Source organism: Micromys minutus (assembly GCF_963924665.1).
Source record: "Micromys minutus genome assembly, chromosome: 12".
In the NCBI taxonomy this organism is placed as follows: domain Eukaryota; kingdom Metazoa; phylum Chordata; class Mammalia; order Rodentia; family Muridae; genus Micromys; species Micromys minutus.
Genome location: NC_137981.1, coordinates 19,672,856 through 19,744,441, shown reverse-complemented (window position 1 = coordinate 19,744,441; position 71,586 = coordinate 19,672,856). Strand labels below are relative to the sequence as shown.

The following is a 71,586-nucleotide window of genomic DNA, read 5'->3' as shown; positions in this document are numbered from 1 at the left end:
TTCTGCTAGCCTTTTTCTCAGCATCTCCAATCACCAGCATCATCCCACTCAGCTTAGCCTTGGGTATTAGGGCACGTACACCATCCTTTATCTTATTAGTGTTTTTTTTTCTTTGGGGACAGCAATGTCCATATTCTTGTGAATATCACTTGTGGCCTCCACCAGACTGTTTTCTCTCTCACTCTCATACTTGTAATTGGTATAGATGCTTTTAAGGCCCAATATAGTGCATTTATATCTGTGTCTAGTTAATCCAGCCACCAAGATGCATCCTTCTCTCTGGGCAGAAGTATCACACTTTGGCTCCACTTGAGGCAATTGAGTGTGCTTGTGGTCCTAATAGAACATCTTCTTAGGACTTCCTTTGCTATTCAAGTAACTTTTCAAGGCGGACTTGGGGCCATTAGGATCTCTTGGGTATTGCTGGAGATTGTGGGACAGAAGAGCTAACCTGTAAACTGTGGTGGTACCAAAAGAAAGGGCTTAGAAATGTGGAGTACCACAGAAAAGACAGCCCCAGAGTAAGGGTGGGCAGAAGTCAACAGGCCCCTGAAGTTTCCTTTCCCCCTGGTAAGAGAGGAACAGAGGGAATGCTTTGAGCTACTGTAGCTGCAGTTAGAAAGGCCTTGTTCATTTCCCCTGCACAGGAAAGAGCTTTCCAAGTCTTAGGAGCACCGAGGGAAAGAGGGAGTCTAATGGGATGCCCCTTTCCTGAGAGGATGCATTGAGTCTCCATAAGATACTGTATATATGCCTGTCACGGAGGACATGGGACACTGGACAGTCCAGCTGCTTCCTAGGTCTGCCTCTATGCAAGGAGTGCTGTGCCAGGTCAGTAGCTGGCTGCATCCTCCACAGCCTTGTAAAGGACTTCCACTGTCACCTGTGTTGACTGTGACCAGGATGAGTCTTTCCACCTGAACAAATTGCTGCTGCTGATACTGAGAATCAGGGCTGGCAGTCCAGTGGCTATTTTTGTACCAGGTCAGAGCTCTGTTTTCCACAGTGTGTTTTTCCCCATATCTGCTGACATGACGAGATAAGAGCAGAGCTCGGGCCTTTGCTCTGCCACCCCGTTCTAAGGGTTCTGCAAAGATGCAGCCTGGTATTGGCCCAGTAGAGACAGAGACATCAGGGCTCAGTGGAAAACAGCTAGGTTGGGGAATTTTCTCAAGACTGAACCTCCTCCCAAGGTTACATGAGATAACTCTGATCCCAGAGCCTGCCAAGGGTCTCCTCCCTAGGGAGTGCCTATCCCCGCTCTAGCTCCCCCTGGTGGAGTCCTATGTGAGGCTAATTCCCATGTGTGGACAGCGGAGGAGTAAATGGTTAGTCCTCAATGACTGAGTACTTTCCAATCTCACAAGGGTCAGATGGTAGGTGGCCAGAGCTCTTTCTGTCTCTTCCTCTGGATGTCTCTCTGTTGCTTTTTGGACCAGCATGACAGCGAGCAGAATTCTGACATGTACGCCATTGGCTATACTTGATCTTAGCTGAAAGACTTAAAAGTGACTTTGGATGGCTTTGGATGGCTGTCTAAGGCACCTTAGCCAAGCAGAGACCATATTTCAGCACAGCCTCAGCAAGGGACTGATTGCTGCATGGTCCTAACTGGGCCCCGGGATAGAAAACTATTCTATGCCACCTAGTCAGCCAGCCAGACCCTTATTTAGGTTTTTGATATAATATAGGCATACTGCTACAAGCATCTCATGACCTTAAGCTGTGTAGATTCTGCTCTGATAGGTACATAATTTTCTCAGGTACCATGGACCCTGTTATCCAGAATATGATTCATGGTCTTAAGTAGCAACTTTCTGTTTAACAGAGCCTTGGCTACAAATCTCTGGGTCAGAACTCAGCTCTTGTATGTGTTCTTGACAAAAGTGTTTGCATTGTGGAACCTAAGCTTTGTTGTCTATAGAATGGGCAACAATGGCGACCAGTTCATGTCGTGGCTTCTATCATGGAAAGCTTGTTCACCCATTGCTTCTCTCTAGATCTCCTCATCTGCTCACTACCCCCACCCCAATCCCTCCACTTTGCCAACCCCAGAGGACCTACCTGCTTTTCCTTGCCACATGAGATATCATGTGTCTGTGGCCAGCCATTAGAGGGCAGAGTCTCTAAAAAGCATTTTGTCTGCTCTACAGAAGGAGTGACAAGATTTGGCTCATCTTGAGCAAGATCTGGATCTTGGGATCCTTAAAAACTGACTGTGTGATGTCAGACACATTATGATCTCTTAGTTTATGTTATTTATGAAGTGGGGAGATGGTACCTCCCTCACTGTGGTGTCTTAGATCTTAATGGATATAATACACAGGATGGGAACAGAACTGGACATGGGGGAAGTTAATTTTTGAGGGATCTCCTTGGCTTGCCCTGATAGGACCTTGTAAGCAGGATCCTGACTCCTAGCCAAGTGCACACTACTTTTTCTTCTGTTGGCAAAGCACCAAGACAATGGGGATTCAGAGATTTCTGCCCCTTTAGTATAGTCCTGACTAGAGTCTCCTTCCATACAGCAGACACAGTCTGCTCTTCCCAATGTACGTCTGGAATCCTTTGCTGAGGATAGAGGGCCACTTGCCAGGCTCTGTCTCTTTGTCTCAGAGGCTCTCTATACCAACAAATATAGTCTTGATTACAGATCCTTCTTTGTCCTTTATATTATAGGACCAAGGTACCCTTGTCTCTGCCAAAAACATTCCTGTGTTCACTCATAGAAGTGGGTAAAGTCCATGGGAAGTGGCCAGAGAGGGGCATTAGCTCCAACAGTCTCTGGTCATCACAGTTGGAAGATAGTGCCACATATGTGTGCCTTATACTGTCGTCACAGTATTGAGAAAATTAACAAATGTAAGCACGTGCTATATTCACACTCTAAAGAGCCTTTAGGGACAACAGGACTCTCTTGAGCCTTTGGGAGCTCAGGCTGCCTCCTAGAGATCTGAGCCTGACAGCCATATCCCTCAGCTCAGGCCTGGGCCTCACAGTATCTCCCCGATGGACAGGTAACCGTGCAGTACATGCAGGATAATGGTGCAGTCATCCCTGTGCGCATCCACACCATTGTCATCTCTGTGCAACACAATGAAGACATAACACTGGAGGCCATGCGAGAGGCCCTGAAGGAGCAGGTGATCAAAGCTGTGGTGCCAGCCAAGTACCTGGATGAAGACACCATCTACCATCTGCAGCCAAGCGGGCGGTTTGTCATTGGAGGTCCCCAGGTGCGTGTTTGTCTCTGGATAAGGCCCTGTTGCTGGGTCTTGAGGACTGTACTGCTCTTGTCCCAGAGTGTACAGATGACAAGGTGAAGTTACGAGTATCTCAGCAGTGTCTGCCCACGAATTAAATGTGCTCGATGAACTTTGGCAGAAATGGAAGACACTCTGTATATCTGTCAGTATGGAAAAGGGGGCAGGGCATGTTCATAGGAGTCTACCATGTAGTGCTGTCAAGCCCTGTCACCTAACCATTCCAAATGCCACCATACCTGCCCACAGCCATCGCCATTCGCCCTGCTTGGTCAGGTACTCACTCATCTCTGTAGTGCTTGCTCATGGCGGACTTTCCTAAGCAGTGCTTGCTGAAAATTTGCTGTGGGGGTCTCCAGCTATTATCTCTAAGATGGCAGAGTCTTATAAAAGCAGTTAGAGCCATTCCCCCTTTCTCCTATATGTACACAGGACTGGTGATATAGGAATTGTCACAAGGTTGAGCCCCTATAATAGGTCCTATGATCAAATAGTGTTGGAATAAGGCAGAAAGTCACATTCCTTGTTTACTTGAAGATATCTCAACATCTAGATAGATAAGTGTGACTCTCTAGATAGGTTTAAAGTAACTGGATTCTCCCCAAATTGTTAAATCTAGCTCTATTTAAATGTGTGTGCGTGTGCGCACGCGCATCTGTGTGTGTGTGTGTGTGTGTGTGTGTGTTTGTATTTAAACTGCTGCTGCATAGAGCACACTTATGAAGTGAGCCACATGGTGGCACTTGCCAGGATGACAGCTTGGGATTGTGTTTATTGCAGTACAGTTCCTACTGCAGGTGGGTAGCTTCGTATAGTGGACTCACAAGTGAAGGCATGGTCCCCAGATGACGTCTAGCACACCCCCTGAACTTTTCAATGAGGCTTTGACAGGTCGCCTGATTTTCATAGCTGGTCAGTCCAGGAAGAACTGAGATGAGAGAATTCATGTGTGATGAAAGGGGCCTCTGAGATGCCCACAGGAAACTTAGTGTCGTTTTTCCCTCCTGCCCAATCTGCATTCAGTGTCTGTGGCTCTCATCTCTTGTCCATTTGTCTCCCTCTGCAGGGGGACGCAGGTGTCACGGGCCGCAAGATTATTGTGGACACGTATGGAGGCTGGGGTGCCCATGGTGGTGGTGCCTTCTCTGGAAAGGACTACACCAAGGTGGACCGCTCAGCAGCTTATGCTGCCCGCTGGGTGGCCAAGTCCCTGGTAAAGGCTGGGCTCTGTCGGAGAGTGCTTGTTCAGGTAGGATGCCTCCACCTACTCTGATCCTTCCTTTCTGTCCTTGCCAGAGGCTGCAGCCCAGCCTGGAGAAAGGAGATACTGGCCCAGTGAGAAAGCCTTCTTTTGGTCATTGGTTGCATCTCTGTATATACTGCACTGGCCACTGTGGCTGGAGCCCTGGCAAACCAGGGAAGAAGAGAGCTGGGCAGGAGAGGGAGGGGTTTGGTTGGCAGTTGGTGTGATGCCTGCTGCCTCTGCTCTGTAAAGTCTGTGAGAGGCTCAGTCTCTGAGCCAGATCTTTCTCGAAGGTGTCCTATGCCATCGGTGTGGCAGAACCTCTGTCCATTTCCATCTTCACCTACGGGACCTCCAAGAAGACCGAGCGAGAGCTGCTAGAGGTGGTGAACAAAAACTTTGACCTTCGGCCTGGTGTTATCGTCAGGTAAAAGTGCCATCATGCCGCTGTTGCCTGGGACCTTTCCACTCATACACTCAGGTGGACACCCAAATGCTTACAACAGGAGGGTTTCAAGTGCCTGGCCCCTCAGCACAGGGCCTGGACTCATACATAGATCAGCACATGTCCTCGACTTGGGGTGTCTGCTTTTCAGCAGAAGGAGGTCCAGCAGAGAGTAGCCCTGATGAGTTCATCTTTGAGCAGCTGGAGCATCTCAGCCAGATGTCTAGGAATCCAGTAGGCCAGTCCATTCCCACACGCTATCATGGCATCCCTATTCTCTGGTTCTTGGCCATAAGAGCACTGCCCTTGGCTAAACCAGTGGAGTAGAGTAGAGAACTTACCTCAGGTAGAGTTCATATCCTGGTCCTGGCCTTGGAGCTTCTACTTCGTAACCTAAACAGGATAGCACTTTGGTGTAGATAGGGTACAGGTGTGGAAGGGAAAGCCTCTCCTAGGATCACCCCTAGCGCCCCCTACCATTTCCCAATTTAATAATGATCTCTGCCTCCCCTGACTGCAGGGACTTGGACCTGAAGAAGCCCATCTACCAGAAAACTGCATGCTACGGCCATTTCGGGAGAAACGAGTTTCCCTGGGAGGACCCCAAGAAGCTTGTGTTTTAGAGTCGATGGGAAGTCTAGCTCTGTCGCATACTCACCTCTTCAGGATTTCCTGGCCTCTCCCAGAGTGTCCTTCCTGCCTCCCACCCTCAGGGCAAAGCCAGTTTCTTCTAATTGTTCCCTACTCAGCAATCTGCAAACATCATGCAAACATGAATGACATGACAGGTGGCTTTCTGGTGCTAGGCTATCAGGTCTCCTGGCAAGGATAGTCAGTGTCCCATGCCTGTCCCTCAGATGACAGCAATGTTAATTTTGTGTAGAAGTTACTTCTGTCAGACAGGAAGTCACTCCCTCACCTCCTCCCATAGTCTGAACCTGACTAGGCCATCTCATCTTCCACCCTGGACATATGCCCAGATGGGTGTATTGCACAGACCTCTCGCTTCCCCTTCACATTTGCAGCCAGAGATCCTGAGCCAGAGCTCCCTCAGGGCCCCTCTGAGACTGGGCATCTGCTCCATATAATATGGTCAATGTCTCCTGAGCATTTACATTCTGTGAGGGACTGAGCTGTGTGTTCTTCATCATAACACAATAAGGTGGTGGCATCTTTATTATCCACAGTAACAGATGGGGAAACTGAGGCTCAGAGAGTTATGAAGCTCCGACAAGTTTCCATAGCCACAAGTATCAGAGCCAAGACATGGATCTAGGAATTTCGACTCTAACCCTCACATCTGCATCTCAAACAAAATGTGATGGCAAGTGCGTTGACTTGAGGCTGTGGCCTCTTATTTATAACCTGGGTTTCCTGAGAATTAGTGAACCTAGTGTCTCTTGGTGAGCCCTGGACAGTGTTCCACAAAATCAAGATGGAAATATACAAGTGTCTCATTTGTTCTGGAAGAGGGTTTAAGGAAAGCTGGGTATCTGAAGCTTCATGCTCCTAGCCCCCAACACTCAAAGACAGGTGTGTGAGTTCCCTGGACATGGGATCTAATAGATAGCCCCATGTGCTTTCTTCCTCATGGAGGAGAGGCAGCTAGTTGTTCCAGCACGGACAACCAGCCTCTGATAGGGGACTCTGCACCCTTCAAGGCTTTCTTCTTCCCCGGACCCTCGTGCTTCTGCAGTCTAAATCTGCTGAGGACGTGAGCGATCTAAGTGCAGAGCAAGCCTCTAAGCAGTTGCCCAAGATCTCACAAGAACTGACTTTTACCACATAGCCTTTGCAGGGGCATGTCTGTCTAGCAGAGTCCTGGAAACATGTTTCTAGGTGTCCCATCATGATTGGTACCACATACCCAACCTGTCCCTAGTTGGGACCTCCCCACAGTATACTGCCTTCATGGGTCTCAAAGACATGGCTTCAATAGGGATTGTTCTGGCTAGGAGAAGGGCTAGGCAGCTTTATCAAAGAGCACACACCTTGTATCTGTGCCTTGACTGGACAGAGACCCCAGCTTTCCCCTGTCCACCAGGGTGAGGAAACAGCAGACGGAAAAGCCCCAGTGGCCAGCTGATCCTGAAGCTGTGGCTTGGGTCCCTCCACAGGGTTCGGGGCTGCCTGGAAGCCAAGTTCCTCACAGCAGAGGGAAGGATGGGTGTGCGGAAGGCTGAGTTCCTGTAACTTAAGCTTTATCTAAATAAAAATCCAGAGTTGTATACTTGCTCTAACCCTAAGAGTAATCGAGCCTCTTTTTTTTTTTTTTCCTTCAACGTTTCAATATGAAACAAAGCCATTATTTGTTAATATTACCTGATGATAGTTTGGTAAATTAAAAACTCAAGGAGCAATGACTCTGTACTTGCAGTTTGTGTGTGTGTGTGTGTGTGTGTGTCCAAGGGAGGGCACTGGGACAGTAAGCATCCTGGTCCATCATATTCTGCCTTCCTCCACTGAGACAGTCTCTCACTGAACCTGGAGCTATGCTAGTGGTCAGTAAGCCCTAGTGAGCCGATTATCTTCAGCTTTCACCACCACTGTGCTGGAGTGACAGGTGTGCACAGGGCCTCACACAGCGTTTTCAGATGAGTGCTAAGGATTTGAACTCAGGTTTTCATTCGTGTACTGCAAGTGGTCTTACCCACTGAGTGATCTTTGCAGACTTGCTATGCTTGGCTTTCTGACTCTCCCACCCCCAGAAAAGCTGGATGCTGTTTTCGGGATTACCCCAGCCCTGACGTGTATGGAACCTCCTTCAGCCCCTGTGAACTAACATTTTCTCACTGACTCGATCCTGTACTATTAGCGAGATACTATACTTGCTCCAGCTCCCTCTGAGGTAGAGATTCTTAGTAATTCCTCTTGCAGCCACCAAGTCCTGGAGCTATGCTGAAGCAAGTGTGGAGCTGGAACGCTTGCTATTTTCTAGGAGGAAGTATTGGGGAAGGCATCAATTTGAGGACATGTACTTGAGGCAGCCTGAAGTCAGGTCAATATGACTTCTCATTCCCATGACGTAAGTGCCAGGAAGGACTCAGGTCTAACACCCAGGTCTATTGCTGAGAGGAGAGGACAGAGGCGACAGTCATAGACATCTGGTCTCAGGTCTTGAGTGTGGTTGGTTTTATTTCAGAACAGCCTAGCATCAGGAGATAGTAACTTCACAGAAAAGTGACATTCTTCAAGAACCCCTGTGAGAAACAAGACTCCCGTGAAACATCTTGGAATGCCTATTTGCAGGATGGAGGTTTATGAATGAAAAGGGGGGAAAACATGACTGAACGGAAGAACGTGAAGGGCTCAAAATTCCAGCATGGGTGGGAGAGGGACGCATGAAGATCTGCCCACCAAAGAGCTATTGGCAATTGGTGATGCTGGGGGGCAGAAGAGTCAGATTTCTTCAGGGCTGAAACCCCTGAATGGCTCTAGTAGATGGTTCTGTATCTATCCATGCGCACACAGGCACACTAAATGCACTCTGGGTTTTGCTTTATTTATTTATTTATTTATTTATTTATTTATTTATTGTTGTTGTTAGTGGGGTTTTATCCACTTGAAATTGGGGGAAAAACTGTGTTGGGGCATATAGGGGTGATAGTGAAAAGGAGGAAAATGGGTGAATTTGATCAAAGTGAGTTACATGCATGTTTGACATTCTCAGTAGAAGTAGAGGGAAGGGCTAGGAAGTTGGCTCAACAGTTAAGGTGCTTGCTATGCTAGTGGCAATAAGAATTAGAGTTCAAAGCCACTTTACCCAAGTTAATGACAAGTGTGTGTGGCAGCTCACCTATAATTCCAGCACTCAGAAGATGGAGGCAGAAACAGCCCAGAGTCAGGTGGCTAGCTAGACAATACCAACAAAGTCTGGTTTCATTTGAGAGACCGTGCCTTAAGAAATAAGGTTGAGAGTGATTGTGGAAGATTCCCAAGGTCAGCTTCCACACGTGAGCATATACACAAGGACATAGTCACATGCATACAATATACAGACACACGCAGAAAGAAGGAAAGACAATATACTTTTGAGCCATGGAACTCTCAAAGGTCAAGATCTTAGCAAAATATGGATGCCTTTGTTTTCTATCACTGTGATAAAATACCAGGACCAAAGGCAACGTGGTGAGAAAAGCTGTAGTCCACCATAAAAGGAAGTCAGGGCAGAAACCTGGAGGAAGGAACTGAAGGCGAGCAATGCTGCTTACTGGCTTGTTCTTCATGGCTGGCTCATTTTAGTGTCTTATACAATCCAGGACAGTCCAGACTGATGCCACCCCCAGGTGGAGTCACTTCCCACAACAATTATTTATCAAGGAAATATCCATAGGCTTACTTATAGGCAATCAAGAAAATACCCACAGGCTTGTCTCTAGGCAATCAGATAGAGTCATTTTCCCAGTTGAGGCTCCCTCTCTGCAGATGGCCCTGGTTTCAGTCAAGTTGACAGAACAAAAACAAACAAGCAAACAAATAAAAACAAAACAGACAAAAAAAGCCCTCAAACCGAGAAAACACCCTATGTCTCAACAGTAGCAGCAGCAACATCAACAACCAAGCAGCACAGAAGAAGCAAAGGATGCTGGGAAGGGACAGCTAGCATGGGAGGAGGAGACCCAGTAGGTGGGTGGGTCCTCATTGCAAGTCAAAGCGATGAGAAATACTGTTAGTTCAGTGAGGTCCAAGAATGTCTTACTGAGCCAAATATCTGTTCTACGGAAGGTTCTGTATAACTTCTCACTTTCCCGAAAACGTGTTGTGAATGATCAATAGATGCTTTTAGTTGAAAATATTTTAAAACAAAAGTGTATTTTCTCTCAAATTGCATCCCAGCATTACTATAGACTTACAGTATTTAACAGATTGTGCCATTTGACTCATCCACATCATGATTCCTAGAACATAAAAGTCATTAGTTTTAACTACCCGACCGACACTGCTCATCTTTTCTAAATGTGATGTCACTATTTGGGATAATCAGCTCAGCCAGAGGTGTTTCATGTGTGAGCACATTGTAAGATCCTGCTTTTATGTAGCTCAGTGAAGAGAAGAAGCCCTTTATAGCTCTCCATAATTTGATTCAACCATGATTTTGGATTAGGTTGACTTTGTGAAGTCCATGTGGCTGGAACGATGGCTCAGGTCTGGCGTCGCAGGGTCATTACCCTGTGGCCACTAGGATACTGCCTATGGCAGGGCTGAGCTCAGCTTCTCATGGAAAGAGAAGGTAATTAGCCTCTTGAGTTCCTCAGCCCTTCTTCACCTCTTCAGAGCATCTGGTTCCCAAGAGCCTGCCTCAATACCACTACCATCCTTACAGTTCAGATGCTGAGGGCTTTGGGGCAGCCTATATCAAGTTTGTGATCTACAGCCTCAGGACCAAGGCTGGGAAGCGAGTGCTGTTGTGCTCAATAGCTTGGCTGAACCAACATTGAGCATGTCAGGGCTGTGTGCACCATAGACACAGAATGAGTAAGGCCAGAGCTTCGGTGTGGTATGGCACAGTCTTGGGAGCTGGGATCTAGCCCCGATCCACCCTGGAGGTTGTTGAAAAGCCACTCTAAGCCTGGCTCATGGCTTTGGTTATCATGAACAGAACCTGCACTGGAGTCTTCAGGAAAACCCAAACAGAGCTTCAGAGGCCTAGCAAATGAGGTCTGACCCAGGCTTTACAACTTGCAGGCTGAATCATCTCTGCAAAGTCACAGAGCTATCCTGAAACTCAGTTCCCTCATAGATTATGGGGAATAAAGACAGTTCTGTTGGGAGGTGAGTGAGAGACAAATGTGGAAGACACGATGGGTCTAGCCAGTACCCGACACCTCTCAGGCACGCCAGTGTAGACAGTGGCTCCCATTAGGCTTCTCCAGGTCCCCAGCACCAATCTGCCAGGACACTGACAAAGGGAGACACAGAAGAACAAAGATGCTGTTTCTCAATCCGGGTCATAAGGATAGCAGGAGCAGGAGAGAAATTCGTTAGGCAGCAAAGTATCCCCCTTTTCTGCCCTGTCGGGCTTCCTGAGTCAGCGCAGCACTCAGATGACCAGGGCGCATTCTGTTGAACAATCTGTCTGTACAGACCTTCAGTTGGTTACATTTTCCCATACAACCAGCAGAGGGCAGAGCTGACTCACACAACACTCGTGGAAACACCGTCTTGAAGGTTCTGGTCATTTCAAGGAAGAGGGTGAGCCCCTGTAATTGATTTATTACTTTCCCTACCCATCCACCCGGGGAGGCCTTAGTGTACCTGTGTCCCAGAACCCTCCTGTCCAATATAATGCTTTATTTTTCCCTTTGTTGAGAGAGTCCTTGGCAGGACCAAACCCAAAATGCTATTCCATGCAATGCTCACACAATGACCTGCTAAGAGCGATTTTATAACTGCAATAATTTATTTTGCAAATGTAATCACTGAAGCCTGTTGCAGTGTTACTATGGTCAACAAGTAATAGCGCCCAGTTAAGTGTGGAGGTGAATTCTGTATGAGCACATTCTCTGTTTTCCCTCTAGCCTGTTTTGAGGTACAAAAGCTTGGTGACATGAGGAAGGATGGCTTAGAAGCAGTAACCGGCACCAGGCTCCATTTATCTTAGAACAGTTATTTTAGGGTTTGAAGTGGAAGAGAGTCATAAGCTTAAAAAACAACCTCTTTGGGGGCTCCAGGAGTCTTTTTGCTTAAGAATGCCAGTCCATGACCCCAATGGTATGGCATCATAGAACTTTCAAATCCCGGTACAACAGCCCCGCCTTGTCCACCAGGACCACAGTCGCTCTGAGCTTGGCTGAGACCCCATGACGTAAACAGGGCCACTCTGTTACTCCTGGGAAGAGCATCAAAGGACACAGTGATTCCCTGCTGGACTCTTGCTTTCTCTGCAGGTGATCATGTAGGTGATCACGTAGGTAACTAGTCTACCACAGACCCACAGCCTCAGTCCCCATTCCCACGGTTTATTTCATTTTTTCATATAGTCTCTTACTAGGTTGTCTAGGCTGGCCTTGAACTCACTCTGTAACCCAGGCAAGCCTTGTGCTTTCAATCCTCCTGCCTCAGACTCATCTAAGTCTGTTATAGGCCTATGCCACCAGGTTCATCTATTTCAGAAATACTTAGTCCATTGACATCTAAGAAAGTTATTAGTAAGTAAACCTTTTTGTTTGTGAGTTCTTTGTTTGCTTGCTTTTTATTTATTTATATGTTTTTTTTTAAGTTTCATTGATGTTTTGCCTGTATGTATGTCTGTGTGAGAGCGGCAGATCTTCTGGAAATGGATGTTAGAGATGTTGTGAGCTACCATGTGGGTGCCAGGAATTGAACCTGGTTCCTCTGGAAGAGCAGTCACTGCTCTTAAGCTTCTGAGCCATCTTTTGAGCCCCATGATTGCTCACTTTCTGAGACAGGATTTTATTTTGTAGTCCAGGATTTGCCACAATAGGTAAGATCTCACTAAGACGAATAGCTGCCTTTTGAAATGTGTTGTCTGGGAATCAAGCATTTTGTTATAGAAAAAATGAATTAACATACATTTTATAAACTCCATCATTCAAAATGTGTAGGCCAATGGCCTTACCTGATGTATCAGTATTATTATCTAATTCCAGATTATTTTTTATCATCCCTCCAAAGAAACCCTATATTAAACAGTCCCTCTCAGCTTCTCTCTTCCTTGCCTGCTGGTAGTGAGTTTATTTTCTGACTGGATGACTTGCCTACCCTAGGCATTTAATATAATTAGAATAATTCAGGGCAGGAGAGATAGTTCAGTGGTTAAGAGCACTGACTGCTCTTCCAGAGGTCCTGAGTTCAAATACCAGCAACCACATGGTGGCTGACAACCATCTGTAACGAGGATCTGATGCCCTCTTCTGGTGTGTGTGAGGACAGTGACAGTGTACCCACATACATTAAATAAATAAATCTTTTTTAAAAAAAAAAAAAAAAGAATGATTCAATTTATTGCTTTTTGTATCTGCCATTTAGCAAAATGCTTTCAAAGTTTACATTCATTCTTTCTTATGGGTAAATAATGTGCCACCACATTTTGTTTGCTCATCCCTGAGACAGGAATAAACACAGGGGTTGCTTATATCTTTCGATATCAACAGCTATGTACATGTGTTGGAATACCTATTTCCAATTATTTTAGGTGTACAACTAGAAATTGAATTGCATCATAAGAATAATATTTTTTGACGCATCTTTTGAAGGAGCTTCTATGTTGTCTTCTGAAAGCACTGTACTATTTCCCGTTTGAGCCTTCCAGGTTCTTTGTGTGCTCAGCACCTGCTGCTCTGCCTTTTGCTTGTTGGTTGCGGTCATCTGAGTGTCTGGATCACAGCATCCAATTATAGTATTGGTTTGTCTTTCCCAGGTTGGCAGTGGTGTCGAACCCCCTTTGATGTGTCCGTTTGTCTATCTTCCTTGCATGTTTGTGGGGGTACAGTCATGCCTGTGACACTGCACACATAAGAAAGCAGGGGGACAACATTAAGTGTCTGTCCTCACTGGCCACCTTGTTTCATATGGGGTCTGCACTGCCACCAAGCACTGCAGGCTGGGTGACAGGAGATTCAGAGGGTTCTCCTGTGTCCACTTCCTGTCTGGACAGAGGACAGCTGGGACACAAGGTACCACCGAGCACCTTCCATGTCCTCGGAATGCAACCTCAGGCCCTCACACTTGTGTCCCAATGAGTCCTTCTTGATGTTGTCCTGGGAATGCAACCTCAGGCCCTCACACTTGTGTCCCAATAAGCCCTTCTTCATGGTGTCCTGGGAATGAAGTGCTTTACCCAACGAACCAGCTCTTTAGCCCCATCTTCACACTTTATTTTTATTCTTAAAAATACTTTTTTTAAGTCTTTCATTCCCCTTCTTAACTTCATTTAATTTCGTGTGTTTTTATTTTGTAAACAGTTTTGTGTGTGTGTGTGCGTGTGTGTGTGTGTGTGTGTGTGTGTGTGTGTGTGTGTGTGTTGCTCTGTTTTCTTCCTCTTTTCTCCTCCCCTGGTAGTGGATCTTTATCAGACCCCAAAGAGGCTTTCATTTCGTGCTACTAACCACATGAACAGAAGGTGACCTTGACAAGACAAACCCTGGAGTTTCCCCTCTGCAGCTCTGTGGTCCCCTCAAGGGTTCTAAGTGCTCTTCTTGTGAAGTGCGCTGAAGGAAACTGAGCTATGTACACAAGATGGCTGCTTCCTGCCAAGCCCTCCTTTGTGATAGGGCCTCTGAGGGTGGGGAAAGCTGTCAGTCTACACGTCTATAAAGGATGCTGTCCACTTGTCCACTCTGACTCCGGAGTCAGATATCCACACCGCCTGCAGTCTCTGTGTGCAGGTGAGTTTAGTCACCAGCCCCTGGGTAGCCACCGGCGTTGGGTTTCTGGCAGTAATTTCTGGCCACACACTAACTGAGTGCTGACTGGGCAGAAAGGTGCTGCCTGTGACTGACAAATTAGCGGAACTGTGAACCTTCCCATTTCTGAGAACCCAAAAGAATATAATTTAAAATATCAAGGATCAGATGGAGTAATCTGGTGGCTACACACTTCCTAACAGACAGCCCTATTAGGATTGGCTATAGAGCACAGCAGGATTAGCCAAGGTCAGAGAGGTACAGTGAGTTCCCTGGGACTACACAGCAAAGTTATTACAGACAAGAATCTCCTGAGGACTCAGGTCTCTGACTCACCTGAGCTCTTTTCCTCTGTCCAGGAATCTGAAGTCAGAGGCCTGCGGTGTGATTGGGTTAGATGCCGGATGGCGCTGGGGATTTCTGACGGGGGATAGTTTGGGTCCTCTTGGCATTCTTGGCCTGTCGGGTTCTTTTGTGTTCCTGGGTCCTGGGAAGTGTAGCAGGGATGGGAGTCAGAGGAGAACTATGCTGATGCTACAGATTGGCTGGTGGTCCTTCCCTCCCATAGGAGAAGCCACTGGTACAGTAGCCATGTCACTGGGTTCTTTGGCCTTTATCCTCTTCTTGACTGTTGTTGCTGGTATCAAGTGCAATGGGACAGAAATTTGTGCCGGAAGCCCTGGGATCCCTGGCGCTCCTGGAAACCATGGTCTGCCCGGCAGGGATGGGAGAGATGGTGTCAAAGGAGACCCTGGACCTCCAGGTACTGTATGGGAGAACCCATCCTTAGCTCATGGGAAGGACCTGTTTTCTGGTGACCATCTGTTAGGGCTCCAGCTGAAAAGACTTTTCTGTAGTTCTTAAGCTGGAGCATGTGCCTTCAGAGTTCCTGTGGATGGGCAAGTAAGTCACACACATGCTAATGCAGGTCCATATATCTGTGTTCTCTTCACTCTGTAGGTCCCATGGGCCCTCCTGGAGGAATGCCAGGTCTTCCTGGGCGCGATGGGCTGCCTGGAGCCCCTGGTGCACCTGGAGAACGTGGAGACAAGGGAGAGCCTGGAGAAAGGGGCCTTCCAGGTGAGCAGGACCAGGGCCAATCGAAAGTAGTGATGTCACATGAGGGATGGAAGGAAGGGTTCGAGACACACTGCTAAGCCTAAGCAAGAAAATACGAATTTGAAGAGAGAAACCACAGGAGTTTGAATAACTTATTTTAGAGACTGAAAAGCATCATGGCTACTGATTGAGAGATACATATTGTCCTGTAGGGAAAGGGGAGCAGCACTGGAAAGTCTTCTTGGGGGGTTCTTCTTAGGGTAGAGGCTCTGGACATCCTAAAAGAGTAGGCATGGTTATATGGAATCCAGGTAGACATTGTGATCAGGAATCCCACATGCTGACAGAAGTTCCAGGCTGTGAATCAGTATAGTGGTCTATCTGGAGAGTTCAGAGGTCATCATTGTTGGTGGTGGCAGAGTGTATGGGAGGGGGTGGCTTTCATAAGCCAGAAAAACCCCAGTTTTAGATGGACATGAAGGACCAGTCAAGGGATACAGAAAAGTAGAGCAGGAAAGCTGAGCAGGTTCGAGCTACATTAAGATATGGGTTTGCATGAGTCCAGAAGCTCTTCTTCTGGGTCCTTGAAGTGGGGCCTGGGCTCTGCGTATGGCATTAGATGACAGAACTCCAGCCTCGCAGAAGACAGAACACCTGCCTGGAGTTCTGTCATCTAATGCCAAGTGGAGCTCTTCGCTGGATTGCCCCCATTCTGGATGTTTGTGGTCCCCACAGGGTTTCCAGCTTACCTGGATGAGGAGCTCCAGACTGAACTCTATGAGATCAAACATCAGATTCTGCAAACAATGGGAGGTAAGGGGGAGTGCTTGGGGTCCTACCAAGCACACCTCTCTCAATGCTGCCTTATAATTTTCAGTCCCAGGACCTAGAACCTAAATGCCTAACAAATGAGTGTGGACCTGGGGCTGTAGAGAAGAGTTACTCCCGGTATCACAGGAAAGCATGGAAGTGTAGCTTCTAGCAATAACTCATCGTTAGGTGAATGAGAATGGAGAGATGGAGTTTAAGAGTAGTCCTGGGAAAGGATGGGAAAACACCAAGAAAAGCAGAGATGGAGAGATTGTGTGGAGAAAGCTTAAGGGCAAGAGCCTAAGTCAGTGGAGTAGATAAGAAACAGCGATCCATGGCTCTAATCCAGACTCCTTTGCTTAGTCCTCAGCTTGCAAGGATCCATGCTGTCAGTGGGGGATAAAGTCTTTTCCACCAATGGGCAGTCAGTCAACTTTGAAACCATTAGAGAGGTATGTACCAGAGCAGGAGGCAACATTGCTGTCCCGAGGAATCCTGAGGAGAACGAGGCCATTGCACGTATTGCGCAGAAGTACAACACTTATGTCTACTTGGGCATGATTGAAGACCAGACACCTGGAGACTTCCGCTACCTGGATGGGGCATCTGTGAACTACACCAACTGGTACCCAGGAGAGCCCCGAGGTCGGGGCAAAGAAAAGTGTGTAGAAATGTACACAGATGGAAAATGGAATGATAAGGGCTGCCTGCAGTACCGGCTGGCCGTTTGTGAATTTTGATCAAGCAATTATATGAAAAGATAAAACCGCGCACTGTCTTTAAGCCTCTATCCTGATGATCCATCTGGTGTGTAAGATCCTGCAACTACCTTTCAAGCAAATGTACTTGTGGCCTTCAGAATTAGAAGCATCCTTAGTCACCCCCATCTCCCACATGGCCCCCAAACACTTCTCCATCTTCATTAGTAATCCTGAGTGTCCCTCTAGAGGCCCATCTGAGCACTCAAGGCAGCCACTGTCAACCTTGGCTTTCACCATGAGATGGATCGAGACTTTCTTTTTCCTGATGTGGTCTAGTCTATTTATAAATGGTGGCAATGAAGACCCTCTAAATTACACAGAAAGTGCCTGTTCCCTGGCCCTTCTACACTTCTTCTGTAGCTCAATGTCTCAAGATTTAGAAGTCCAGGTTAAACATAAATGATAGCCATAGGGAATTTCTTTGAGATGCCTAGTAGGTGGATGTAGGCCCCTACATATAGGTTGGTATGTATGGCACCTTCCTTGGGTCTGGAAGTGCCAACTTGACCTCTTGACCTAACAGCAGCCACCCTAGGTTTTGAGAGAACCACCTTCCCAGCCCAGACCCTAACTCAAGTAATGTCCTGCTAAAAGACACAGCCTCGGTTCACTTAACATCACCGAGGCATTCGTGATACTAACTGCACTCTATTTTCTCCTCCCCTGAACTCAATCAGCTATTCCATTAAAGACCACTGCATTCCAGGTGTTAGGCCAGCTTCTGGTAAGCTTTGGGCTGTTTTCTTTGAGCCTATTTCTTCTCTATGGATGCAAATAAAATAATTACCAATAACAATTATTACAGCAAAGACTGGTCATATGCTGCATACCAAGTACTTTGACAAGCACTTTTATTATTAGATATCATTTAATCTTTAAATGTGCCACAGAACCAGATTAAGGGGCATGGAAGCTAAAACGGTATTAGGAAAAACATGACATCCGTGCTGATGGCTGGAGTCAAAGTAACGCCAGATATGCACCTATATGGTCTATTTTGAGGAGTGATATTATCCTTTCACCCCTACTCAGTCACTGAGTTGGTATCTACTGTGCCGTGGGTGAAGGTAGGACTCAAGGAACATGAGTCATCCTACTCTCAAAGTATGCTTGGAATGAATTATGTGACCCACCCTAATCTCAGCTAGATAGAATGTGGCCACAACCCACACTGCAGGTATTCACAGGGGTGTAACTATGCCTTGAGGGGACATCCACCTATATGTCTTATCTCTAGAAGTCTCCTGTGCTCCTCCCATCTGACACTCTTCTCACATTTCCATCCTTTCTTGGGCAAAAAGAAGCTCAGAAACAGCCCAATGGCGAACTACTACTTACACTTGCCAAGCTGATCTTTTGACTGGTATGCCAAGGACTCAGCATATAAACTGTTGAGGGTTTCCCAAGATCAAAAGAGCAAGAAAAAGACATATTTTCTTAGTTTTATAGATCAACAGTGTACAGCTTTAAAAGTTGACAATGCCTCATTTCCGATTCGGTCTATTTTTTATGACATCACTTGTTATTGTAACTACATTGTTTTTGAAAACATTTTTAGTGAGCTATTGCTGGTTTAATGGAAAGAATAATCTTTCAAAATTGATCTTATACTCGACCATCTTTTTGGATTTTTCCCCCTTAATACTTAATCTCCCACTTCACATCTACTTCCCAACTTCATGTCCTCTTCTTAAGCCACTAAATTCATTTAGTACATGTGCTACCTATGTGTGCATGAATGTGGGGCCATCCATTGGAGGATATAACACACACACACACACACACACACACACACACACACACGAGGGAGGATGCATGCACAAGTGTATATGTTCTCCTAATGTGTCATAGGAGAATTTCTAATATTTCACCAGTGAAAAGTCATTGTCACATCTTTCCTGAATGGATGCCAGAAGTGGTCTAAATTCATATAACACAGTGATAATTGTATATCAATATTCACAAAGCTAAGTTATGAACTCAACATATGAATAGACAAAGAAAGCATGACATATGTCTAAAATGGAGTTTGTTTTCTAACATAAAGAACAACAGAATTATCTTCAGGAAAACTGCAGGACTGTAATCAATATATTAGGTGAACTAATATTAAGCCAGACTCAAACTATATTTAAATATATCTTTGTACATTTGTGTACATACCTGAATACACACACACACACACACACACACACACACACATCAGATAGGGAACTTGTTGGAAGAGAGGAAGCAGTGAGATATGGGAAAGAGACCAAGAGATGAACACATAGCAATGTACAAATTATGCATTATGAAATGTCATAGTAAAACCTATTTTGTATTTTTTACATGTTTTAGGTTTCTAAGAGATACCTTGGACCAAGGTAGTGAAACTCCCTCTTCTTCTTAGTCTTCTAAGATTGATTTTCAGTTAGTTTTGCAGGGCTGGGGAGCAAATGTAGCTGCCTTGTACTAGGCAGCCACTAGCTATAACCCTAGTTCACTAAGGTACATTTGTTTGTTTAAGTCAGGAATGTGTATGTTAAACTTTATCAAGTTTCTCTGGCATTTTCTATGGGCTACTAGCACAGAGAAAGTGAAGAGTAGGTGGAGACAGTTCCCAGTGCTGGGTGTTGGCATCCAGTGCCCAGCTGAGACTAAGAGATACTGAGTCTAAAAAAGGACTCCAAGATTGCCACCACTGGGCCTGGAGGGAAGGGGCTGATCGTTAAGAGTGTTACCAACCCCCACTTCCTTCTAATCTTTATGAATAAGGGTGCTTACATTTCCTAAGAGTCCCTGGTCAAGGTACCACCTAAAGGAGGAAGAGTCATTCCCAGTTCTAGGAGGGATTCAGTGCCGAACCCACAGCGGGTCTGTTTTTTGCTGAGTCATGAGGAAAAAAGAAATGGGGGGCCTCAAAGCTACACAAAGAACTATAGGCAACTGAGGCGAGCTGGAAGTGGGAGGCACAACCTTGCTCAGAGACAAGCACATTAATTGGTTGACCAGTGCCGAAAGTCAGTCCTGAAAACATACATGCAAGTGACATTGTATAGATTGAGTAGGTTATATTCAGGAATATAATAATAATTAGTGCAAAAGGAGACCATGAAGTTGAAGGAACGATAGATATATGGGAATGTTTGGAGGGAAGAATGGGAAGGGAGAAATATTGTTATTACATTATAATCTCAAAAATATAAAGTGGATAAATAAATAAAAACCAGCTAACAACAGACATCAAAAATTAAGGGAAGAACGGAGGAAACTGTGAGCTGCACAATGCTGGGACAGTGTAGCCCACCTCACTGCTCAGAGAAACCTCCTTACGGGCTCTGTGAATGCCACGTCACAGGAGCATCCTGTCATTTATTCACTGCACGTGAACAGTTGCCCCCTAAACACAAGGCCCAGCAACAAGACACTGCGGACATACACCCGCCATGGATGCCAATGCTTGGGTGGGAGGCTTTCTCAGTCTTTTTCCAAAGCAAATGGTTCCCAAGAGGAACTGTCAAAGGCCACAGAACAATCAGACACAACCAGTCAGTGTATTCTGGAAAGCAATGATATCCTCACTGGCTAGTAATTCCCTATAAGAGCAGACATGTCTCACCCTTTGACCAATGTTCTCTTCATCTTTCATGTAGCCTAAAGCAACGTCCATGTCTACAACTTCATGCAACCATCATGCAAGCCCAGAACGAATGAGAAAATTCTATTTGACTCTTGTGTTACACCCATACATATAAATGGGACCATATTTAACTAGGATTACCCTTCTTAAAATTTAATCTTGTGCCCAGACCCTGGAAATAGACTTAGGGATCTCTTTGTTCCTATTCCTAGTATGACTCCATTGAGTAGATCTCCCTTTTCTGGTTTTTACTATTAATTTGGTTCTTTTACTTGGCTTATTGAGTATGGTAAGTGAACCTGTCTTCTTAGGGCTGCCAGGGACATCATCTCCAGACTAATACTATTGCCAATAACAATCACATGCAAAGAAGCAAGAGAATAGGCCACGCCTTCCCCTTTGCTTTAAGAAGCTTCAGCTTCAAACCCTGTCACCATTTTTTGGTTGCAGTGATGATTTGAATGTAAAATAAGAGGTCTTAATTACAAAACTAGGGGAAAACTCATCTGGGGTATGTTTTAAATCAAACCCAAGTCTGGCATTACAGGGGTCTTTGGGGAGAGTATATGTAGAATTGAAATCTTGTACTAGTATTGAGAACAGAGTAAGCTTCAGGTGTTAAGCTTGTACACATCTGAATCAAGACTTTGAGCAAAACTTTACATATATTAACTTAATATATTATATGGTTTTTTAAAGAGCTGGTCCATCTTTAAACTTTTGCATAGTACCATAATGCTGTGTTAGGCTGGAACCCCTGCTCATCCTGTGTTCAAGCTGTGAAACCCCATCTGCCCTCTTTTCCTCAATGCTGCCCACACAGAGAAAACTTCCCTACCCTCTTGAAGAAAACTCCAGACTAACATGTCATCTCTCCTTGTCTCCCCATTTCTGGCAACCCACCCAAAAGTGCCCACACAGGGGCTCATCTTTTGACCATGTGTAGACAGAATCCCATGCTCCTGGCTTGCACATCACCACTCCTCACCTAAGCTCCATAAACCCCACTTGCTTCAGCCCAGATGTGTGACTTCACTGACCTGCACCTGTGAGACTGGTGAACCCACCCAAGAGCTGCCCCTAATAATCCTGCTTTTATCTACTTTTAATCCGGTCGAACCTGGCCTATGTCTGTGCCACTAAAAGAGGGAAAATGCCTATCAGACGTTTACTCTGTGCCAGGGACTCTAAACTAGATGCTATTATTCTTTTCAATTATAAATTAGAATATTAACTGGGTGATGGTGGCTCAATACCTTTAATCCCAGCACTTGAGAGACAGAGGCAGGTGGATATCTAAGTTCAAAGCCAACCTGGTCTACAGAGAAACCTCCAGGACAGCCAGGGCTACAGAGAAACTGTGTCTTGAAAAAACCAAAAAGGAGAGAAAAACCAAACCAAACAAAATATTGACCAGTTCTTACACAGCCAATCTGTAGACTAGTGAAAGCAGGAGGTCAAATTCCATAGGCCATACTATAAGAGTGCTGGAAGGCTCTAGTAGTGATTTTTCAAATTATGTCATTTTGTATTTATGTTTCTACATGCATACATAACATACAACATATACATGCATAATACATACATACATACATGCATACATACATACAGTGATGGTTCGAATGAAAATAGTCCCATTGTCTCAGAGGGCCTAGCTATATTTAGAGGTGTGACCTTTTTGGAGGAAGTGTGTCACACACGAGGGGTGGTCTTTGAGGTTTCAGTTGCTCAATTCAGACTCAGTGTCTTACTCTCCTCCTGAATTTTGCTGATCCAGATGTTGAACTCTCAGCTCATTTTCCAGCACTATGTCTGCTTGTGTGCCCCCATGCTTCCCACCATGATGATAATGGACTAAACCTCTGAACTGGAAGACAGCTTTAATGAAATGTGTCCTCTAAGTATTCCTGTGCTCGTGGTGTTTCTTTACAGAAATAGAAACCCTAACTAAGATACATACACATATACACACATATTCTTTAAGATTTCTCTTCCTCCTTGAAGAGAGGAAGCTTCTTGGTTGGTATCCGGAAGAGAGGATGTGAGGAGGAAGGATAGCTAATAAGAATGATGTTTGAAACAATTCATATGGAAACTCAGTGCTTTAAATGCTCATTTCATATATATATATATATATATATATATATATATATATATATATATATATATTCACATATATATTCATATATATATATATATATATATATATATATATATATATATATATATTCACATACGAGAGTTTAGCCAGACTTATTTTACACAGCAGGTAATGCTCATCTCAGGAAACAGAAGCTATAGGCTTCCAGATAAAAGCCCAATGACAGATGTGGGACACTTTGATTCAAGTTGTTGGTCACAGGTATCCCAGAGTCTCCCAAATCAGCATAGGCTACTGCCATTGCATATGCCTGCTCCCTAGAACATGAGAGTAAGACCTTGTTTGATGATAACATTACACACAGTGATGAGAGGACATGGATACATCAATTTGGTATTGACCAGAAAGCATTGTCAATGATAGCTAGCTTTCAGAGTACTGGGTAGGGTGATGGGGAACGGGAGGAAACCATTAACAATCTTAACCAGATGTAAACTCTGTGAACCACAATAATGATAGGAGTAGAAATACATGCCCACGAGTACAAGAACAGCATGAATGTTATGGGGACAACCAACCACTTTCTGATTGGACTAAGATTCCACCTCACGCCAGTCAAAATGGCTAAATTCAAAAACTCAGGTGTCAGCAGATGCTGGCGAGGATGTGGAGAAAGAGGAACACTTCTCCACTGTTGGTGGGGTTGTAAACTGATACAACCACTCTGGAAATCAGTCTGGTGGTTCCTCAGAAAATTGGACATAGTACCACCTGAGGACCCAGCTGTAGCACTCCTGGGTATACACCCAAAAGAAGCTCCAACATCTAACAAGGTCACATGCTCCACCATGTTCATAGCGACCTTATTTATAATAGCCAGAAGCTGGAGAGAACCCAGATACATAAAGTATAGTACATATACACAATGGTACTACTCAGCTATTAAAAACAATGACTTCATGAAATTCCTAGACAAATGGATGGAACTTGAAGCTATCATCCTGAGTGAGGTAACCCAGTCACAAAAGAACACTCATGGTATGTACTCACTTATAAGCGGATACTAACTCAAAAACTTGAATACCCAAGAAACAACTCACACAACTTATGAATCTCAAAGAGAATGAATGCCAGAAGGGAGAACAAAACACTCATGGGAGAAAATAAAGGGACAAATAGAGGAACAGGAATTGGAGAAAATTATCCAGAGACTGTCTTACCTGGGGATCCACCTCATATGCAGTCACTAAACCCAAGCACTATTGCTGATTCGAAGTAGTGCTTACTGACAGGAACATGATATGGATGCCTCCTCAGAGGCTCTGCCAGAACAATACTGATACAGAGAAGGATGCTTGTAGCTAACAATCAGACTGAATACGAGTACCCCAATGAAGGAGCTAGAGAAAAAAACTGAATGAGCTGATAGGGTTTGCAACCCCATGGGAAGAACAAATTTACCAACCAACCAAACCCACCACAGCTCCCAGGGACTAAAACACCAACAAATGAGTTTGCACAGAGAGACCCACGGCTCCAGGTTCATATGCAGCAGAGGATAACATTCTCTGGCATCAATGGGAAAAGAGGCCTTTGGTCCTGCAAAGGTTCATTTCCCAGTGTAGAGGAATGCCAATATGCTGAGGTGGGAGAGAATGGGTAGGAGGGGGAGCACCCTCATGTAGGCAATGGGAGGGAGAGGGGGATAGAACTGGGGGAAGGGAATAACATCTGAAATGTAAATGCAGAGAATATTCAAAAGAAACAGAAAAAGAAACCCAAGACTAGGTGTTGTGGTAAATATATAATGGGGGTTTCTATCCCAACATAGATCATTCAGTTCCCAAACAAATGACACAAACCTTTATATTTAGAAAAGGCCTTAAAGCAGCACTAGAGCTGGACAGATATCAACTCCCTACGCTATTTTGTCAATTACCCCAAGACATCACTTACCATGTTGTGCTTGGGCTGCTCTTACTCCAATTGGCCAGCCCTCATGGCCATGATTCCACATACCTGATGGTATCTTCTTTCTTCCTCTTCTCCTCTCCTATCGCTCCTTGTGGTCTTTGTCTCAGACTCAACTCAGGAACCAAAGCTCTGCCTACTTCTCTTCTGCCTAGCTACAGGCAAGGCAACTTTATAGACCAATCAAGGATAAATTGTGAGGCAAGGTTACAAAGCATCACTTGGTGTATGTGAAAATCTCTTCATCTCTCAGGGCAACCAGATCTTGGGGGCCAGTGTTTAGCATTGCAATAGATAGCTCAATAATATTACATACTAAATAAACCTCAACAGTTGCGGAGCTTATAAGTTCCAAAGGCAAACTCTACTATTATTATGCTAAGTGGACTTAGTATCAGACTTTCTTTTCACAGATAGATTAGTGCAGCTCTTGGACCTCATCAGTGAAATTTCTTTGTATGTTGGATCGTGATTAGCACAGAAAGTCACAATTGGTCAAGGTGCTAAGAATAAGTGTCCGTGGTCATAAACATGAGATCTATATGTGACATTCTCTCCTCGGTGCTCAGAAACTAGCAAAGGGGCTGTAAAGGCTGCAAGAACCAGAAATCTGGGAGGACTGGTGTAAAAGAGTGTCTTCTGGACATGACAGGATTGCTGTGCTCAGCTCACAGCAGCCATGGTTGCCTGCATTAGACCTGTGGAAGATCAAGCCAGTCAACAATCTAGCATGCGCTGAGAAGAGATCATGAGACCTCATTTCTAACTGGGGAACTATTAATAATTTGTGTTTCTGGGGAAGAATAATTAGTTTTCTTTAAGAGCATGGCTTTTTGTAGAAGATTTCACTCCAGTGGATAGCCCCATACCCAGAAATAGACGGTCGGCACAAATTAGGAGGAGGAAGAGGAGGAGGAGGAAGAGGAGGAGGAGAAAGAGGAGGAGGAGGAGGAGGAGGAAGAGGAGGAGGAGGAGGAGGAGGATTAGAAGATGGGGAATTGAAGGGATAAGGAGTTAGAGGTGGACCTGGAAAGAGTTAGGAGGAAAGGAAAAGGATGATCAGGAAGAGGGGCAAATATAGTAAAAATCCATTTTACAAAATCTTAAAGAGTTAGTGAAAATATAAAGATAAGTAAAAGTTCTCTTTATTTGTTATGAACTTTTGAATTTTGATTAAGAACATTTAGCCAATCATTTGAGTACAGTTTCCTTTTGATTCTAGTCATTTATGGGAAAAAAAAATGATCTCTGAAGACTTAAGAAAATTCATCTTAAAACTTAACTTCTTTATAGCAACTTTTTATTTAGTCTAGATAGTGAAATGAAAAGTATCTATTTCAATAGTTTATGATCAATAATGTATCAGTCATTCTAACATTAGACCAACTTAAACAAAAATTTTTGAGTCAGTGTTTCATGACTGTCCTGAAATTTACTCTGTAGACCAGGCTAGTCTAGATCTTAAAGGTTCACCTGTCTCTGTCTTCAGATTACTGGGATTAAAGGTGTGGACCACAACTGCCCACAAATTTAAATAATTTAAAATTGCTATCTAATATCAATTTTATCTAATTTTCAGATTGTTATAAGGTGTGTTGAACATAACATAGATTTATATTGTTAACAGTACCTATATCAGCATAACATGTTCCCTTCCTGATTTGTCTATGTATTACACTGTTTCTATAGTCATTGGTATTACACATATCTGATACATCAGATATTGACAAAAGCTATCTCAGATGCTTACAACACAGCGCTCTTTTTTCCCCTGCACTGTGTGCTGAGCTTTGAAGATATTAGTTGAATTTGCCTGGACTTAAGTGCTATGTTCAGAACATCTAGGTGAGTTCATATCTATTCTGTTCATGCAATGATCCTGCTAGCATGTTCTTCCTATGTCTGGGAAAGAAACATAATAGGTCACATTTAATCTGTGAGCACCCTCGAGGCTGCTGCTTCCTCCCAACTTGCTTAGTCATAAAGCCAAGACAAATATCAAAAGAGCTGAATGTTTACTCTCCAGACTCAAGTGGACCCTTCTACAAAGTACATTAGCAAAGATCATGGGCATGTAATTCTATAATAAGAAATAAACAAACGTATGGAAACAAGAATTCAAACCACCAGGGTCATGTCTGCCTAATGTTTATTTACTTATACAACCAATTTATATATTATTACAGTTTCTGGTTTTTTTTCTTTATTTTACTTAGTTCATTAATGTAATCACCCCCTTTCTCTCTTTTGTTTGTTTTTGGCATAGGTCTTAGTATGCAGCAGAGGAAGGCCTGAAACTCACTGCACATCCCAGGATGGTCTCCTATTATACTTCCAAGGATGATGAAGATCAGAATGTGCCATTATATTAAGGCAGATCAAAATCTTTTTACTCTTTCTTCGCTCACAATTACTCCTCCCCCCCCCCTCCAGCTACCTTTTTCTGAGTCCATAGTACATTTAGGGTGGAGTTATGTAAACTTTTAAGTTTTAAATACCCATTTTTTAGGAGCAATCTACTCATGGTCTGTATGAAATAAATGGCATTTTTCTTCGGAGCCTATGGGCCCACTTGTTTGTACCAATAGTGAGAAACACAACTCTGAAAAGCATCTTCTTAACCACAGGGGCTCCTCTAGGTACCTGGCAGGCTTCCGCTAGCAGGAATGAAGAGAGGACATGATGTCTTGAATAAACATGGAGTGATGGCCCTTGAGAAGCCAAAATAGCAACCACAGAGTCACAGGAAATAGCCTGGGCCCACTCTGTTCTGAGGAAAACCTCTCAAGTTCTTTGGTTAGACAGAGTTTCAGTGAATGGATGTGGACTTGGAGGAAAACAGTCATCAAAGGTCACATCAGAAACTTCGGCCACTTGATCAGCCTCTGACTGGACACTCCTAGAAACCCAAACTTAAGGAGCCCTAACCTGGTCTGGAAGCTGCCAAACTTCCTTCTTCCAACTCTCACTGTATCTTTCTTATGTGCCCAGGCCTGGGTTACTCTCTGGGGTAAAGTGAACTGTATCTAGTTTCTGCCCAAGGAAAAGTATCAACACTGGTGAATGGGTTCAGCTCTATCTCCCCAAGGGGAGCCACAAGGGCTGCTCCAAGAACATAGTGCTGATCGTTCATTTGTTCTGTAGAGCTTTCTTCAGCAGCAGCAGGTTGGAAGCTCAGTCAGGTTGGCAGTTACCAATAAACTGGCTGGGTTCTCTTATCACACCTGAGTGGGCACCGGTAGCAGGCAAAGTAAAGCTCCTTCAGTGCTGATCATCCTCGGTTGTAACATCCAAGAAATAGTGTGTAGACCGGCAGACCAGAGCTTTAAGACTCCGAACCCCGAAGGCAGGAGGTTATTACTATAGCCAAGAGACATATGGCTTTGGGTACAAAGATTGGAGGCTTATGACTGGCTTTAAACACCAGAGCCCCCAGCACTTAACAGCTATTGTTAATTCTTGGCTTCTAACAGCATTTTGTGGCGACCGTAGGTTCCAGCAAGCAGCAGCAGGTTGGACTTTCTTGTGTTACGGTGCTCATACAGGCCATATAGTTGCATACAGGCCTACTGTGTCAGAACCCTTAACTCTGGACAGTTCTCAAATCTAGAGTGTGTGAGACCCTTGGCTATGAAGGCTTAGTAGTTCACTGAAACCCTCCTAAAGACCAGGGCAAACAGTTGCTTGTCTTTAGCTCTTCTCAGACCTAGTTATCTCCATTGTTTCTGTGTATGCCTGATTGAGAATGTTTGGTATAACATCTGTGAATCACACCAGTCCCATGGGGGCCCCACACACTCTGCGACGCTGCAGCCATGGAGCAGACAGAATCCAAGCCAATCCAAGTTGGTGGCGAGGAGAAGGAGGAGGGGGAGGAGGGGGGGAAGAGAAGAAAGAGGAGGAGGGGAGAAGAGGAGGGGGGAAGAGGAGGAGGAAGAGGAAGAGGAGGAAGTGGAGGAGGAGGAGGAAGAGGAGAGGTGAGAAGAGGAGGAGGGGAAAGAGGAGAAGAAGGAAGAGGAGGAGAAAAAGGAGGAGGAAGAGGAGGAGGAAGAGGAGGAGGAGTCATATTCTCGGCGCTGCAACCTGTGCCCGGCCAGATTATTAGCAAAAGATGGTTTTATGTGGAGGTCTTTGATCCACTTGCACTTGAACTTTGTACAAGGAGATAAGAAAGGATCAATTTGCATTCTTCTGCATGCTGACTGCCAGTTGAACCAAGATCACTTGTTGAAGAGGCTGTCCTTTTTCTATTGAATGTTTTTAGTTCCTTTGTCAAAGATCAAGTGACTATAGGTGTGTGGGGTCATTTCTGGGTCTTCAATTCTGTTCCATTGATCTACCTGCCTGTCTCTGTACCAAGACCATGCAGTTTTTATCACAATTGCTTTGTAACATAGCTTAGGATCAGGGATGGTGATTTCTCTAGAAGTTCTTTTATTGCTGAGAATAGATTTCACTATTCTATGTTTTTTGTTATTTCAGATAAATTTGCAAATTGCTCTGTCCAACTCTATGAAGAATTGAGAGGGAATTTTGATGGGGATTGCATTGAATCTGTAGGCTGCTTTCGGCAAGATGGCCATTTTTTACAGTGTTGATCTTTCCAATTCGTGAGCATGGGAGATCTTTCTATCTTCTGAGATCTTCTTCTACTTCATTCTTCAGAGTCCCGAAGTTCTTGGCATACAGATCCTTCACTTACTTGACTAGGGTCACCTCAAGGTATTTTACAGTCTTCATGACTATTGTAAAGAGTGTCCAGTCTCTAATTTCTTTCTCAGCATGTTTATCCTTTGAGTAGAGGAAGGCGGTTGATTTGTTTGAGTTAATTTTATATCCAGCCACTTTGCTGAAGTTGTTTATCAGCTGTAGAAGTTCTCTGGTGGAATTTTTGGGGTCACTTAAGTATACTATCATATCACCTGCAAATAGTGCTATTTTTACTTCTTCCTTGCCAATTTCTATCCCTTTGACTTCTTTTTGTTGTCTAATAGCTCTGGTCAGGACTTCCAGTACTATACTGACTAGGTAGGGGGAGAGTGGGCAGCCTTATCTAGTCCCTGATTTTAATGGGATTGCTTCAAGTTTCTCTCCATTTAGTTTGATGTTGGCTACCAATTTGCTGTGTATTGTTTCAACAATATTTAGGATGGTCCTTTGATTCCTAATCTTTCCAAGACTTTTATCATGAAGGGGTATTGAATTTTGTCAAATGCTTTCTCAACATCTAGTGAGATGATCATTTGTTTTCTTTGGGTTTGTTTATATGGTGGATTACATTGATGGATTTCTGGATATTGAACCATCCTTGAATCCCTGGGATAAAGCCTACTTGATTATGGTGGATGATTGTTTTGACATGTTCTTGGATTTGGTTTGCATGAATTTTATTGAATATTTTTGCATCGATGTTCAGGAGGGAAATTGGTTTGAAGTTCTCTTTCTTTGTAGTGTCTTTGTATGGTTTAGCTATGAGCTTAATTGTGGCTTCGAAAAGCAAGTAGAGTAGTGTTCCTTCTGTTTCTATTCTGTGAAATAGTTTGGAGAGTATTGGTATTAGGTTTTCTATGAAAGTCTGATATAAATCTGCACTGAATCCATCTGGTCCTGGACTTTTTTTTTTTTTTTTTTTTTTTTTTTTTTTTTTTTTTTTTTTGCTTGCTTGCTTTTGATGACTACTGCTATTTCTTTAGGTGTTATGGGACTGTTTAGATGGCTTATCTGATCCTGGTTTAACTTTGGTATCTGGTATCTGTCTAGAAATTTGCCCATTTCCTCCAAATTTTCCAGTTTTGTTGAGTATAGGTTTTTGTAGTAGGATCTGATGATTTCTTGAATTTTCTCAGTTTCTGTTGCTATGTCTCCCTTTCATTTTTTTATATTGGATACTCTCTCTGTGCCCTCCAATTAGTCTGACTAAAGGTTTATCAATCTTGCTGATTTATTCAAAGCACCAGCTCTTGGTTTTGCTGATTCTTTGTCCTGTTCTATTTGTCTCTATTTGGTTGATATCTGCTTTCAGTTTGATTATTTCTTGCCATCTACTCCTCTTGGGTATATCTACTTCTTGTTCTAGAGCTTTCAGCTGTGCTGTCAAGCTGCTAGTGTATGCTCTCTCCAGTTTCTTTTTGGAGGCACCCAGAACTATGAGTTTTCCTCTTAGTACTGATTTCATCGCATCCAGGTTTGGGTATGTTGTGCTTTTATTTTTGTTAAATTCTAAAAAATCCTATATCTTTTCTTCATTTCTTTCTTGACCATGTTGTCATGAGTAGAGCATTCTTCAGCTTCCATGTGTATGTGGGGTTTTTGTTGTTATTAAAGACTAGCTTTAGTGCCATAGTGATCTGATAGGATGCATGGGAATATTTCAATCTTCTTATATCTGTTGAGGCCTGTTTTGTGACCAACTATATGGTCAGTTTTAGAGAAGGTCCTGTGAGGTGCTAAGAAGAAGGTATATTCTTTTATTTTAGGGTGAAATGTTCTGTAGATGTCTGTTCATTCCAATTGGTTCATAATGTCTGCTAGTTTCGCTGTGTCTCTGTTCAGTTTCTGCTTCAATATCTGTCCATTAATGAGAGTGAGATGTTAACGTCTCCCACTATTATTGTGCATTGTGCAATATATGCTTTGAACTTTAATAGGATTTCTTTTAATAATGTGGGTGCCCGTGTATTCAGAGCATAGATGTTCAAGATTGACAGTTCATCTTGATACATTTTTTTCCTGTGATGAGTAAAAAGTGTCTTTCCTTATCTTTTTTGATAATTTTTGTTGAAAATCTATTTTATTCTATACTAAAATAGCTATTTCATCTTGTGCCCTGTGACCATTTGCTTGGATGGGTTTTTCCCAGCCTTTTACTCTGAGGTAGTGTCTGTCTTTGTCTCTGAGATGAGTTTCCTGTATGCATAAAAATGCTGGATCCTGTTTATGTATCCAGTCTGATAGTCTACGTCTATTATTGGGGAATTGAGTCCATTGATGTTAAAAGATATTTTTTTGCTTTTTCTTGGTTGTAGTTTCCTTCCTTGTGTTGGATTTTTTCCATCTATTATCCTTTGTAGGGCTGGATTTGTGGACAGATATTGTGTAAATTTTCTTTTTCCTTAGAATATCTTAGTTTCTCCATCTATGGTAATTGAGAGTTTTGCTGGAAATAGTATCCTGGGCTGGCATTTGTGTTCTCTTAGGGTCTGTATAACATCTGTCCAGAATCTTCAAGCTTTCATAGTCTCTGTTGAGAAGTCTGGTGTAATTCTGATTGGTCTGCCTTTATATGTTACTTGTCCTATTTCCCTTACTGCTTTTAGGATTCTTTCTTTGTTTTGAAGATTTAGTGTTTTCACTACTATGTGCTTTGAGGAGTTTCTTTTCTGGTCCAATCTATTTGGAGCTCTGTAGGTCACCCGGCACTCTCTCGGGGGTTATCCAGAAGAAAAAAAATACAACAAACAAAGAAAAAATATTATTCCCTTGGAAAAAGTCACCACTGAACCCATCAAAGATGAAGGAGAATTGCAGAATTGATAGCTTCTTAAGACACCGATTTAGTTGTTTGCTGCTTATGCTGCCACTGGCACAGAGAAGTCAGAGTGGATGAAACACATAAGTAAGTGTGTCAGCGATTTACCCTCCCAAAGTGAGAAGATGCCTAGCAGTGAGCACGCTGCCGTCTGGGTTCCTCATTCTGAGGTCTCTGTGTGTATGCACAGTCAGAAAGCAAAATTCACACCAGTGAACGGGCAGAACCATTGCTGCAAATGTGGCTTTGTCGTTTGTGGTCACTGCTCTGAAAAGAGAGTTCTTCCTTCCAGCCAGTCTTCTAAGCCTGTGCAGATTTGTGACTTCTGCTAGGACTTGCTTTCAACGGGGGACATGGCCACGTGTCAGCCGACTAGATCAGACTCTTACAGGCAGTCATTGAAGTCTCCCTTAAAGGACACATCTGATGATGAGGACCATGATGATAGCAGTGACTAGGGACATGCTGTGAAATACTTAATTGGGTCTGACTACCTGAGAATCAGCCTTGGGGGGAGTGTAAAATTCCCGGCTCTCAGTTTTGTTCTAGCCGTGACTGCCTGAGAAGGTCTTAACCTCCGTGCCTATAGGGTCTTGGCTTTCCACTCTCCTTATTTCTAGAGTATTTTCTTGGAAGTTGGAAAAGATATTTAATTAACAAATCTAATATTACATTTTCCCCCTGATGTGGAAACACTAAAAGCACAGAACGACGGGAACAAGAGCACGTTGTGACCAATATCCTTGGCTTTTCTCCAAGCATTCTATGTGACGATTAAGACACCAGTGACAGAACATGGTTTGGAAAGTCTCTATTACTTCTGTTTTCTCAATACCAAGTGGTGACTTACTGTGGCAGCATTGTCACTGGAATAAACACAAGCCCTGCCTTCTTACTTCTTAGATTGATTTCACTGGTGCTCTTATAGGTGGAGAGTGAGTGTTAGACAAATGGAGGTAGGAATATTTATTTGACAGCTACAAGGAACTAAATTTAGGGGTATATTCACTCTTATAGGAATACATATTTTTAATAAAATAGTTGTGGTTATATTTTTACCTCTTTAGGCACCAAATTATAGTGGTCACATATATGTCTAAAATTAGCCAGTTGCCACTCCTAGGAAGATGATTTGAAATTCATCACTAGTATAGTTGTGACATATTCATTAGCTTCTACTTTTCTAAATTTTTTGTACACATAACTTTATTTGCTTTACATCATTTGTCAAAGGAAGTGTCTATTTTTTCCACACAGGATTTCCCTGTGTAGTTTTGCTTGTTCTGAAACTCAATCTGTTGACCAGGTTGGCCTTGAATTCTCAGGAATCCACCTCCCTTTGCCTTCCCAGGCACCATTACCACCTGGCAAAAATCAAAAGTTTTAAGAAAATTCTCACAGTAGAACATGGAGTCTTATAGATCTGGAAGATATCAGAGTCTGACTAGATTCCCTGTCTGCAACCATCGTCAATTTTTTTTTTTTTTTTTTGTGACACTACCTTGATTTACAACATGCTGTTCTATTTTATAGAGTTCATGAAGCCCAAAACAATTTTTATTTTTGAAAAACTATCACATACTTAGTCTGTTTCTAAAATTATTTTGCAATGTATGAAAAAAGAGTAGCAGTTGCTATTTCTAAATTGTGACCATTGGTTGAGATCGCTTTGAGAACTGGTGGTTGTTCTCTTTATGTTTGGAAGCAGCCATTAGGCTGTCAGCCCCTCACTGCACAGCACTAACCATGCGGTGCACACTCTGGTCACTGTGACTAGGTTTTCGGACGTGGGAAACCAGCATGGTGGAAGTTCTTTCTTTCTTGTTTCAGAGTACTTTTCAAACCCTGCCCCTCTTTTCAAAATTTCAAACCTGCACAGTTCTGCCGATGCCCTGGGGTTTGATTCAGAAACTTGGGAACGGAAGAGCCGTTGGTAGTTTGCTGTGTGTTTACAGTACCAATTTTACCTTTCTGCTCAGTTTTGAAAGTGTATGAACTATGTCGGCCTCCCTGTAAGAAATGTGACAGAAAGCACAATAGCACATGGCTTATGGGCTTTGTTCCTGCTTCTTGTTTTGTTTGCTTTTACTGTCAGATGTATTTTTGTTTGTTTCAAAGCAACATGTACATGTGGTCGGTAAGCATGTTTGAAAGGACCGTAAAGATCAGAGAAATGCTAGTGGAACCTTGGAAATTCAGGAACGGGGGGGGGGGGGGGGAATGTCCTGAGATTACATTTCCATTACTGATCTCTATTGTTTTTACAATAAAAATATTTTATAGCTTAAAAAAAAGAAGTATCTTGATGGAGCCGTGCCAAGAGCCAGTGGCTTTGGAGGATTGGAGTGTCTAAGCTATATGGATAAAGATCTGGGAGGAGAACAACGTGGTAGGAAGACTGTAGACAAAGCAGAGCTCCTGAGCACTGAGCAGAGATCCCACCAGCGGCTCTGGACAGCTTCCCAGTTACAACAGCTCCAAGGATAGTTGCTTATTAAACTGGGGTTGAAGGTCAGTCCAGCTTGGTCCCAGGTCACCAGGCTAATGGGCCTGCCATTGAAGAGGAAGCTACCGGAAGCTGGACTGGAGACACAGTTTCCTTTCACTGGTCCTTTACCTAAAGAAACCCTAGTAAGTTGTGGTATGCATTTTGGGTTCTAGCTGCGGTTCTGTGTCCTCTGCTTCCTTCCTCTCAGGTTGTTTAGATGCTGCTGTACACCAGTTTGGAAGGCAAAAGTGGAGCCTGGGACAGGTGGAGTCTGCAGGATCCCGGTCAGACTGGGAGTGAATGCTGGGAGAAAGAGAGTTGCAGGGCAGGGGGGAGCACGGAGAAGGCCTTTCTGAGTTACTAATGTTACATCTCTTTTAGGTGAAGGCCTTCTCTGATGATCCTCAATAAAATAGCTCTCTGAGACGATCTTAGCTTGTTTGTATTCCTCTATGTAGGGTGGACCTGTATGCACACACTTTATTGGGGTAAACTGAGGGTTATATAGTTTTGGGAAAGGGGGTGAGAATATTCAGGGTGGGCAAAGATCAGTGGATGAAGGCTAGCATACTGAGATGCCTCCTTAGCTTGGGGAGGCATTCCAGGCATCTCAGGTGTGGGACCACTGACATTCTTCAGTGGGATCTAGGATCACCAGATAGAGAAGAGGAAGCCCTGCTGACAACGGGGATAATTTTGTACTGAGCTCAGGGCAGTTCAGTAATGTCGCACTTCAATCTTAGCAGCAAGGTTTCCTGACAGTAAATCATTTCAGGATGAAAGTGGGTCTAGAGTCTTGTCTCTCAGCTTAAACCTTATAGGGTCCAGGCAGAGGTCTAATGGGACAGACCAGGTAGGCCTGTATCTCTCATCTGTGCCCTTTCTAGGTTGGCTTGATCATATGCAAACTAAAGGACAATCATTTCCAAAGGGAAAAGTAGGAGTGGAAGATGGGGAGATGCCACCAACAAGTAACCATTCCTGGGAAACCGTCAATGGTCCTCAGCATGATCAGACAGAGGAGTTTTAAAAACATGTACAAAAGATGGAGGAAAGAGAGAGAAGGATAGAATCATGGGAGATGCCTCCCAACTGGTCACCTCTTGCAGGGTGCTGGAGAAAGAAAAAGCTATGGGACGTGGCAGGGCAGATTAAGAAAGAACAGTGCAACAGATGCTCGGCCAAGACTAAGGACACTGGAATTATGTCAAAGCAGAGGGACAGACCTCGGAGGCCAGTGGCTCAGAGTAGGACCTGGGCAGCCAGATTGTTCTGCTGGAAAAAAGCATGTTAAGGCACACCCAGGATGCATGAGCAGGCGAGGTAGGAACCTGAGCTCTTTCTGAGCAGAAATGACCTTTTGGTGAGATTTCAAGGCAAGAGAAGTCTCCCATGGAAAGGATTAATGGACCAAGAAGTCACAACTTTGATTGTGGTCTGCTTCCAGCAAATTCTTGTCACAAAATAGAGACTTTGAACATGACACTGACTAGATGTTGGGAAAATAACCACAACTCAGAGTAAGTGAGGCCTCAAAATGTAAGACAGGCATTTTTACTTGAAATATGACCACAGCTGGCTGAGAAATAGACCTTGTGAGTCCTTAGGTTCCTTCCACAATCTGGGTTGAGGACCCATAGGAAAGGGGAAAAGTAGGAGACTGAGACTTTTGTGAATTAGAAGGGGAGCCAAGAAACAGGGATTCAGGGTCCTTTCAGTGCTAGGCAGTCTGCATTCCTGCCGGACCATCACAAGCATGGCCGGTTTATAATTTTCAGGGTTCACAGGATATCGGGGCCACATAAGTTAATCCTTACACATTGTGTCCACAGGGATTCTGGGCTCCTTGTGAGAACAGGCTCCCTTCCTCTTGCCTCTTTTTTGGTTTTAGCCTTGGCCTGACTCCTGTCTTTGGCTCAGTAGCCTCAGTTATGACCAACCTTCAGTAGTAGTTCAGAGCTAAATGGTATGATATCCCTCCCATCTGCTCTTCCCAGCCAGGGTGCAGATTGCTACAGTTAAGAATATAAGCAAAGCGAGGTGGAGTTTGTCTCATTGACTTTCTCCATTATCGGGTTAAGGACCATGTTCCTGCGTCTATTCCTCCCGGTCCTTATGTGTGTGGCGAGTGTGTCCTCATCAGTGTCACAAACCTGTGAGGAGACCCTGAAGACTTGTTCTGTGATAGCCTGTGGCAGAGATGGGAGAGATGGACCCAAAGGAGAGAAGGGAGACCCAGGTATGGAGCCCTGTACTTTGGCTTCTACACTTTCACCTCCAGTAGGGACCTGCTGTGTGTTCAGAGATGGAACCCAGGGACCCAAGGAGGCTTGGCTTTCATTATATCATGTTCTTCCCCTCATAACAATCTGTCAGAAATATCACTGCCCCCCAATCAACAGTGCTTAACAGCTGTCTTGGGTTCTGTGAAGTGGGGTTGCCCCTCAGGACAGATATCCAGACTTGGGAGGCAGCAGGATCTCTCTACCCTGAGTCACCAATAACTGTCTCTCTGGATCTTTCTTGGTGTCAGTGTGGATCAAACTGTGAACTTCTAGAGAAAAAGAATGAGTAACAGCCACTGGGACATGCTGCCTTTATCTCCCAACAGGTCAAGGGCTCAGGGGCTTGCAGGGCCCTCCAGGGAAACTGGGGCCTCCGGGAAATGTAGGAGTCCCTGGAAGTCCAGGACCAAAAGGCCAAAAAGGGGATCGCGGAGACAACAGCGGTAAGAGAATACCTTACCATGATTAGATTGAGTGGGGATGTGTCCTAGGAAGAGGAAGCCATGTGGGTAGGTGCCTCTGGCCTTCGTGTCTCATCAGGACATGCTCGGTGCTGTTTTTTTGACACAGTGTCATCATGTCCCCAAGAAATACCCTCCAGGGCCATTCCCCCATCAGTTCTCCATAGGACACTGGATTAGCTTTTCTTCCAATGGATGTTCAGTGTGTGATCCGAGCTATGAGTGAGGAACTGTGTTCCTCCTCCAAGTCTTCTGAAAGTTGTCTATCAAACCACCAAATAATAGAGAATGCCATGGCAACTACTTCTGGGTGAAAATGGGCAAAAAAAGAATTTAAAGCATTAAAGAGTTTGCATGAAGGCCTAAGTTCAATCCCTACATAACACAAAACGAAACAAAGAACAAAAAACCCGATATTCATGTTGACACACATATGATATGTGATCCCAGCACTGGAGAGGCAAAGATAGACTCATACCTGAGGTTTGCTAACCATGGAGTCTAACCTATTCTGAAAGCTCTAGACCAACGAGAAAACTAGTTTCCACAAAATGATGGCTCCTTAGGAATGTCATCCTAGGTTGATCTCCAACCTCTACACACACACACACACACACACACACACACACACACACACACACACACACACACACCACAGAGAGGATTTATCAGAATTGAGAAATATAAAAGAATCATAAAGAAAAATCACATAATAATGAGTACTTTTGAAATAAATATAATATTATAATGGTTAAGCACTCCATTGAAAGGAAGAAAGGAGAGCTACTGGAATAGGTCATTAGGACAATTAACTTATACCTGGGAAAGCAGCAATATTGCTTTTCCCCATTTGCTTCTTTAGCTCTCATGTTGTTCTGGAATAGGTCTTACTCTTTAATGAGCCTTATCATTTGTGTATATAAGAATATTCATGTACATACATATTCACATATATGCAAGTGCACGTGTGATGGGTATATGTGTGCATGAATATCGAGTCCAGATGTCAAACTCAGGCATTGTTCTTCTGATAGAACCCATCTTTTTTCTTCTTTTCTTGGAGACAAGGTCTCTCATTGGCCTGGAAGCTATCAAGTAGGCTAGGCTAGGCTGCTTGGTTAGGAAGCCTTAGAGTACTACCTGTTTGTACCTCTCTGTGTCGGTCCAGCATGGGGAAGACATGCCTGGCTTTTATGTAGGTTCTAGGAATCAACCATGTCCTTGTGTTTGCATGGCAAACACTTTCTTTCTCCCCAGGCTTTGAGCATTTTAATATCCCCTAATACTTTCCATGCTAGTATTTGAGTTCCCGGGTTAAGGTCTTCTTTTTACTAAGCACCCTCTTCCTGATGCTCTTGCAGTCATTGAGGTGAAGCTGGCAAATATGGAGGCAGAGATAAGGAACCTCAAATCAAAACTGGAGCTAACCAACAAGTGTAAGTTTCCCCTGAGCCCCAAGATGTTCTCACTCTGACATTTCCCTGCAGATCTAGAGTTGGGGGGAGAGTGGGAAAGGGCTAACAATTCTGAACACCATCTTTACCCCAGATCTCTGCAGGCATGGCTCTTTCTTACAGTGTAATATAATTCAGTTTACTCACCAACTCTGGTTGAGACATCATACTTGTCTTGGGACTGGGGAGGTTGCTCAGTAGGTCAAAAGTACTTGCCACAAGTCTGATGACTTGAATTCAATCCCCAAACCTATAGTGGGAGAAGAGAATCAACTCCCAAATGCTGTCCTCTGACCTACACAGGAACAATGCGTCATGAATGTAGCCATATACAGAGAAAGACACACACACACACACACACACACACACACACACACACACACACACGGAGATATACTTCTTACAAATGAGGGAACGGAGACCAGGAAGCACAACTCACTCAATATCCATACACCTTGCAGACAGTAGCAAGAAAGGGCAGAGTGGAAGTCTATTTATCCAACATCTTTGCTGTTTGCTCCCCACTCAATGTTCTTAGCTGAATATTTAGACCCTTCTCTTATTCTGATGTCCAAATGGGTCAGGGAGGGCCACAAGTGCCTCACTGTATGTACCTGTTTTTTAACTGATGTTGATGTCAACAGTGGGCTATCCCAGGAGGCTCGGGCTGATTTCATCAAGTTGTGGATTTCTTTCACGGCTCTACTGCTGCTCTGGGTTATACCTTTTTTCCTAGGTCTGGCCTTGTGTGGTTGTACCTGAGACTACTATTTAGATTCTTGAACTCCCAGAGGATTTTTTCAACTAAGGTCCCGACTGGGCACCACACTGAATGGGCCTCATCTACTCTAATTTCAGTGCATGCCTTCTCAATGGGCAAAAAGTCTGGGAAGAAGTTATTTGTGACCAACCACGAAAAGATGCCCTTTTCCAAAGTGAAGGCTCTGTGTACAGAACTCCAAGGCACTGTGGCTATCCCCAGGAATGCTGAGGAGAACCAGGCCATCCAAGAAGTGGCCACAGACATTGCCTTCCTAGGCATCACAGACGAGGTGACTGAAGGTCAATTCATGTATGTGACAGGAGGGAAGCTCACCTACAGCAACTGGAAAAAGGACGAACCCAATAACCATGGCTCTGGGGAAGACTGTGTCATTATATTAGCTAATGGTTTGTGGAATGACATTTCCTGCCAAGCTTCCTTTGTGGCTGTCTGTGAGTTCCCAGCCTGAGGAAACTAGTGCCTCCATCTTCTCCTTGGCTCCTCTCTGAACCCTCAGTTGCTTCCAAAGAAAATTTAGTACTGGTTTCTCAAGCCTTGTGTTAAGTGATTCTTTTGAGGGGAGAGGATGTTTGGTTGTGGCATGAAGACATGAAGAGAAGCTGACTATGAGGCACCAGGATTTGCTTGAGTACAGAGCAAAGGTCACATCCATTTTAGTAGGAACATAGAAAAGAGTCAACTATGGAAAACTTATTACAAATACCCCCTCCTTTACCAAAAGACCGAAGGTAGGCCATACCTGTGCCAGAGTGGCAGCTGATCTCAGCCATAAAAGCATCCAATTCCTTTTCTTCATGAATTGTCACTAAGTGGTGTCAAACTTGCCTGTTTGAAGCCATCCAGAGTTTACAAGGTGTTCTTGCCTCTTGTGTGTTCCTTTGCAGGGATCTGTATCTGGTGGGGAGCGGAAGAGAGCTAACTTTTCTGGAATACTATACCCAAGGCCTAGGCTATCTAGTTCCTCTCTGTGACAGAGCTGTTGCTTTTAGTGTCCTCGTGCTGCCCCAGTCTACCTGACTGTAATGAAGAGCAGCGCTCAGTCATAAGAACCTCCTGCCAAGTAGCTGTATCTCCCCTTTACCCACTCTGCACCCCAAACGTGAAGTGCTGCCTTTTCTTCCTGCATTGATGTATGGGGTTGGTTTGTCGTTGTGTTCTAACAACACAGAAAGAGGCAGACGGCCATTCAGATCACTACAATGTCAGTCCCCACTGCCCAGCATCTCTTCCTCCCCCTGAAACATCTCTTCATTATGGATCAGTGAGCCCATTATCAGTTCATAGAGGGGGAAAGTCCTATAGTTAGCTTTTTTCCTAAGGGTTAAATGATGCCACCTCAGTGACCAGCACTGGATCTCCCCTCCCGCACAGTTCTGGTTTTCTCTTTGTTCAAGGTTTTGATTTATCTATTGTAACCATGGGATCTTTGTTTCCCACTTATGTGAGGGTAGGTTGAGCTGAGATGAAATAGGACAATGAGTGGAGCCAGAAGAAGGTGAATTCTGGCCCCAGCTGCTTGCTGTTTGTGAGACTGGAAAACATTTCATGAATGAACTAACAGCTATTCTCACTCACCGTGGAGCCCTTGTTCAGTTCTAGTTCTATTTTATGTCTCCTGGACGTCTAGGGAAAGCACTCTGTAGTCATTTGGTGCTTGATGGCTGATGGATGTTTGTTCAATGGATACGGCAAACATTTACAAATGGATGGGTATGCTGGCTACCGAGAAGTCAAAGTCCGGCTGTGTACTGCTTCCACACAACTTTCCCAGCAAGTGTGAGAACTAGGCTGGACCTCCAGAAGACACCAGGGCCAGCAGAGAGCAGGTGGTAGAGCCATGTGCCTTGCTTTTTAGCACACCTATTATAGCACACATCACATTACTAAATGCTTTTCAGACAACACACACTTGTGATACAGAGCCAAGCCATTCACTGGTTCATTTTGAATTTAGATGCTTAAAACACGGGTGCTGGGGATGTCTTAAGATACAGAGCATCTCTACAGAATACATTAGGACCACATGTGTAGATCATCCAGGAAATGGGGACTGGCTTAAATTATCATTTAATTTATAAATAATTGTTTAAACTATGTCTGTGAGTGAGTTTCCTTTGGTAGACATACAGACACAGCTACTCGAGTCACAGTTTGTCTCGTGTGACAAAGGGAAAACTGATATTCAAAGACTGAGAGACTCGTGATGACCTAGGTTCCAGCCTGAATTCTGAATCCTACAACTGTAGGGCCATCTCATCAGGACAGTCTTTCTCTGGACTCAGACATCTCTGCTGTTGATATGGCCGGCTGTGCTCCAGCCAGAGCTAGGGACATAGGGTTCTAGCCGAAGGCCTGTCACTCACACTAGGTAATATCCTTCCTGGGCCCAGGCAGCCTCCTTTCTCTGTGGCTGTCAGAGGTAAACCAGCTCGAAGGCCCAGACCATGGTCTTGACCCCTGGACATGATTTCACTGTAGAGACTCTGCCCTAAGGCTGTTTGCTCACTGTTATATAACAGATTTGGTAATTGTCAGGAATTTGGGGGTTTTTCCACACATGAATTAGCCAGGAAAGGATCAGTTGTCATCTGCGGCCCAGGGTAGAGATGCCAGGAAGTGGATTTTAAAAAGCCTTGTTACCATGGTAACCTTAAGTGGCTGATGGGTTGCTGAAAATAAAATAAGAGGTGCTTCTGACAAGAGACCAGCTGGGAAGCAGTGACCTGTGTAGAGAGAAGGTCCCCAAGTACGAACCAGTCTGTTCTTGACAGATACAACTGCCACACTGAAAACAAAATAGAACCCTGGTAGGCATTTGCAAAGTAAACACGAGCCTTAGACTAGGTTAGACACTAACAGCATGTGGTCCAGCCTGTCTTGTCCTGATCATCCAGAGCTTGTATACTCTATGTAGCTCTTCAGAGCAGTGGTTGGCAGAATTGACTAGAATCAGGACATCATCTAAAATCTCTGGTCCTGTTCATTTTTTTCCTCAAAGTCTCCTGCCTTTGTGAGGTTCTTGGGTGATCTATATTTGGCAAGGATTTTGGAAATCACAGTCCCAAGAAATGACAGTCACCCTGGTGACTTATGGACATCTTTTATGCATGGCAGAAGACAGGCTTGCTTCATTTTCTGGAAGCCTCACATTGTGTAAAGGGTCCTGCTTTGTGTATAGTATATGTCTATTAATTCTCTCTCCCAGCTACTCCTGCATATAACCCGTTGCTAGTCTGAACCCATATGTACACATCATAAGGTCTTACCACCTCCTGTGCCTTTAGAGACTATTAGTGCCGAGACTAAAAGGCCCCAACGAGTTGCCCGAGTATGGGAGGTGCTGGGCTCATGAGGTCTTGTGCACACGCGTCTTTCGAGTGTCTGTATGGCAATCCACAGACCCAAAGCCTGAAACCCCCTGCACCCTACTGCCACCAACTCATCCCAGCCCTTGTCCATCTGTGCCCAGGTCTCTCTCTGTCTCCTCCTTCTCTGGCAAATATTCCAGAGGCTCTAGGTGACGAGTATGCATGTTAGTCATGTTCAAACTGTCCACAAATGGCCCTAGATGTGTTGAGTGGGCTGTGGAATCAGCAACGACTGTGCTGACACTGGTGTAATCTTGGGCAAACTTGTCAATATCTTGCTGGCACTGGTATAATCTTGTGAATATTGCCTTCATCCAACTCATCTGACCAGTTGAGTCTAAGTTGATCCCAAACCCACCTTTAGGTTTGGTGTTTTTTTTTTTTTTTTAAGTCTTGTTTTTATTTTTCTCTTAGCAACTGTGGATATTTTGTATCTTTGGTATCAGTTTGAAAATTTATATAATTTATATATTTATATCAATTAGCTATAAGGATTGAACCAAGACTGTCTGGGTTCAAATCCTGACTCGACCATGATGCAGCTGTGTGATCCTTGGGAGTCGCATGCAGTCTCTATGCTTCTGTGCTCTCTTTGGTAAAGCTGGAAAAACAATTGTGCTTATATCAGAAGATCATCACTAAGGACAGATAAGCTATTATTAAAGAAGCCATTACAACAACATTTACTTAGAAATAATGCCATCAACAGGAGTCATGCCTCTGTGAGTTTTCCAAAGCTACATAACTCACCTCAACAGATCCAGTGTCCAGAAATGGGTGGGAGTCACTTATAAGCTCAGTTGATGGCTGACAAACACGTTCATGAAATGAATTCACGGGTGAATTAATCTGACTCCATCCCGAAGATGTGAGTTTCAACTCATGTCCAGATCAGGGAACAGCCCGAACCCTGTCAGCAGTGGTCTCGTGCTGCCCTCTGCTGGCTGTCTTGAAGGCAGGGCCAGTACGCTCAGAGAGTCTCACAAGCAGTTTAAATGAGCCTTTTGGCATTCATTTAATGCTGTACTAATTACCTAAGCATCCCAGGTGGTAGGGCAAAGAACTCATTGTCCAATCCTACTCAGCACCTCTGAAATGCCCAGATCTTCCTGCAGGAATCTATGGTTTCCATTATCATAAAGGTACTTGCAGAGCCAAGGGCCACATATTTCGAAGGACCCAGTAAAACACCCATGATCACTGTGGCCATTCTGCTAACCCATCTCACACATGGCACTGGCAGTCCATAACTCCTAAGGCGGGAATCAGAACAGGTGGAACAGCCTGGTCGCTCTCTGAGGTGCAATATCTTGTCCTATGGTATGATGACTGTTTGCCCTCTAAAGGTTTATATTCTGGAAAGCTGGTACCCAGTATAGAAACGAGGAATGGTGGAAATGTTAAGAGGTAGGGCCTACCGGGGGCAATAAACTGATAGAAATATGGCTTCTGGGGATATTAATTTTCATCTCACAGGAACAAGTGACATATCCTAGAACAGGTAGGTAGTATGGGCGTGGTTTGTCAGAAATCAAGGCCACCTGCATGTTTGGCTACCCTCTTTTACATGTGCCCCTTGTCACTGACACACGCTGCCACATGTAGCTGTCCAGTATGTTGTGGGGAAGCATGTGAACTATGACACTTGCCTGCTCCTCGTGTTTAAGCCTTTTTAAAGCTAGTTTTATGTTCTAAATACTTAGGTCAAATATAAGAATCAGGTTTTCTTTTATCCAATGGCTAACATGGGCAAATGATTTATTTAAGTTAGAAAATAAATATGTTTCATAATTTGAAAAAAGAACAAAGGGCATATATTTCAGCTTTGCTAAGAAAAAGGAGAGTCCTGAGATGGTGTCAGACTCTGGTGCTGGTTAGTGACTTAGCTCTGTCTGTCACAGACAAGATGGAGACCACACATGTGCTCACAGATGCCCTTCTCTCTGTGGACAGAGGGACCTATAAAGAAACCACCTTAAGCTTCATTAGTGAACCACAGGAAGATGCCTTCTGGGCCTTCTTAAGGAATCGTGGTCCTTCCAGGAGCCGAGCATACCTCTCTCATGGTTGTAGAGTGACCCCTTGACCAATGGTACAGGCTTAGTTCACATAGGGAAAACACAGCTCATCTTGGAGAGCTATAAACCACCCAAAGCTTCTGGGAAAGAGGTGGATAAAAGGGGGCCAAAGGAGAAAAGCAAAAAGGATGGGATGAAGGCCAACTAGGATCCTTCCATCCTTGCCTTTTTCAGTTCTGGTGCTGCCTCAAGATACCTGTACTTTCAGGCACCTTTCTTGTTGCTAATTCAAATGATACCTGACTTTAAAGGGTTTGACTTCTACGTTTCAGCTTTATGACAGTGTAAAAATCATATTTGAGATGTTGACTTTCCAGTGATGGAAATATTCAAGTGTGTTTCGCTCTAAAGATGCTGGAAGCAGCAGCTGTCATTGTCCATGGACTCCTGAGACCACCAGTGGGATCAAAGTATGTTGGGGTATTGTGTTCTTGTGTGTGTGATAGCCACTATTTTATTAAAAACTAAGTTTTATATTAGACAATGTTATGTTGACCAGCTGTAGGTTTATGTAAGAGCTCGTATATTCAGGGCAAGCTAGGCTAAGCCTGAATGTTCCAGAGGCTAGGTATATTAAATAAATGCACTTCAGTTTATAATATTTATTTTTAACTTACAGTGAGCCTATGAGGACATCATTTCTTTGTAAATTAACAAGCATTTTTCTATCTCAGTGAATCTTAGAAATAGATTTACCAGGACGTAGTCTTTCTTTTTATCTCCCACTAAATGCCCAGTCATTTAATTGAATAGTAGTAATTGGCAAGATGTTTTACCACCCTTTGTTTTTATCAGCTGTACATGGTATATGAGCCTAGCTTCATTTTCAGACATCTGTTCCTATATTGTTTAGTGTATTAATCATACTAGTCTTTTTAACCACTTTGTCATAAAATGTGCCAAATCCTGTAAAATTATACAATTTTGCTCGTTTTTCCTCCCTTGGTTAGCAGCTTTTCTTTCCTAAGAACCTTGGAGTCGTTTCAGGAGACCCGTCCACTCTTAATCACTTTTTCTTCATGGTGAAGAATTCATGGAAGGTGCACTATGTTTCTAGATCCTTCAGGGAATTCACAAACCCCTCTCTTTCTCCTTCTGCTCTTTTAGCTGCTTCTTCTCCAGCGAGGGTGTCAGGCTTACTCAAAACCTGCCACCAGATTTCTTATCCTTTCTACTCTGAATCATGGCCCAACCATCCCGCTAGTCACAGAAGTATCTGCTTTCCTCAAGTTGCCTGCTCGAATTTCAGCTCTAACCTGAGTCTTGGCACTTAAAGTGTTAAAAGAGATAAGTAGACAGAAGAAGGAGCAGTGAGATCACTTCACTGTCACTTCAGATCAAAGGGGCTGTTGGCACCTCAGAAAGTCTTCATTCAGCCCATATGAGGAGAGACTAAGAGTCATGTTCTCTGGGCTCCCTTGATTATTCATTCAATTTGCTCTTTGCACTAAACAAATACAGAAGGGACCACTTCTCTCAGGCATGTCCCTCTGAGACACAAAGATTCAACCAAGCAGAGTGCCAGAGCCTTCAGACTCCCAAGTAAACACAGATAGGATATGTTGATATTTTGAAATGCCTATTTATGGACTCCAATTCTCAGTCATAGTGAGTCCAGCAGTCCCTCAAGGTGAATCTTTTCCATTAAATTCATTAAGGTTGCAGGACACTTGAATGTACAACTTTATCTCCATCAATCTTTCCACGATCACCATGGTCACAAAAAGGTATGGTAGAAATGGACACAGATCCCATTCAGACCATCTAGAAGTAACACTTGCCAGAGGTTCATGCGTGTCTCCTTAGAGAAACCCAGAAAAATCAACCATGAGTATCCATGCAGAAGCCAAAAAGTCACAGATGAGACCACGTGCCAAAGAAAGGTCTTGATCTCTGAGCAACCCAAGAAGATGGCTCTCTCTGTAGTCCTGGCTAGGAGCTCATGAATTACTGTCCATTCATTCTAAATCTACTGCCCAGCACGTCTACTCCCCCCTACTGCAATTCTGTCTGAGAGATGACTTCTCTGCACCATTAGGAATTTCAGAGCACACAACCAGCCATTTTGCCTGTGCTTCCTGCCATGGAAATATTTGTTATCTTAATTTAATTTTTTTCCTAAATAGGAAGGTTTTGTGGGCTGGGGTTGTTCTCTTTTTCAAACACACCTTTGAGCTTGAATAAGGAGGATTTCAAGACATTAAGAGCTGTTGGAGATTCCCCAAACAAGTAATTCGTTTGTCAGTGGACTCAGATCATTGTGTGTCAAAAGGATTCAGAACAAAGTGGGCTCCTGGGAAAGGAAAACATCAGAGGGCTCCTCTCCTGCTGTGCATTGTGGGAAGTGGGCTGATTTGATGACAGGAGGATTGAGAATAGGGAAAGTTGAGATCATATATTTAAGTACCTGGGCATGGTGGCATACACCTGTGATCCCATACTCTGCAAGCTGGGGGCAGGGGACTGGAGTTGGAGGCCAGTCTCAGCCACATAGGGAGACTCTTTCACAAAAAGGAAAAAGACCAGCTCATGTCTGCTGCAACCCTGGAGAGACTTGAGGCCCCGGGGAGTGGGGAGGCCTGGTGTGGGTTGTGGGATGGAACACCCTCTTGGAGACAGAGGAGATAAAAATAGGATGAGAAACTGGAGGGGAGAAGGAGGCAACTGCTGGAATGTAAAAAAAATAAAAGTAATTTAAAAAAGGAAAACAGAACAAGAAATAAACATCTTAAAATAAAAGTAATATTAAACAAAACAGTGTTTTGTAATGTATCTGCTGTAGATGACCCTGCTGTTTGTATAGATGCCAACAGCTCTCTTGACCCAAGTGGCAGTTTGTAGATTGTCATATCTCCTAAGAGTTTAGGAATATAATGTGTGTGGCTGTGGGTATCTGCATCTGTTTTAAGTCAGCTGCTGGGTTCTTTCCTTCCTGTTGTTAAGAAACAGGCTGAAGGTACTGAGGTAGAGAGGGTGATTGGGAGAGGAAGCATCTTCATGGAAACAAGTGGAGGGGGAGGGGGATGGAAGTGGAGGGATGGGATAACATTTAAAATATAAATACAGAGAATATCTAATAAGAATTAAATTTAAAAAGAAACGGCTGGGGACAGTTGCAGATATGGCTCAGTGGTCAAGAACTCTGACTGCTCCTCCAGAGGACCTAAGGTTTTAATTCCCAGCAACCACATGACAACTCATAACCATTCTGCAACTCTAGTTCTGAGAAATTCGACACTCTCTTCCGGCTTCTGCTGGAACTGGGCACTTATGTGATAGAAAGACATACGTGCAGGCAAAACATTCATACACATAAAAATAAAATAAATTTAAAGACAGAGATTTGGCATTTTTATTGGGATAAGCAATGATTTCTTTGAAAGAATCTCCCAAGACTGTCATGGCGCCAATGGAATCTCAGCGGTCATATTGTGCTGTGTGGTCCTACCCCCAAAACTCAGCTACTAGAACCAGGGTAGGCATCTGAGACGAGCAGACTAATTGCCACCGGAGTTTTGGGCTGGAAGCAAGCATGTGATTCTTAGCCCTATGTCTATGCCTATGTGTGTTTTCTGCCCTTAGTCTAGAGCGGTGCTCTCAAACTTCCTAATAGTACCACCTCTTAATACAGCTCCTCATATGGCAGTGACTTCTAACCATACAATCATTTTGTTGATACTTCATGACCGTAACTTTAATATTTGGAATGTGACTTCCAAAGGGGCTGTGCCATACAGGTTGAGAACTCCTGTTCTAGCTGCAGGACATAGGAGGGTTTGAGCGAGACAGACTTGGGTGTATGAAGAGTTCAAGAATATAGCCCGACCCTGCCTGTTCTCCGGTGAAAGTGTTCCTTTAGCTTAAAAACAATCCAGTTGCTTCCTGCTCCTGACTATAAAAGGTGCCTCTCTAACCTTTCTCCACAGGTGAGGCCTCTACACCAAGAATTGTTTGTTCTTTATTGTGCAACTGACTTGCTTTATAGGAAGTGCCAAGAATGTTCTCTCCCAGTAACAAGGGAAAAACCCCCACCTCAGTTGGTCACTGACTTTATTTTGTCTAAATGTGTGAGGCTTGTCTCATAAAAGCATGGTATCTTACTTAGGAGACCTTGAAGAGGGATTCAGTTTGGGTGGGGGAGATTATATAGAATGAGCAATTCCATCTGGTCTCTCTGACAGGAGACTGAGGGTTCCTGCCTGGAGAGGGGGTATTTGTGTCCATTTCTTCAATACAGGTATAGTTAAAATAAAGTTTGGAGGAATGTATCAAAAAACCAAAACCAACACAAATACACAGAATTGTTAGCTTTGAAGTCAGGAAAAATTTGTCTGTGACCCATTAACCCTATCATCCCAAGTCATCCTTACCAGGGTTCTCTCTCTTCTCTGGACTTCACTTTCCATGTTTGAAAAATAAAGAGGATGGGACTAGAGAAATGGCTCAGCACTTAAGATCACGTGTTGCTTTTGCAGAGGACCTGGGTTCGTTTCTCCGCATCCATATGGCAGCATACAACTATAATCCCAGTTCCAGAGAGTCAACAGGCATGCATGTGGTGCACATGCATGCTGGAAAAACATTTATACACAAAGAATAAATATAAATAAAATTTAAAAGTAGATAAGGAGTATTTGCAAGGTATCTTTGAAGTGGAAGGATAGAATGTTCTGGAACTGTCTAGCGACAGAAAGCTTAGGGAAATGTGAGCATGACCAGTCCCTCTTCTCCTACCTCCCTGAGATTACAGATGAGTTTAGAATGGCAGAGGTCCTTCTCAGCCCCACTAACAGAGCTTTTGAAGAACGATATTCTAGGTGTTGCCATGACACAGAGTAGGGAAACAGATTCCCTGAAAGGTCATTCTGCTGGGCTTTCAGGAAACCAGAGGTTTCTAGGCTGCCATTGTTTGGTTTGGAGTAATGAGAGAAAATGCCATGATCAGAAATGGCCTGCAGATGGAATATGCTGCCGGGATGCAAGAAGATCTCACCCTGGAGTGAGTGAGAATTGAGTTAAGGCCTGTGTGATCGTGTTAGATGGTGAAGGAAAACGACAGAGATGCAAGAAAAAGCCATCAGGGGCAGCCAGGACACCAGGAACCTTAGGCAAGAGTAGAGAAAAGCCCAGAGGAGAATGCTTAGAAAGGGTGCCATCAGCCCGGCCAAATATAGCTGAAAGTTGGAGAAATAGCAAAGCCGAGAAGTCATTATGTTCTTGGACAGGTCACAGACATGGATTTGTATCCCCTACAAATGGGAAAACAGAGACCCTCTTTCCCCTGAGAGTTTTTCAGCATGTGAAGGCAGCCATACATAATACTCTGAGAAATGTATTCTGTGACAGCCCTGCCTTTTGGCTGCTCTCTATAGAGAACCCAAGGTATCCAGAGAACACAAGCTATCCACCTTTTATTAGGATGTTGGCAACATACAGGTATGAGCCATACCACACTGGCTAAGCTCCTGCCCAAGTACTGTCCTTTTCCCTCTAGTGGCTCAGAACTCACAGATAACAAGGCGCTGCTCTCCACAAGCCTTGTCATTCCATTGCCCATTGGTGAAGATCTCCACACAGTTCTCAGCCCCACCGTTGTTGTTGGGCTCCCCTGGAGCCCAGTTAGAATAGGTCAGGGGCTCTCCTGTAGGGTAAGTGAACTTGCCCTCTGTGCCTACATCTGTCATACTCAGGAAAGCAGCTTTGTTGTGGGCTGTGATCAGCTGCTGTACAGCAGCATTCTCAGTAGCAGAACGTGGGGAGGCCAGCTGCCCTCCAGCCTGCCTGCACATCTCCTGGGCATCCTCAAAAGGCTTGTCAGAGTTTACTGTCCTGAAGATCTTGTCTCCAACACTTCGGCCATCAGGAAAGAGGGCAGCTGAAAGAAGACGGAAGCAGGGCTGGAATTGTGACATCCCCTGGCTAGAGTTCTGGGCCTCCCTCCCAACATTCTAATGAATGGTACTGGGGAACCAGGGATGATGAAGCAGAGACTGGGCTCCTAGCACCACAGTTTACTCAGTGAGAGGACGCCATCTCTCCTCAGTCACAGGCAAGAGCACTTATGCTCAAAAAGTTCAATACGAGGCCCCAAGTCTACCAACTTGATTGTGGACAACCTTACTCACCCTGATACTAGAGCTCAGACACAAGCTGAGAAGACAGCTTAATGGATAAAGTTTTAGGTGTGCAAGTATGAGGAACTAACACACTACATTCATATAAAAGCTGGACATAGGGGTACGAGGGACATAGAGGCAGGTGGGTTCTGGGGTAGGGTGGAAGGCCCCATTGACCAGCCAATATCACTAAAAAAGAAAGCACTGACACACACACACACACACACACACACACACACACACACACACACACCTACCCCTAAAACAAAACTTTGACTTTTTATGTTCAGCCCATGGGAATATCAATTACTGTGTATAACTGAAAAACTTTTTCTATGAAATTACTGTTGCATTAACAGAAGACAGTTCAATGAACCACAGTCACCCTGGTGTTAGTAACACAGTTGTTAGCCAGGGTTTGTGCTATGTGCTGGGGCTAAGGAACAGCCAGGAAACAGTGAGGTGTCTGAGAGTTGGGTCAAGTCCTAGGTTGTCCTTGGCCTCCTAACCCTGGAAGTGCTTGGATGAGGAGGATGAAGTACATTTTAGAGGTTCACATATGTGGGGAAAATTGAGGGTGGGGTTAATAATAAACCCCAGAAAGGAACCAAGTCAGTTATTAATACTCTAGCAATGACTATCTTAAGGGGCAAGACAAAGTTGCTCTCTCTCTACTTTCTTGACCCTAAAGTGATGAATGGCACCACAAAAGCATCATCTGTATAGCATAACACACATCTTTCCTTCAGTGTGCACCCATCTCTGTGGCTTTGTGCCCATGCATGGAAGTCAGCAAAAGAAACTAGATACTGGCAAGGTCTGTGTTCCAGTCTTACGCTGTGAGGTTGGTCAGAATACAAGCTGTGCCCTGGTTCACTGTTCTTTTCCTCTGAGTAACTTTAAAAAGATCTTGAGGAAAATTCTCTATGGGCTCAGTATGGTACCAAAAGCAGCCCTAAACAGGTCTGTGCAAGAGTCATGTGCTGTCACGGGGTTGACCCTGGATGGACTTTTATGTGCTATATCAATATGTCCACTTATTTATCCAAAGCACATAGAAGGACCCAATCTTGGTGTGTATGTGTGCCTATAACACACATGCACACATGTGTTGATAGATGCCAAATGTGTTGCTCCAGCCTCAAGTCCATCCTTAGACTTAGTTCCTGCTCATTCTCATCCTAGACCTAGAGCAAAGCTCAGCCAAATGAGCAATCCTAGATCAATTTTATATGGATCCACGAACTCACCTTTCTTATAGTGAGAAAAGGAAGCCTCTAGATGCTGTAGTTTTCCGTTTAAAGCTTCCATCTGCTGCCTCAGAGCAGCACTGTCTACATAGGAGGTAAACAAGAGAAATGACATGTGAAGGTTATGCTACAAACCTGAGGATAAATTCACCTGGTGCCCCAGAAAAAGAGTAAAGGTCAAGGCGGGGAGCTTGTTCCTCACATCAAACTCTACATCTGTAGGTGGAGCTGCTCCCTGCTTTGAATGCTTTTCTTTCTTTTTTCAAAAGTTTTTGTGCGTGTTGGGGGAGTGTGTGTATGTGTGTATATGATGTGTGTGTGTGTGTGTGTGTGAGAGAGAGAGAGAGAGAGAGAGTGTGTGTGTGTGTGTATGTGTGTGTTGGGGGAGTGTGTGTGTGTGTGTGTATGTGTTGGGGGAGTGTGTGTGTGTATGTGTGTATATGTGTGTGTGAGAGAGAGAGTGTGTGTGTGTGTATGTGTGTGTTGGGGGAGTGTGTGTGTGTGTGTGTGTGTGTTAGGGGGAGTGTGTGTGTGTGTGTGTGTGTGTGTGTGTGTGTGTTGTACTTGTTACATGTCTATACACATGTGGCCCAACAATTATGTCGGTCATCTTCTTCTACCACCTTACATATTAAGGTGACTCTCTTACTTGAACCCAGAGCTTGTTGATTGACTAGTCTAGACAGATAGCCAGTTTGCTCCAGGGATCCCATCTCTGCCCCTGTAGAGCTGGGATTGTTGGGAGGCTGTGTTGTCCACGCACCATTTGGGGATTTGAACTTTGAACTCTGAGTTCACATCGGTATGGCAAGCATTCCACCTACCCATCCGTGTCCTTACTCTTTTGTTTGTTTGTCTTCAAGACAGGATTTAATGTAGCCCAGGCTAGCATCCAGCTCAGCAGTCCTACTTTAGCCTCCCTAGTACGAGGATTACAAGTATGATTCACTACACCTAGATTTTGTGTAGGGATTTCTTACGGTTCTTAGATAAGCCTCTGAACCTCAACTGAGCCTGAAGCAGATGCCAGATCAAACCAGATGGAATTCTGGGTCAAGCTCTAGAAAATATGATGACATTTTGGGGAAAAGACTAGAAACACATGTTACATATCATCCACCGCATTGTTAAATGCCAAGGCAGGCCTATAAACCAGGAAGTCTGCTGTTGTCACCTATTCCCCATGATTAGATGATGAAATCATCCCAGTCTGCCTTCCCTAATGACTTAGATAACTGAACCGGACCATAATTTACCGTCAAGCTTATCAGCTGAGCCCAATTTCCATTCCCCACTCATACTAGTGAGACACTCCTGCGTAGCTGAAGAGGGCTTTATCTCAGGACTGGAAGCTTCTAGCTTACCTGGAAGTCCACTTTCACCTTTGATTCCTCTGTCTCCAGGAGCACCTCTGTCCCCCTTGAGTCCTGGGGGGCCCCTGGAACCTGGAGCTCCCTGTGGACCCACAGGTCCAACAGGTCCTGAAATCCAGAAAGGTCTGGCTGGGCTGTATGTTTATTTCCCAGCAATTTCACCTCACTGTACATAGTTTATATTTTATCCCGGCCACGTTCTTCCCTCATATACAGACTCTTCTCAGAACCCAGACGCATGCCCACTACGTGCACAGCTGTCGTAGCATCTGGCAGTCACCTCTGTGTACAAGTTCCCTGAGTAAAGGCTTCCTGTGGCTTAAGACACCACTCTCCCTACATGTGACTAGTCCCAGGGGCCCTACATTCATTCTCCTTAGAAGCCGATTGCCTCCACAGCCCAGTTTTTATTTAATGGGTAAGTTAGAAGGGACATGGGCCTTGTCAGTTCAAAGGAGGCACAGTAAAACTCCATCCAGCCCTATATCTATTCCTTACTCACCTGCTGTCCCAACCTTCCCAGGGGCTCCTTGCTCACCAGGGGCACCTCTTTCTCCTTTGGGGCCTGCAGGGCCTTTTGCCCCTGCGGATCCTTGCATGCCGGGAACACCTACTTCTCCTGAGAAGGAAACAAACAGGAAGAAATGCTGCCAAGAGTGTGTTCACTGTGCAACATTTCCTCAGCAGTAGGCCTTTTCACACAGAACTTCCAGGTTAGATAGAGAGTTGGGAACATTGTTTCTTGCTGCCTAGAGTTCCTCTGTGGAGGGTGATGGAGAAATTCTGTTGGTGTGGAGAGATATGAGAGGTGTGCGTGCCAAAGTCTCCACAGTGTTATTACTCTGGGTTCTTCCTGTGAGTCTGACCATGCCTCAGATCACACTAATGGCTTCCACCGTCATTCCTCTCAGATGAACCATAGCTCTCACCTACCTTTGGGCCCAGCATCTCCTTTAGGTCCTGGTTTGCCCTGAAGTCCTGTGTTCCCTTGCTTCCCAGCAGGGCCTTCTTTTCCAGCCAGACCAGGAATACCTGGAGGTCCTGGAGGTCCTGGCAGAAAAGGATCAGGCCAGTTAAGGTAGTAAATTCCTTTGGAAGTGGGATCCTAGAAGATGCATGTCAGAGCAGATGTCAAAGACACAACAGTCCATCCTGAAACAACCCAGTGCCTCCGTCAGAACATCCATCTTTCCTCTTCCTGGAACAGGTTCTGTGCCTGCCACTTACACATCCTCATGATAGAAGCAGCATTTGGAGGCACCATCTGAATCCCATGACCCATTTCTCACCAACTAGTCCACGATCTCCCTTTGGTCCAGGTTCTCCAACAGAGCCATTTTCTCCTTTGGGCCCAACTGGACCTGTAGGGCCAGGCAACCCTGAGAGTCCTATAGGTCCTGGCAAACCTATAGAAACATAAGAAATGGACTGAAAGTTAGTCTTAGGCTCAGGAGAGACTTATGTCTACAATATGAAGTTCCTGGCATCCCTTTAGGGTTCTGCTGAGCATTAAAAGCCTATAATCACAAACCTTGGTCCTGTGGTGACCCATTTAATAAAAATTAGTTTCTCCATCTAGAGGAAATAGACATCCTTGACTTGGAAGTGAATTCAAGCCAAGAGCTTCACAACCTTTCATGCAGTTTTCTTTCTCCTGCCCCAAGGCCTCTTTGTCAGGAGAAGGCAATCTACCAGCACTGATTGATCAGGGGCAAATATGTAGATGTTTATGTACATGCATGTAAGTGTGTGTGAACATGTGAATGAGTGTATGGGGAATGTACTAGCCACCCTCCCCCCCAAAAAGAGCTCTGAATACTCAAGAAACTATCCACAGAACTTTTATGAATCTCAAAAAGAAGGAAGACCAGAATATGGATGCCTCAGTCCTTCTTAGAAGGGAGAACAAAACAGGGGGAGGAAATACAAGGTCAAATAGAGGAGCAGGGATTGAAGAAAAGATCTACAGAGACTGCCTCACCTGGAGAACCACCCCATATGCAGCCACCAAATCCAAGCATTATTGGTGATGCTAAGAAGTGTTTACTGGCAGGAACCAGACATGGATGTCTCCTCAGAGGCTCTCCCAGACTCACACAGATACAGATGAGGATGCTTGCAGCTAAATATCAGACTGAACACGGGGACCCCAATGAAAGGCACATGCCCCAAGTTTGTTTTATATGGCTACTCAAACATATGCTAACTTGAATGTAGAATAGTGACTCGTCAAAACAATTGGGAAGCAGGGGCAGAGATAACAGTAGACTGGGTTGACTATCTTGCATTGTTGCTTGTTTGATCGTCAAGAGTTTATAACAAACCATGGGGAAGGAATACTTGTTGAAAAAGAAGTGTAATATTTCTTTCTCCTCACAGAGCCCTGCCCAACACATCATGTCCTCAGAGGAAGCAGGACTAGAAGGGGTTTAGACGGTAAATCCTATGTAGATTATTTTAGAGAGAAAAGAAGAGATGAGACTCCTGTTTGAAAACAAGACAGACTGAACCTTCCCAGGGCAACAGGTGCAATTGAGATGAGCTGTATGTAAATTTTTCTGGAAGATTCTGGGCTTCCTAGTCGTTCCCATGATGAATTCTACAGGGTTACATGGCAGGGCCTCATCACATATCTAACTATGCGTCCTGCTGAGGTAGGTAGTTCTTGATTCAAGTTTAGCATCTCCTACCCTAAGGACTCACTAGACTAAGCCACACATCTAATCCTTGCCCCCGCATCATCTGCTCAAGAGTGTCTCTTCTTAGGCTCCAACTGTTTCTTTCAATAAGTTCTGGGGACTGACAGATTTCAAAATACTCCAAATAGATGATCAAAAGTGACTAGTGGTTTCTTTGTCCAAGGCTCAACTAAAGAGCAGAAAATATTTCTGTGAGAATAATTCCAGGACCACTGTGGGGAAAGTCCACCCAACATTCCATTCACAGCTCCCTCTGGGATCAAGAGAGAAATGGGGATCGCTGAGAGAGGCAGCTGCTATACTAAGATCTAGCACTCTTGGATGGCTCTTAAGCTCCAGACCACTTATATAGGGGATCGCTTTGTGTATTACCTCAGACATTTCTCCTCTTGCCTTTTAACCAATATAGCCTATTTATTTTAAGTGTCATTGGTTTCTTTCTAACCAGAATGCAAACTGGAACAAGAAATATAATATTGTTTCTCCACATGGAGTTTTTTGTTTTAATTTGAAGGATCAGTAAACTACCAGACAACAGGAAAGGACAGAGACAGAGCCTGGGGGCAATGCATCGGGTGTTTTAGACATAAGTGTTCAAAGAGGCAAGAGGCCCTGAGCTTCATGACTGAACCTGTGTGGAGCCTTGGCAGTGGTTATCAGGACTGTGAGACTGTTCTTAGTCAACCCACAAGCATTCTACATCAACATAGATATCTGACCCAAAGGTCAATGAATGAATATAAATTATATAGAAGGGGATTACTAGATATAGAGAAGTTATTTATAGATTCTTATAATACTATTTATTGAAATAACCATCTTTGATTTATTTTATAGCATTGTCATTCAATTTCCTCCTCATGATCAAGATCTTTAAGACTAAACCTTTTAATTAGATCCTGGTCTTATGAACAAAATTTAAGCATTTGGATACTCTCTGTAAAAATGACACCCAAAGACTTGAAGATTATTGTTTCTCTAATGTCTTGTGAGATTTTCATGATTCATACAGCTTTAATGATAACTATTCTTTTCAGTGAGACTTGAGTACAACAAATTACTTGTTCAATAAAGACCTTTCTTGGAACTTTATATTTGAGAAAAACTGTATAAATTATATTTGACCTGACTTCTTCATCTAAGTACAGAAGCACATTCTTGGCTCCCATTCCCTCACACTACCTTTTAAGATTTATTATAGTTTAAGTGTGTTTGAGGTGTGTATGAGAGAAAGGGGTAGTGTGTGTGGAGGGGGTACCTGTAGAGTACAGAGCAGGGAGAGTGTCAGTTCCCCTGGAGCTGGAGTTATAGGTAGTTATTGTAACTCATTCAAAATGAATGGTATATAAGAAATAAACTCTGGCCTGGAAAGATGGCTCAGTGGTTAAGAGCACTGACTGCTCTTCCAGAGGTCCTGAGTTCAAATCCCAGCAACCACATTGTGGCTCACAACCATATGTAATGGGATCTGATACCCTCTTCTGGTGTGTCTGAAGACAGCTACCATGTACTCATATGCATAAAAAAAATCCAAAAAAGCTCAGGCACAAACGTGTATCATCTTAAACATTGACTCATCTCCCTTGCCCTAGAGCCTAGGTCTTATGAACAGTGAGGAAAGCCAGTTTGAACAATTGAGGTTCATAAGCAAAGAGAAAGTACTGCAAAAGGAATGTCACCAACAAACCTGTTCCCTTATTTGAAATAGAGAATGGCAACAGGTGTCTTGTAAACCTCAGTGTAATATCTCTTAGGAAGACCACCATTCTTTGGTAAATTCTAAGATGTTAATTGATTAATGTTACATGACATACATTTGCAAATCAAAAGCCTACCATAGTTTAGCTGTCTCTACCTGTTACACCTGTTTAAACAGTCAAGTCTACTTCCCTGTCTCTGGTAACATAAGTACTTATGTTAGCTGACCCACTGATTACCACTTGTCTCACACGAGGCATCAAAGGCAGTACAGTATTGCCCCTATGGGAGCATCATAGTGGTAGTATCCACAAGAGCAGACAGATTTCTTTGCTTTCTTGGTATGCACAGTGGAAGAAGAAGATATATGTTGGGGTATCACATGTAGGGTGGAAATGTGGACAACCTCTTGCTGAAAGACAGAAAACCTGACTCCCAGTTCAGGTTTTTATAGTCACCATTCAATTTCTAAAAGCTTGCTGAACTGGAAACAATATTCAATCCCATCAAAGCTCAGGGCGGTGTGTTCGTCCACTTGTGTTGCTTCCTTATTGAGTTTCCCACTCTTGCTAATGAGACTGTGAAGGGTCAGTATTTCCAGGGCTCATTCCTTCTTTGTTTATTAGTCCCACTGGTAAACCAGAGAATACACCAACTTGGTCAGCAGGAACACTGAACTTTGCCCAGAGACTCAATACAAAACAAAGTCTTTGGCTCTATCGGTTTTCAAAGATTGTTTGGCAAATGTTATTCTCACTTGAAGACAGGCAAATTGAGACTTTGTGCTACTTAGTAGGTGTTTCCAAGGATCACAGTCACAGACAGGTAGCTAACAGTAAAGACCTGTTTAGTGCAGAAGCCTTTGTTCTTTCAGCTTTACCATCCCCCACTTTACCTGTTAAAGAAGACTGGTATGTTCCTTGTGGCTTTTGAAAAATACTAAATGTATTTCCCAGTAAATACCTGAGCACACAGCTGTACAAAGAACCCACAAATTCCAATCTTTCCTTGTAACATCTTAAGTGAGTTCTGCCAATAAAATCTGTTTTTTAGGTCTGTGAAGCCTCATCTTTCCCACCACGTATAAGTGCAGATAAAATACTAAAACCTAATTAACATTCCCTGTAGGCACCACTTAATCAAAATGAACAATTGCTAACTGCAGGAACAGGACTATATCAATAGTTTACTCACTCTCAGAACAAGAATAATAAGACATATGGTTAGCAAGTAGTGTAGACACCAGGGGGAAACTCAACCCCTATGAGGAAGAAGCTTGTATCCAAGTTGATCATAGAGCACCCAGATGCTCAGGTTGGTTCACATTTTGCCCCCACCCCCCACCCCCAGAATGAGCTCGTGGTCCTAGTTCTACCTGGATCACCCTTCTCGCCTCGTGGACCCTCTCTGCCATCCCGTCCATCACGACCAGGCAGGCCATTCTCTGTCGGGCTACACATGACTAGGGTGCATGTGTTGGCTACTGATCTCCTTGAAAGGGTCTTCATTTCTGCTCCCAGACTGCCCAGGGGCTGTACAAACAGGACAAGCATGGAGAGAAAGTGCAGCATGGCCTGCAGGGACAAGAAAGAGAAAAGAGGCAGTGATGATCTAGGATGTGGTCCTAGGTACTGGCTTCTAAGTCTGGAGAAGAGAAATCTTCATCTCCACACCTTCCCCTATGATGAATACCCGAAGCAATAAGACAGCAAGACTCCAAAAGCAGTTTATAAAGGTGGGTACATGGTCTGGACTTTGAGGTAGTAAGTAGCCTGACTAGTACTCTAACAGGGGTTGACTGTAGTGTTCATCTCTGGTGCCTTGTGAGAACAATGGCTGAGTCTAGTGTCCACCATTAACATCTGTCTCATCCCTAGTCCTCCTTCTATGTTCTAGGACAGCTGGTTTAACTCCTTTGAGGCCAAGTCTGCATTCTCTCCCTGGATTAGCACCGACATTGAACACCACTGGTCCAGAATTGACCTGACTCTGAGTGCTTCAAGATGCTTATACTGAGTTCAGGCTGGAGTGTGGCCACATGCTTGCTAGGCTGTTTGGCATTCCTGTACCAGGCACCAAGTCCATGTGGAAAGTACTAGAGAAAATGCAGGTAAAGAGCTTGAGACATATTAAGTTGGCAGCTGAAAAGACTCAGAAATACCCAGAAACCTACTGGGTAATCTGAGAGGGCTCCAGGGAAGGGCTTTGTTGGGGGAAGGAAACATTCCAGATGGTCTTATTTAGATTGTAAGCTGGTTTGAGGAGGAACCAAGAGAAAACATTTAGCAGAGTATCCAGTTGCTGTCTGAGAGAAACGTAGTCTGGCTGAGACCTGACTGCAGGATGTAAGAATTTGGTAACTCCCTATACAGGGTATCTCAAGGTCTTAACTTCTCATGGCCAGCACTTTCCAATAGTGTCACAAGACTTACAATTATACATGTCTTCAAACATGGGATATGGGATACCAGGGGATATTCAAGACCTGAATTATAACATCTCTCTTCTCAAAGAAGGAAAAAGCCCATAGGCAGCACAGTGGCTGGGGATAAAGCAAAGGAGGCCTGTACAATGAGGAAAAGTTTCATCACAACTGGAGGTGGATTGGATGCTTGTCAGGGCTTCCTAACCTGCTACTTCTCCACCTGGTGTTTCTGGGTTAAAGCTTTGTAGTTCTTTTTTACAGTTTCCTCAGGTCTCCTAGAACTTCCTAGAAATAACTTAACAAGCTCATAGGCTACTTATTTACCATTGTTTTAGCAGAGGCCCTGTCATCAGTACTGAAGGGCATGCACAAGTCAGAGCAAGGCAACTGTTACTTAGCCTGTAGCCACCTTAACTTTAGGGCCCCATGCCTCATTCTGGGGAAGAGTCAAGACAAAAGGCCTTCTGGTCTACCACCTGCTCACCTTAGCATTAATGGGGCCTTCAGAAAGCAGACATACAGGCTTCCAGATCTGAGACAGACTAATTAGCTGGGGCAGTGGATGGATTATACAGAGTCACAGCCCAGAGCTCTGCTTTTAGACTAAAAGTTCATTGAGATCAGAAGCTCTACCTAATGTTGGCTGGCAATTCAGAGAACATGAACAGTTAAGTTTATTGTTTTATAAACAGTTTAGGATAGGAGAGAAATCATTTTATCTTGTTTCTATGCTTTTGGCATCAACCTGAGCTTAAAACTTCAGTCTAGAGAAGCCTGGGGAGTTCTTCCTCCACTATTTTTCTCATGAAATTTGGATTCGAGAAAAATTCACCCGAATTCTCCATACAATCTGTGTAGGTCTGTGGAAACATCACATAACATTCACACACACTACTCCAGCTCAGAAACCAAATCTTCCTGAGCCCAGAAAGGTGACCTAGGGACAGAGGATCTTCATCTCTCACTGTGTCCCTCACCTCCACCCCCCAAATCTCTGGTCCCTGATCCAGAACCTAGAACTAAAATCCTATTCTCCTTTCTCAAAATCAGTAGAATAAACATCCCAGATGGACAAAGACATATTCACAGGAGGTAGGGAAATAAAATGAGAAGCAGAGGCACTCACAGTTTGCTTCCTCGTTGGCCCCAGGGAGGTCAAGGTAAAGGCACCTGTTTGTCAGACACCACTATTTATGCCTGCCCTGTAAGTGGAGCCACCCAGCATTGGTCTTCTGAGAAAAGTCACACACACACACACACACACACACACACACAGAGAGAGAGAGAGAGAGAGAGAGAGAGAGAGAGAGAGAGAGAGAGAGAGAGAGAATTTTTTCCTGTTGACTCACCCACTCTTGCCCCACCTACACTCTGGAAACCTGCCTTCAGTATACCTAACACTATGTGCACCTTAGCCATGCACTGTCAGCCAGTGAGCTTTCTACCCTTTCTGCAGCTCTGGGAGTGAGGAAGCATTCTCAATGCCCAGGTGTTTGAGATGTCCAGGAATCTGGGGTCCAGAGCCCATCATATTGCACAGTAGCCTACAGTGATGGAAATAAAAGAAGAAGAAACCCCTCACATTTGCATACCTCCAAAGGTAGGATCCATCGCTGTGTCCACTTCCTTTATCATCTGAAAAGCATTGCCCGGATATTGAGAAAGAGCTGTGAGCTGCTTGGCATAGCAAGGAGGGGTGGGGCAGATAAGGAGTCTACAGAGGCAGCAACTCATAGGGATTGTAGTACAGGCAGCTGCAGCTCTGAATACTGCACCAGAATATAAAGAGCTCATCACTCATTATCCATGGAATGGACTTTCCTCAGCAGGCGGCATGTTGGCTCTTGTCCCTCCATCTTCCTCTCAATCGTTTGACTTATATGTTGCACTGGTCATTAAAGAGAAGCCTTGAACTCCTGATGGGTCACAAGACATTAGGAAGCTCTTAACTTCCAGGGTCTATTGGGAAGTTGTCCATCTTGCCACCATTACTGTAATCTTTGTTTCTAGATTGCTGTGAGTTGTTTCTTTTCTTTCAAATTGCCTCCCCCATCCATGTGTGTATATGTGTGTGCTCACCTGTTCAAGCTTCATATCACTGGCATGTAAGTATAGGAAGTCTGAAGGACATGCACTGGACAGTTTCAGTTAACAGTTTCCTGTGGTTACAGGAAGAAAGGTCAACATACAAAAAGCAAATGTGGAAATTGTATTTTCACATGATACACACAGCAGCCAAATGAGAACTGTTCCTAAATAATTTTAAATATATCACATTGGAGTCAAGATATTCTCATTAGAATTGTGTATAACATTCTTGCAAATTTTAAATGTTAAATAGTTATGTTTATGTAATAAAGGACTTGATATTGTTAATTTAGTTTTCTCTGAACTGATCTATGTATTCAATTCAGTATTTATCGGTGCTTTAGAAGTAATTAAATAGAAACTAATCTGACTCTAAAATTCATATTGTCATATGAATTTTATATAGACAATCTATAATATTTATTCCATATATTCTATATTTTATAATATAATTTATACATTAAATAATATAATTTATAAAATATTATATGATATGTGATATATGATATATGGCATGTGGTATATGATATATGATGTATGGTATGTGGTATATAATAAACATATAACATGGCATATGACATATAGCATATAACATATAATAAGTATATAATATATAATAAAATATAAACACCTAGAACATAATTTAGAAGATGTATATTTCTGATTTGTTTTTGTTTTTGTTTTTGTTTTTTTGGTATGTGTGTATTTTTGTTATTTTAAATAACATCTCACTCTGCCTACCCTGTAATTTAATGTGTAGCCATAACTGGTTTCAAACTTCCTAACTCTTGTCTCAGCCTTTCATGTGCATGTGTGAGCTCCCATACTCCATTTTACACACCGTAATCATGAGATTTGCTATAAAGCTAGAATAATTGATGTGGGAAGTTTGCCAAGGGCAGCAATGCAGTTGGTGGAATACACTGTCCTAAACAGACCTCCAATGTGTATCACTCAATTGATCCTATTCAAAGGCTGCAAGATACTTCAGTAATGGTACTGGAGCACCATATGGAAAGAGGCTGCAAAAGAAAAAAATTCATCTCAACCTTTATTTACCCCACATGAGCATTAACTTGAGATAGATTATAGAATGATTTTAGCTATATTAGTTGTTCATTCTGGAAACAACTCAAGCGGCAAACCATGAATGGATAAATTGTCATGTATAGGAACAATGGAATGTCACTTAGCAGGCACAGCATGAATAAATCTCAAAAAGAGGTTAAGTAAAAGACACACAAAAAAATGAAACCCATTATTTTTTAATTAAGTAAAAATTATAAAAAAACAAGAGGATCTTCTGCATGATTGTTTGAAGTTCTGGAAGTAGAAGCCCTGTGTTCTAACAGGAAGCAGAGCAGTGGATTGGAGGGAGCTACTGCAGAAGGATTGCCGAGGTTGTGATGACGGTTACAGAGGGCAGAGGCAGGAAGATCATAAGGTCTAGGCTAGCCTAGGCTACATAGCAAGACTCTGTCTCAAAATGGTAAGGGCTGAGGAGATACACATTGATAGAGTGCTTGCCTAGCATAACTGGGTCTTGGGTTCTTAACATTACAAAAATAAATAAAAGTTAACTGTAGATTTGAGTTTTTATGCCTTTATTTCATTATAATCATTGTATATTATCCAAAAACCCTCTTTCAAAGCTCATCTTCCAACTGTACCCCTTGTCTAAAAGATGCAGTTAGGGTCTGGAGAGAAAACTAAGTGGTTATGACAACTTTTGTTGAACTTCAGAGAACCTGAGTTTGTTTCTTTAGACTGGAGGTGTATTCTATAAGTTCCCTCTCCCCATTGTTGGGCACTTCATCTATGAACCCTCTCTTTGAGTCCTTAGAGTTCTCTCACAGGTCTCTGGTACATTCTAGACCCCCCTCCCACCCTTGAGGTTTCATATTTCCACTCATTCTGCTGACCCTCAGGGATGCTATCTTGTCTCCCCCTCCCCAATACCTGATCATGTTCCCCATCACCCCACCTCCTCCTCTCACCCAGGTCCCTTCTTCTGCCTGCTGTGACTGCTTTCTTCTCCCTCCCAAGTGGATTGAAGCATCCTCATTTGGGCCTTTTGGCTTGCTAATCTTCTTGAGTTCTGTTAATTGTATTGTGGGCATTTTACACTTTTTAAAAGCTAATATTCACTTAATGGGTACATACTATGCTTGTCCCTTTGGGTCTGAGTTACCTTGCCAGGATGGTATTTTCTAGTTTCATCCATTTGCCTGCAAAACTCATGATGTCTTTGCTCTTAATAGCTAAATAGTATTCAATTGTGTAAATGAACCACATTTTCTGTATCCATTCTTTCATTGTAGACATCTGGGTTGTTTCCAGCTCTGGCTACAATAGATAAGGTCACTATGAACATAGTGAAGCAGGTGCCTCTGTGGTATGGTGGGGCATCTTTTGGGTATATGCCCAAGAATAGTTTTGTTGGGTCTTCAGATAGATCTACTTTCAATTTTCTAAGAAACCTCCAGATTGATTTCAAGAGTGGTTGTACCAAGTTTGCAATACCACCAGTAATGGAGGAGTGTTCCCCTTTCTCCACATCCTTGCCAACATCTGCTGTCACCTGAGTTTTTTATCTTAGCCACTATAATTGGTGTAAGTTGAAATCTCGGGTTGTTTTGATTTGCGTTTCCCTGATCACAAAGGACTTTGAACATTTCTTTGAGCACCCACACCTTTTGAAGGAGGCAGTTTGATAACAAAATAATTGTAGTAGGGTCACCTCTAGGACCTATGCTATGAGCAACACAGCTAAAGGCTCTTGGTCAGATTTATAGTGTCAGACATGGCTTTCCTTCTATGGAGCATGCTGTATGTTGGGATTAACCCCATGATACCCACGCTGCTTTTGCACCCTTGGGCAAATCTTGCTAGACTGGTTGTTAACCTAGTGTTCACAAGTGGTTAAGAGAGCTGATATTTTCCCCAGGCAGCATGCTGTGAGACTCAGAGTAGAAACTCACAGGTTCGTGTCTGAGGCCAGTTCAGTCAGACAAGGGGCTCCCCAGAGCAGGAGCGAGAATTAAAAGAAAAGAGAGACAATTAGACAAAAATTATAACATGACTCTGGCCAGTTCTGAGTATTTTCTTATTCAGTCCTCTTTTAAACCACTTTAATTACATGCAGAAAGGTAACATCAGTTCTGAGTCAAGGAACAAGCAAGTCAATAATCAAAAAATGCTGTAAACATCTTTCTGGGAGCTAGGTGGGGAGACCAGGGAAAAAAAGGATTCCAAGAGACAAAGGAACTGCCACACCTACATCCTCTGAGCCTGCCTCTGAGCTACAATGTTCTGCCCTGAGTTTCAATTGTAAATATTCTTAATCCAGACCAGTTTCTTGTGTTTAGAGCCCGAGTTAGATTCCTGCCCTGACTATACTTCTAATTGTTCTGGTGATGCCAAAATTCCTGCTGCCAACTGTCCAGTGGCACCAAAAGTCTCTTTACAGGTTCACATCTCCACATAGAATTGCAGCAATATCGAATCACTTGCTAGCCCGCCCTATCTATCCAAACACCGGCAGTTGGTAAGCTCCCTCCCCCTACTGGTCAGTGTAAATGTCCACTGGTCCCAGAGGAGGGCTGCTGAGCTTCCAGCCACCCTGTGGTGCCTTGGGGAAAGAAGCATTTATAGTCTTTATGACTGGCCTTCCCAATTACCCTTCATTCTAGGACATTTTGCCGTGGGTGAGATTCCCTTCTCAGAGTCTGGTTCCTTTTCTCGATGCTGGGTAAGCCATTCTCTGGCTATTGTTCAAGTCCCCCAAGTTCACTTTGTGACAACCTAGTGATCCGGCTGGCTGTCATTTCTAGCTACAGCATTTGTCCTTGGGATGCTGGAATGAACAGATCACCAGCTCTCATCCAGAAGGGAATGCTTTCACCACCACACCTCTTGGTCTAATTCAGAGGCTAAATCTGGTCCCTATACCTCTTGTGAACCAAACAGACTCCATCTGGATAAGTACACCTGCCAATCAATAGCTTAAGTTCTCACTTACTACCTATTCCAGAGAGTAAGATTCCTCTCCTGATTTCTGGAATTGGAACTTTCTTCACCACAACTACCAAGACCTAAGGGTTTCAAATGTATACCTAAGAAAAAAATTTTTTCTCCCAAATGTATTTAACTTTATTCTTTACCTCTAATGTGTGTGTGTGTGTGTGTGTGTTTCAGCATTTTGCCAAGTCCAGGTGTTTACTCAAAATCTATATCCATGACAGCTCCAGAGAAGCAACCCACAGATGCTCCCATCTACTCTCACAGACACAAATGCTATCGGAGCTGCTTCTTCCTACCCACAGATGGTTCCACAGATCCTGGACAGCAAGGAAACAGCAAACTCTCTCCTAAGACTGGACCAACATCTTCATCCCCATTTCCTTAGGTTTCCCAGAGCTATGACAACCCTATTCCTGCTTAACCATCACCTCATTCTAGTTATTTTTAAATTAAACCAAAATGGAGGGATTTTAGCATTCATTCCAAGCTCCACCCCACAATTACCAGACAACAGGTAGGTTTGCCTGGCTTAATATAAAAGAGGATGTGTGCCCTCTCCTTGCTCTCTTACTTCTTACCCCTTCTCTCCATGACCTTTTTCTCCTATTACCTCTCCACCCTTTCTCTCTTGTCTCTTCCCAACTCCACTTCCCATGTTCTAAATAAACTCTATTTCATACTCTATCTGTCACATGATTCAGGATGATGGGACGCCTCATCATGGGCCCACTGAGGCACCCCTCTCACCTCCCCATACCTGGCACCTCTATCGAACATATCCTCAGCTTTTTCTTTTTTATAAAACACAACAACCTGCATAGCACCTTCTAGTTCTATGGAAGCTACCCAGCATGGAGGCAACTTCCCTGTCAGTAGTATGACCTGTGCCTGACACTTCTACTACCAGATGTCTCTCTCAAAAACCAGGAGACAGGGGTTGGTGGGAGAGACATTTTTATTCAAGTCTTGCTTGGGAAAATGAGGAAGAGATTTATACCTCACAGAAACATATTTCTTATATTTGAAGGAGAGGGTAAACTGAAAAGGATTTATGGGGCACAATTCTTTTTAAAGATTTATTTATTTATTTATTAATATGAGTGTTAGGAAAATAATGAAGAAAGTGGGGGGAATATGGTTCATGGAGGTGTGGTGAGGCTTGGGGGCAATGGAGATGCCTCTGGGGGTGAGGGACATGTTGGGAATCCCTTCCCCCTGAGAGATCAGCCACAGGATGATACAGTATAGAATAGAGTTTATTCAGGTTATGGAGGAAGTTAAGAGGGTGGTAGAAGCAGAGAGAGAGTAAAGAAGAATAGAGAAGTAGAGGAGTAGAGGCTGCTTGTGAGCACATGAAGAGAGAGGGAGGAAGGGAAGGGGGAGAGGAGGGGCAAGGGTAGGCGAGCAAGAGGGTAAGAGAGAGAGGAGGGGCAAGCAGCCCCTTTTATAGTGTCAGATAACTGACAGAACATACCTGGCTATTGCCAGGTAACTGAAGGGTGGGGTTTACAGAATCCCAACAATAAGTACACTGTAGCTGTCTTCAGACACACCAGAAGAGGGCATTGGCTCTCATTACAGATGGTTGTGAACCACTATGTGGTTGCTGGGATTTGAACTCAGGACCTCTGGAGGAGCAGTTACTGCTCTTAACTACTGAACCATTTCTCCAGCATGGGCATGGTTTTTAAGAAGCTTTAAGAAGGCAGTTCTTCCTCTGACTTTTCTTTCTTCTCCAGAATTTTTCTTGAGGCCCTGTAGCATTCTGTGTCTCTATCAGCTTTAATAAAGGGAGACTTCTGGATGTTGGAAGAGCAAGTAAACATTGGTTTCTTAAGTGAACAATGATGGGGGGACAGTAGAGCTTTGTTTATTTTGCCAACCAATGCTCATTTTCAGGAGGCTATTGCTTCCTGATGAGATATATTCCCATTCTCTATTATTTTTAGTCATCCCTGCTACACTGCCAGCTTTGTTATTTTAAGTCCTGCCACCAAAATGTAGTGTCCTCAGCAGGAGGTTCATGCCATGAACTCCTGGTGGATAATCAAGAACAATGGCCTGTATTGTTTTGGGAGGTCTCTGTGATAGCCTTGAGGGAAGTTTTTCACACCTTACACAGGAATTTTTATTTGGCAACCCCTTGCTTTGGGAGAAACACTATCTCTGTTGGTAAATCCATTAAATGTATTTTATAGGTAAGTGTGTGTGTGTGTATGTGTGTGTGTGTGTGTGTGTGTGTGCCTGTGTAGAAAGTTTATCTATATTTGGTTTTTATATGGCTTTGTAATGTCTTATCTTCCTGACACCTTCCCTTCTTAAAACTTTTCCCCTATTACCTCCCTTCATGCTTCATAATCACCTTGTTTTATCATTCCTCAATTAAAACCTTCTTTCCCCCAGGAACACTGCTTCTTAAACTTCTTTATCTGCATGAGACAACTGCCTACCACCCACATTTCCTACTCAACAGCCTAAAGAGACTTCAAGCAAGTGGCTCTTTAGTCTCTCCAGACCGTCTCCTGATCCTGTTATAAAACATGATAATCTTGGGCCTTGACCAAGGAGACTTTGCTCTGTTATGTCAGACAGCCACTGTACTACGTAAAGGCATCTGTTGGGGGAGATGTGCAGTGATACCCTTAGCTTAGGGACACTTCTCTCAGGCCTGCCGGATTCTGTTTTGCTTTTTTTGTTCTTGTTGTTTGTTGGTTGGTTGGTTTGTTTTCTGTCCTCCACAAAGAGTGACAGCAGAGAGCTCCTGACACAGCATTTTTGACAGTTCTTCACTGTTGGGCCACACAAACTAATGTTCTAGAGGTTTTTATTGCAGAAACAAGGCAAACATAAAAGCCAGGTTGCTTCCCAGAGGCCTCGAGCTCTGGAACCCCATTGCCGGAAGGTGCAGTTCAAGCCTTCTTCCACGAAACTCATCGCACTCTGCCCAGGACTGAACGTGCCTTCCCTGGGGCCATTTTCATGCTGTTGATACTAAGACCAAGGCAGCTTCCACCCCCCACCTCCCCCCCTCATGTTCTCCATTCTCTCCTAATTAGCCCCTGCAGTCTTGTGCATTTAACTTATAGGTAGTGAGCAAAAAGAAAGAAGTGTCCCCACAAGACTGGTGATATCACAAAGCGTGTCAAAGGTTGTCCAGGGTACAAAAAGGCATAGGAACAATAAGATCACAGAGAACTGTTCTTGTTTACCAGAAGCTCAGCTTTCCTGGGATAGGAAAGCCCTTCAATACCTCTCCCTGTCCAAAGCAAGAGACCTGCTTCTCTCTTTTATGATAAGAATGGAATCAGTTGAAATTTCCTGCTGCACTTACAGCCAAAGCTAACACACTGTGCTCTATTTCTGTACTTCTGTGGACTTCCTGCATCAGCTGAAGCCCCTTTCCTTATCTTGAGAAATGTGCACTTGCAAAATAGCTGTTCTAATCGCATTATTCCCACTTCTATCCACATGCTTGCTGAAGATAAACTCCTGTTCTTAGTCTTCAGGTTATGCTAAAATTCAAGCCCACTGATGACAGGAAAGGTAAAAAATGGTAAATAGCCTATGAATGTTCTGAAACACTCTGAATTGGGGCCCAGCCTCTCAGAGAATTAGCACTACTGTCCCTCGGGTTCAATAAATCTTAGTTCTCAACATTTTTTGGGTGTCTGGCTTTTGCAACAGTGAGAAACCTCTCACTACATTATCTGTAAGGGATTGAAACTTCACTTTCCAAACACTGCCCAGCAATGGCTCTTGCCCTCCTTAAAGTCTTTCTACTTAACCAAGTGAGAGAGGGACCAAAAAAGGTTACTGAGAAATTAGGTCCACATGAAGGCTAAGGAATAAAGATTAGTCTTTTGACTTGAACAAGCATCTGGGGAAGACCTGGTATAGTGTGTGTGTGTGTGTGTGTGTGTGTGTGTGTGTGTGTGTTGGGGTAGTGACAGACAAAGAGAAATGACATATGTAGTGATCATGATTTTTACCAAGATGCCTCAGAAGAAGAAGTTCATTCCAGCCACCGTACTGTCAGCAATGGCTGTGGTAAGCTATTGAGCAGTCATGTTGGAGACACTCGAGGAATGGAGCTAAGTAAGCCATCATGTGCCAAAACCAAGAACTTTCAGGCAGACCGTGGTGGCCCAGTCCTGCACTCCGGAGGCTGAATCAAGATAATCAGCAAGCAACTGGGGAGGAAAAAGGGTTGAGCTAAGTAATGGGTAATTGTTTCTCCCAAAGACAGAGAAAACGTTTCCACTAAAGCTCTGAATGTCAGCAGGAGTGCTGCAGAGGCAGGGGCTTTCAGAAGAGCCTTTGTGAGATCACACATGCTCCTAGGAAAGGTGAGCCTGTCCGCTCTGACTGACACTGGGAGTGAGTGCAATAACTATGAGAGGTGGAAAGATAACAAGGGACAGGCAAGGGGCACATAGGAGGCACCGTGTTACAGAATCCCACCGTGGTGCAGCTGTGAGCAGTGAAAAATGGCGAGAGCCATGAAGCCAGCAAAGCTGAGCTGGGTGCTGTGTTTGCCATTGTTCTGTCTAACCCTCCAGGTTTCTGATTTCTACACTATGACTCATTTATGTCTTTTCCCACAGAAAATTATTTCTGCTCTCAATGAAGTAACTTCATCTGGCCCTACTCGTGAGTCTTCCTTGCCATAAAGACTGTGGGGGGGAAAGTGGATAGTCCCAGGTCTTGGCACACCTGTCCCTATGCAAACTCAGAACAATAGATTTGGCAACAGCTCAGATTACTGGTTTCCTCCTGTATGTATTCTACAGGACACTGCCCCCAGAAAACAAAAACCTAATAACAAAAT

General features: G+C 43.8%; 4 protein-coding genes and 1 pseudogene across 5 annotated transcripts in view; 4 read left to right on the top strand and 1 right to left on the bottom strand.

Annotated features, from left to right (window-relative positions):
- The window catches only part of MAT1A (methionine adenosyltransferase 1A), a gene marked incomplete at its 3' end in the record, with an annotated part of 15,960 nt that extends 10,386 nt beyond the window's left edge, over nt 1–5,574 (top strand). The window contains exons 6-9 of the mRNA XM_080926725.1: nt 3,018–3,236; nt 4,330–4,512; nt 4,800–4,933; nt 5,472–5,574. Of these exons, the coding sequence (XP_080782851.1) occupies nt 3,018–3,236; nt 4,330–4,512; nt 4,800–4,933; nt 5,472–5,574 (639 nt within the window). The remainder of the gene's footprint in view (nt 1–3,017; nt 3,237–4,329; nt 4,513–4,799; nt 4,934–5,471) is intronic.
- A 9,333-nt stretch (nt 5,575–14,907) lies between these two features.
- LOC308427880 (pulmonary surfactant-associated protein A) lies at nt 14,908–16,925 on the top strand (the record flags this gene model as incomplete). The annotated part of the gene is made up of 4 exons (XM_080926147.1): nt 14,908–15,079; nt 15,277–15,396; nt 16,111–16,188; nt 16,549–16,925. 4 exons carry the CDS (start codon nt 14,908–14,910, stop codon nt 16,923–16,925), a joined length of 747 nt encoding a protein of 248 aa, XP_080782273.1.
- A 3,449-nt stretch (nt 16,926–20,374) lies between these two features.
- Nucleotides 20,375–32,626, top strand: LOC308428291 (pleckstrin homology domain-containing family F member 2-like; annotated as a pseudogene). Its single transcript has 2 exons — nt 20,375–20,392; nt 32,048–32,626. The product of its transcript is annotated as a pleckstrin homology domain-containing family F member 2-like (transcript).
- A 4,115-nt stretch (nt 32,627–36,741) lies between these two features.
- LOC308428290 (mannose-binding protein A-like) lies at nt 36,742–40,088 on the top strand (the record flags this gene model as incomplete). The annotated part of the gene is made up of 4 exons (XM_080926724.1): nt 36,742–36,895; nt 37,268–37,384; nt 38,764–38,838; nt 39,715–40,088. The coding sequence occupies 4 exons, from the start codon at nt 36,742–36,744 to the stop codon at nt 40,086–40,088; spliced, it is 720 nt and encodes a 239-aa protein (XP_080782850.1).
- Nucleotides 40,089–50,584: 10,496 nt separating this feature from the next.
- On the bottom strand, nt 50,585–61,787 carry SFTPD (surfactant protein D; the record flags this gene model as incomplete). Its single annotated transcript, XM_080926434.1, has 8 exons — nt 61,774–61,787; nt 59,598–59,796; nt 55,115–55,231; nt 54,759–54,875; nt 54,328–54,444; nt 53,817–53,933; nt 52,453–52,536; nt 50,585–50,961 (listed from the first exon to the last, which is right to left on the bottom strand). The coding sequence occupies exons 2-8, from the start codon at nt 59,791–59,793 to the stop codon at nt 50,585–50,587; spliced, it is 1,125 nt and encodes a 374-aa protein (XP_080782560.1). The 5' UTR covers nt 59,794–59,796; nt 61,774–61,787.
- Between the last annotated feature and the right edge of the window lie 9,799 nt (nt 61,788–71,586).